A 72,089-nucleotide genomic window follows, 5' to 3' on the forward strand; every position below is an offset into this window, starting at 1 on the left:
CATGCGTAAAGTATCAAGAAGATTAGAACCAACAGAAAAATAAGAATATAAATACAAAGAGCAACCAGGAGACTCACCTGTGCCCTATGGCATGTCCGTTCCCTCACATAATAGATCCCACTAGTTAAAGTAATTGCAGTTCCTGCCTCAAACGTGGCTATCTGTCTGAGACTTAAATAATATAAGAGGGGATTGAGTTGACAAGATGCATGCATATTGTAAAGATTCTTCTCATCAGACATGGAGGCGGGGCCGCTGGGGACACATGAGATTCCAGTGCAATGAAGGTGAAGAAGATGAAGAGGAAGAGTACAGCCTGAAGGTGTTGTATCTGTCTTGACGACATCGACGATGCGGGCATGCCGCATGGCTGACCTGGCGAGCTTCCTACCCTCGAGGAAAAATTCTGCGTGCCCTCGAAGGAGCCGTACTCACGTACGTTTATGGTGATTCTGGCGGTGATCTGAGTTCGTGTGACCATCCAGGTTCCACTGCATGCACGCCGCCCGAGACCTACTCTTCTTTTCGCCCGGTGGTGCGACCAATCTTGCACGATCGGAGACGGCGACGGCGGCGCAGGGGCCGGAGGAGAAGACATCGCACGCATGGCCGAGGAGCTTGAAGACCCCCTCAACGGCGGCGGAGTCGCGGGAGGTTCTTGTCCGATTGGATGAAGAGATCGCTTTTGACGATGTCGACCGTGGAATCCCATGAAGGCGTGCCAGTAGCCCAAGCGGTCCGTGCTCCCGCACATGGCAGCGTGGACGTCGGCGGCGAGCACGTTCGCTGCGCCGGCGAGCGACGTGAAGAGATGCTGGGCCACGCCTTTGTTTGTATCAAGGCGTCGTGTTTGCAGATTTTTTTGGAAGGATTTTTGGGAAGAATATCCAAGATTGTTTTGCTTTATTTTCTTGGTTTTCTACCTTGATTAGCGAAAACAATAACTACCTGAATACGTGATGCATGCGACCCTGTTCTCTCGCGTGGTAAGCTTCCATCCATTGCTCCTCCGCATGAATGGTACTTTCTCTTTTTTAAACGCCTAATTTATTCTCCACGGTGTGTTTGTTTCCTAGTTTATCGGATGCCAACGGGATGCGCGGCATGGAGCGTTTGCAATAGAGTTTTCGTCCGCCTGGACAAATCGCTAAACGCGGTTTTGATGGGGTTAGTATATGATATAACGGTTAGATTAAATTAAGTGACCCTGATCATGCGGCTGCGATTGATTCGTGTCGTTGTGTGTACATGAGGCTGGATGCACTTAGTGATGAATATGTTTACTTGTTTAATAGTACTAGTAAGGATTAGGGGGTGTTTGGTTCAGAAGTCTCAGGACTTTTTCTAGTCCCAGGGTGTGACGCCCGGATAATTAGGCTACAATAATCCCGCGTTAACGATGCCACGTCACCTCGGTTACTGTTGATAAACTCGAGTTAGTTCAAAAACGATTCAAATTAAAATTTAAAATATAGGCAAACAATAAAAGTTTTCAAATATTAAAATTTAAATGTTCGGAGTGAACCAAATAATACATAGGTAATTATGGTGGAGGAACCACACTCTTATAAAATGTGTAATTATTCTAAAATGGATAAAACAGTAGCAAAACCGATATTTAAATGCTTTTATAAATAAATAAAATACTAAACTAAATTGTTTTGGGATAAAACCTTTTGTGGCAGTGGTTTCATGGTATTACTAATTTAGGGATCATTTTAATATTAAATAAAAAGTAAACTTAAAAGAAAGTAAAATAAAAACAAAGAGAAAATAAATAGAAAGAAAAGAAAACACAAAACCAGAAAAGAAAACTAACAAAAAAAAGGAAGAAAGACCCCCCCCTGCTGGGCCAAGTGGCCCAGCTGGCCTCCACCGGCCCAGCCGGCCGGCCCACTCCCTTCCCCTTAACCCCCGAACCCTAGCCCCCACGCACCCCACTCCCCCCTGCTCGCTCCACTCCCCCTCCCCACGACCGCACGCCCCTCTCCCCTTCCCCGATCCAGATCGGGATCGGGGGGACGAACCTCCCCACGGCGCTCGGACCCCGTCGCCTCCATCTCGCCCTCGCCGCCGCCTGGTGCCGCCTCGACCCCGCCCCGCCTCTCCATCGCCGGGCGCCTCCCCTTCCCCCCACTTCCCACTCTCCTCGGGGAGAGGCCCGACCCCGTCGCCCCCGGATTCCGTCGGCCGGAACGCCGCCTCGCCGCCCTCCTCCTCAACGGACCTCGTCGCCGGACTGCCTCCCCGTCGCGCGCCGTCTCCGTCCTCCTCCTCACGCCCCGCTGCCACGTCCCCTACTCCCCCCCCCCCGTGAGCGCCTCCCCCTTCCTTCCCCTTTCCCCGCGGTCACCGCCCGCGCTCCGACCACGCCCGCGCCTCGCCGGCGCCCGCACGCGCCCACGCGGCCACAGCCGCGGCCCCGCACGGCCGCGCCTCCACCCTCACGCACGGGCCTCGTCCCGCCTCCCGAGCCCGTGCGCCGTCCCCTGCACGTCGTCGCCGGTCCTCCACCGCATCGCTTCCACCCCGGCCTCTTCTCCCTCTGGCGACGCCGGCCCCTGAACCCCATCCCCTCGCCTCCGACCCCCTGCGCCCCCGCATCCTCGGCGCACGGCCAATGGCGCCGGCCCCCAGCGTTCCTCCGCGCGGCCGCCTCTCCACAGGCCACGGCCGGCGCGCCCCGCTCCGGCCATGGCCTCGCCGTGGCCACCGCCTACTGCTCCGGCCGCCTGGCCGGCGCCGTCGCCACCGACGCCCCGCATCGCCTTGTTGGGCTGCGCCCGCAGCGCCCATGCCCGTTCGGGCGAGCGCCCGCACCCGCGCCCGTTTAGCCTCTGGGTCACTGCCGAAGGGGGCCCCGCCCCCAGAACGCAAAAAAATATATATAAAAAAATAAATAAATAATAATAATAAAAAAATAATAATAAATAAATAAATAATAAATAATAAATTAAATAAAAACAATAAATATAATTAATAAAATTAAAATGATTTAATAAAATTATTAATTAATTAATTAATTAAGTTAATTAATCCGGTTTAATTAAATTAATTAACTAGTTAAGTTTAATTAAACTGTAATTAGATTAACCTAAACCCTAATTAATTTAAATAGAGAATGACAGGTGGGTCCCACTGGACCCACATGTCAGGGTTGACTCAGTCAACCCCTGTTGACTGCTGACGTCAGCATGACATCATGCTGACGTCATAAATACTTTTTTTGAATTAATTAAATAAATAATTAAATTCCAAAATTGTTTAAATCTTTTAAAAATCATATCTTTTAATCCGTAACTCGGATTAAAATATTTTCAACATGAAAGTTGCTCAAAACGACGAGACGATTCCGGATACGCAGTCCGTTCGTCCACCACACACCCCTAACCTATCGAACTCGCAACTTTTCCCCTCCGGCTCCTCTGCCCGAAAACACGAAACACCGGGAATACTTTCCCGGATGTTTCCCCCCTTCACCGGTATCATCTACTACCGCGTTAGGGCACCCCGAACACCGCGTATTGCCTTGTTATATTTTGTGATGCTTTGTTTGCTCTGTATTCATTATTTCTTCCCCCTCTTCTCTCCGGTAGACTACGAGACCGACGCTGATGCCACCGAGTACGACTACGTCACCGACGACCCCTCCTTGTCTGAGCAACCAGGCAAGCCCCCCCCCTTGATCACCAGATATCACCTATTCTTCTCTATACTGCTTGCATTAGAGTAGTGTAGCATGTTACTGCTTTCTGTTGATCCTATTCTGATGCATAGCCTGACATTGTTGCTACACCTGTTGATACCTTACCTGCAATCCTAAATGCTTAGTATAGGATGCTAGTTTATCATCATTGGCCCTACATTCTTGTCAGTCTGCCTTGCTATACTATCGGGCCGTGATCACCTGGGAGGTGATCACGGGTATATACTATACATACTACATACTGCACAGATGGTGACTAAAGTCGGGTCAGCTCGAAGAGTACCCGCGAGTGATTCACGGATTGGGGGCTGAAAGGACCTTGTCCCGACGGCCCTCTGTGTGGATCTTTGTGGCGGAGCGGCAGGGCAGGTTGAGACCACCTAGGAGACAGGTGGGCCTGGCCCTGTTCGGCGTTCGCGGATACTTAACACGCTTAACGAGATCTTGGTATTTGATCTGAGTCTGGCTACGAGCCTATACGCACTAACCATCTACGTGGGAGTAGTTATGGGTATCCCGACGTCGTGGTATCAGCCGAAGCACTTCAGACGTCAGCGACGGAGCGGCGCGCGCCGAATTGGACTGGAACGCCACTAGGCTAGGTCTGCTTTCGGCCGCCCTCGCAACGTGCAGGTGTGCTATGGGCGATGGGCCCAGACCCCTGTGCGCTTAGGTTTAGACCGGCGTGCTGGCCTCTCTGTTGTGCCTAGGTGGGGCTGCGACGTGTTGATCTTCCGAGGCCGGGCATGACCCAGGAAAGTGTGTCCGGCCAAATGGGATCGAGCGTGTTGGGCTATGTGGTGCACCCCTGCAGGGAAGTTAATCTATTCGAATAGCCGTGATCTTCGGTAACAGGACGACTTGGAGTTGTACCTTGACCTTATGACAACTAGAACCGGATACTTAATAAAACACACCCTTCCAAGTGCCAGATACAACCCGGTGATCGCTTTTCCGCAGGGCGACGAGGAGAGGATCGCCGGGTAGGATTATGCTATTTGGAGATGCTATTTGGAGATGCTACTTGGAGATGCTACTTGGAGGACTTCAATCTACTCTCTTCTACTTGATGCAAGACGGTGGCTGTGAGAAGCGTAGTCTTCGACAGGATTAGCTATCCCCCTCTTATTCTGGCATTCTGCAGTTCAGTCCACTGATATGGCCTCCTTACACATATACCCATGCATATGTAGTGTAGCTCCTTGCTTGCGAGTACTTTGGATGAGTACTCACGGTTGCTTTTCTCCCTCTTTTCCCCTTTCCCTTCTACCTGGTTGTCGCAACCAGATGCTGGAGCCCTGGAGCCAGACGCCACCGTCGACGACGACTACTACCCCGGAGGTGCCTACTACTACGTGCAGGCCGCTGACGACGACCAGGAGTAGTTTAGGAGGATCCCAGGCAGGAGGCCTGCGCCTCTTTCGATCTGTATCCCAGTTTGTGCTAGCCTTCTTAAGGCAAACTTGCTTAACTTATGTCTGTACTCAGATATTGTTGCTTCCGCTGACTCGTCTATGATCGAGCACTTGTATTCGAGCCCTCGAAGGCCCCTGGCTTGTATTATGATGCTTGTATGACTTATTTTATTTGTAGAGTTGTGTTGTGATATCTTCCCGTGAGTCCCTGATCTTGATCGTACACATTTGCGTGCATGATTAGTGTACGATTGAATCGGGGGCGTCACAAGTTGGTATCAGAGCCGACTGCCTGTAGGAATCCCCCTTTCCAACTCCTTGGCCGAAGTCGAGTCTAGTCGTTGAAAAACTTTTACTAACATGGCTGTGTGGCCCATGGGCCCACGTCGCCATTGGGTGGTATTAGGATCTTTTATTCCTCGACCTATACTCTGGGACTCTGACATCTCTTCTATTCGGGTTAAATGAAGTTTACTAAATCTAACACTAGGATCTCGTTATCACTTTCACCCGGAGAGCCCCTTGTTACTGATGATCGTCTGCTGCACCAGAAGACCCTGAAGATACTCTCCGCTGTTAACCCGAGAACTTGTGTTCATCGCGTTTGCAATTCACCTTCCACCGCAAACCCTTATGGATAACTACTTGCATTTGTTATTCTTACATTCATCCCCAGTGGTCTTGTTATTACAAGATACCCTGAAAAACTCGTCGTGGTTTCGATAATCCCTTGAGCTTACTGCCTTGCTGTTCTTGTCACTTGAATACCCCTACGGTTAATTCTCGCATTTATCGAGTATCCGCCCATCCCCCAGTTGTTCATGAGTTTCACAAAAGTCTTCAAAATACTATTCGATCTTCCGAAAATCCTCTGGAGCCTTTGGCTCTTGAAATTCTTGTTTGCTCGCATTATGGTTAATCCCATAAGTCTTGTAGTCTTAATGACATTCCTTGTCATTATCATTTTGAGTCTGTTGACTCAATATGTTTGCGAATGCACGCAATCATCATTGATCCTTATAAATTACTTCTCCGGCTAAGCTGCCATTCTTTTAACTGGAATTGGTTCTCGACCAATCCAATTGTCATTGATTGTACCCTAAGGCTATTCAACTTATCCATCCCTACTCAGAGCATTGCTTCTGATCCCTTGATTTGGAAATCATAATTCCTTTGCATTTGACAATTGAGTTAGTCAGTTGTTTCTATAATCTGATCTCCTTGCAATCTTCTTCCTCTAGTTGAGTACCGATGCTCACGTCAGATCCCTTGTGGACCACCAGATCCGTTGTTGGATTTTATCTGACAACGCCCTTCATATTCAATAACCTTGTGAGCCTTTCCTCTGATACATAATGCCTTTGGTAAATTGTATCCTCTGCTTTCTCAACCATGCTCTGCCTTTGAGCTTGAGTTAATTACTTCTGAAGATTTGGTATATGATTCTAAGATGCCCCAATGGGTTGAACCTATGCCTTCCTTAATAGGTGTGAACTCGAAAGTTTTCACGAGTCGTACTCTTCTGGTATTTTGCCAGATAAAATTTCAAAACTACAACTTCATTGAGCGCGAGGAGTGAATGAAAGGTTGTGCATTGGCGAAATGGGAGTCGACCTTGAACTTGTGTTCTTGCCCATGGACACGATGTAGATCTTATCATTAAAGCTTCTCTTAAATAAATTATTTCCTTGGTATAAGTTCATCTTATATCTGAGATCTGGCCTTTTTGCAATCGTGGTTCTGACCATGTTCTCCTTTAAATATCATGTCCTGTGCAAGTTAAGCACTTGTCTTCTATATAGAGCAATACCCCAGTTCAACTTCTAGTTGATCTGTCGTCGAGTATTACCACCTGGTTTCTCGAGATTATCATGGAACCGCATAACTTTTTATGAGTTCTTCATCAAGTGCTACCTTCCCACCGATTCCAATTTTTTGTGGGCTCTGAGTTATTGAACACTCAAAGACACCGATAACTGAACCGAGTCCGCTTTTCGGTTCAACAACTCTTCAGTAAGCTTCTATAAGTACGAGTTGGTACCCGATCACGCCATTCCTAGCCTGTTTGGCTATATCATTGTCGTGACGATTCTAACTGTGCTACCTGGTCCTTATTCTCGGAGCACCAATTTTCGACGATGAACTAGCCTTATGTCGATCCTCATCGTCATATCATTTCGCCTTGAACAACAAGCTTGGTTTCGAGTTTGTGTAGTAACTGTGGTTCCAATAACCTCTTGCTCATCATTCCTTTGACTTGATGTCGTTGCTGATTGACTACATCTGCATGAAATCTCTCGACAATTGTGTCGTGATGATCATCAACATTCTGAGCTCATCCAGGATATCAATTGAATTCATGATGAGAAATACCATCCTTGCCCTCGATGAATTGTATTATCATCGACCACTTTATTGCCTTCCCACCAACACAAGCTTGTTCATGCTTGGTGTTATACCTTGAGTTCCTTGCTACCCAGCATTTGATCTTCCTTACCTCGAAAGTATTACCATCTCTTTTTGTCAAGAATGTGGTGGGAATTTCACCACCTCTTAAGAATTCTTGATATCAAAATGCTTCTTGCCATCTTCGTTCATTTCTTGGTCCCCGTGTTAATTCCAACAAGTGAACGGTGTTGTTTGGATTCTTTCCTTCTAGCAACCCTATTTCTTTGAAGTGAATGGGCGATAGTTCATTCTAAGTCCTTCGCTAATTGAATCACCATTCTGACATTGGTCGTGCAACCCAACCCATATTTCGGGCGCACCTTTTCAACCAATGTTTAATTGTGTATGTTTTCCTCGAGCATACTTCCTTATATCATTTGATCTGACAAATGTTATCTCCTTGCTCACTTAATGGTGGAAATCCATCTTTTGGGAATCTTGGTGAATTGTCGTTGAGTTCACCAGACACCTCCTTGTCCTCTCCTTGGGTTAATGATGGACTCTTGTTAACGGAAATCACGTCATAGTTCATTTCCCCGAGAATCTTACAATGTCATCTCGTCAATTTGCGTTGCACCTTTTCTTCTCAGGTATCCTAAGTCTGAGGTATCCTGACACCAACCGGATCTGAATCTCGGCCAGATATGATGGTTGGGACATATCTCCAAGAGTTGTAACATTGATCTCTACGTGACCCGGTAACATGATGTCATGCCTAGCACCCCCCCCCTGGGTGGAGGACCTATCGTTATAATTTCTTTTGCAAGGACAACCATTCTTCCTGGAGGAAATTGTAAGACTTATTCTACAAGTTATTTCTGATGGATCCTTCGTGTATCCAGAGTCTGACCTTTTGCTTGAAACCATGTCAGTGCTATCTCGAAGCATGTCTATGGTACTCCGATTTTCAACAGGAACATTTGAAGCCCAATGCTAAATGTCTCCTGCTCAATTATCCAAATACCGCTGAATGGGTAATGTCATGGAATTTCTCTCCCCTTACCTAAAGAGTTTTCTACATTATATCCTGTCATGGATATCATGCTCCGCTTGTCCTTGGGAAGGATATACCCTTGAAATATGTGTGTATACACATTTTCCTCCCCATTGTTCTGATTAAACCTGGTAATCACCTTTCCTTTCCATTGGTTTGCTTAACCCTTCTTGTAATCTATATTATATAAGCAGTAGTATTCTTCTGCTCATGTAAAACACCTCGGTGTACAACTCTGTCAGTGAGACCCTGTTTCTACTGCTGACGACTTTCCGGTAACCGCCGATGGACGAGAACTTTGCCTATTGGTCCGCCTCGTTCAACGAGCAGGAAAATGGTTCTCTTCGTCCCTCGCCCTTGGTATCGATGTTGTTGCCGACATATCTGACAGGCTACCCTTTGACACACCTTACTATCATGACCGTGCAAAATGTCGGCCCCCCTTCCTACTTTCAACCACATGGTGGGCCCATAACCCACAGTTCCACAGGATCGAAACCTGACTCTCCTATACACCCTGTTACCAAAGTTATTCCTAGAGCTTAACTTCGTATGTAATTTGCGAGCCACCTTCCTAGTGATCAATTCTGGTATCGGACACAGTACTTATTCCCGTTGCTCTGAACCCCATTCACACTCTGTTTCAGGCAATGAACGATTGCCTATCCGCTTGAAACTTCTTATTGCGCCGTCTTACTTTGCTCTCGATGTGTTTCATTTGTTCAACTCGAGAGATACTCGTATGTTCATACTTGGGTAACCCCTAAAAGATTTTCCCTTGTAACATCCTATCGTTGTAGAGCTGCCCCTTACCTATTCGTAAGTACGATGGAGATCCCGAAGAGAGGATGACAAATTGATCATGGTGACTTGAAGCAGTGAAATGAAGACTTCAACGAAAGGGATCAACCTCTTCGAAAGGGCAGCCAAGACCGAGGAGACTCGTTAGGTTTTTTTTTTCGCTACTAACACCTTCGCCCCTTACTCCACCGCTTAAATCTCGGGACGAGATTTCTTGTAGTGAAGGAGAATTGTGACGCCCGGATAATTAGGCTACAATAATCCCGCGTTAACGATGCCACGTCACCTCGGTTACTGTTGATAAACTCGAGTTAGTTCAAAAACGATTCAAATTAAAATTTAAAATATAGGCAAACAATAAAAGTTTTCAAATATTAAAATTTAAATGTTCGGAGTGAACCAAATAATACATAGGTAATTATGGTGGAGGAACCACACTCTTATAAAATGTGTAATTATTCTAAAATGGATAAAACAGTAGCAAAACCGATATTTAAATGCTTTTATAAATAAATAAAATACTAAACTAAATTGTTTTGGGATAAAACCTTTTGTGGCAGTGGTTTCATGGTATTACTAATTTAGGGATCATTTTAATATTAAATAAAAAGTAAACTTAAAAGAAAGTAAAATAAAAACAAAGAGAAAATAAATAGAAAGAAAAGAAAACACAAAACCAGAAAAGAAAACTAACAAAAAAAAAGGAAGAAAGACCCCCCCCCTGCTGCGCCAAGTGGCCCAGCTGGCCTCCACCGGCCCAGCCGGCCGGCCCACTCCCTCCCCTTAACCCCCGAACCCTAGCCCCCACGCACCCCACTCCCCCCTGCTCGCTCCACTCCCCCTCCCCACGACCGCACGCCCCTCTCCCCTTCCCCGATCCAGATCGGGATCGGGGGGACGAACCTCCCCACGGCGCTCGGACCCCGTCGCCTCCATCTCGCCCTCGCCGCCGCCTGGTGCCGCCTCGACCCCGCCCCGCCTCTCCATCGCCGGGCGCCTCCCCTTCCCCCCCACTTCCCACTCTCCTCGGGGAGAGGCCCGACCCCGTCGCCCCCGGATTCCGTCGGCCGGAACGCCGCCTCGCCGCCCTCCTCCTCAACGGACCTCGTCGCCGGACTGCCTCCCCGTCGCGCGCCGTCTCCGTCCTCCTCCTCACGCCCCGCTGCCACGTCCCCTACTCCCCCCCCCCGTGAGCGCCTCCCCCTTCCTTCCCCTTTCCCCGCGGTCACCGCCCGCGCTCCGACCACGCCCGCGCCTCGCCGGCGCCCGCACGCGCCCACGCGGCCACAGCCGCGGCCCCGCACGGCCCCGCACGGCCGCGCCTCCACCCTCACGCACGGGCCTCGTCCCGCCTCCCGAGCCCGTGCGCCGTCCCCTGCACGTCGTCGCCGGTCCTCCACCGCATCGCCTCCACCCCGGCCTCTTCTCCCTCTGGCGACGCCGGCCCCTGAACCCCATCCCCTCGCCTCCGACCCCCTGCGCCCCCGCATCCTCGGCGCACGGCCAATGGCGCCGGCCCCCAGCGTTCCTCCGCGCGGCCGCCTCTCCACAGGCCACGGCCGGCGCGCCCCGCTCCGGCCATGGCCTCGCCGTGGCCACCGCCTACTGCTCCGGCCGCCTGGCCGGCGCCGTCGCCACCGACGCCCCGCATCGCCTTGTTGGGCTGCGCCCGCAGCGCCCATGCCCGTTCGGGCGAGCGCCCGCACCCGCGCCCGTTTAGCCTCTGGGTCACTGCCGAAGGGGGCCCCGCCCCCAGAACGCAAAAAAAAATATATAAAAAAAATAAATAAATAATAATAATAAAAATAAAAAAATAATAAATAAATAAATAAATAATAAATAATAAATTAAATAAAAACAATAAATATAATTAATAAAATTAAAATGATTTAATAAAATTATTAATTAATTAATTAATTAAGTTAATTAATCCGGTTTAATTAAATTAATTAACTAGTTAAGTTTAATTAAACTGTAATTAGATTAACCTAAACCCTAATTAATTTAAATAGAGAATGACAGGTGGGTCCCACTGGACCCACATGTCAGGGTTGACTCAGTCAACCCCTGTTGACTGCTGACGTCAGCATGACATCATGCTGACGTCATAAATACTTTTTTTGAATTAATTAAATAAATAATTAAATTCCAAAATTGTTTAAATCTTTTAAAAATCATATCTTTTAATCCGTAACTCGGATTAAAATATTTTCAACATGAAAGTTGCTCAAAACGACGAGACGATTCCGGATACGCAGTCCGTTCGTCCACCACACACCCCTAACCTATCGAACTCGCAACTTTTCCCCCTCCGGCTCCTCTGCCCGAAAACACGAAACACCGGGAATACTTTCCCGGATGTTTTCCCCCCTTCACCGGTATCATCTACTACCGCGTTAGGGCACCCCGAACACCGCGTATTGCCTTGTTATATTTTGTGATGCTTTGTTTGCTCTGTATTCATTATTTCTTCCCCCTCTTCTCTCCGGTAGACTACGAGACCGACGCTGATGCCACCGAGTACGACTACGTCACCGACGACCCCTCCTTGTCTGAGCAACCAGGCAAGCCCCCCCCCTTGATCACCAGATATCACCTATTCTTCTCTATACTGCTTGCATTAGAGTAGTGTAGCATGTTACTGCTTTCTGTTGATCCTATTCTGATGCATAGCCTGACATTGTTGCTACACCTGTTGATACCTTACCTGCAATCCTAAATGCTTAGTATAGGATGCTAGTTTATCATCATTGGCCCTACATTCTTGTCAGTCTGCCTTGCTATACTATCGGGCCGTGATCACCTGGGAGGTGATCACGGGTATATACTATACATACTACATACTGCACAGATGGTGACTAAAGTCGGGTCAGCTCGAAGAGTACCCGCGAGTGATTCACGGATTGGGGGCTGAAAGGACCTTGTCCCGACGGCCCTCTGTGTGGATCTTTGTGGCGGAGCGGCAGGGCAGGTTGAGACCACCTAGGAGACAGGTGGGCCTGGCCCTGTTCGGCGTTCGCGGATACTTAACACGCTTAACGAGATCTTGGTATTTGATCTGAGTCTGGCTACGAGCCTATACGCACTAACCATCTACGTGGGAGTAGTTATGGGTATCCCGACGTCGTGGTATCAGCCGAAGCACTTCAGACGTCAGCGACGGAGCGGCGCGCGCCGAATTGGACTGGAACGCCACTAGGCTAGGTCTGCTTTCGGCCGCCCTCGCAACGTGCAGGTGTGCTATGGGCGATGGGCCCAGACCCCTGTGCGCTTAGGTTTAGACCGGCGTGCTGGCCTCTCTGTTGTGCCTAGGTGGGGCTGCGACGTGTTGATCTTCCGAGGCCGGGCATGACCCAGGAAAGTGTGTCCGGCCAAATGGGATCGAGCGTGTTGGGCTATGTGGTGCACCCCTGCAGGGAAGTTAATCTATTCGAATAGCCGTGATCTTCGGTAACAGGACGACTTGGAGTTGTACCTTGACCTTATGACAACTAGAACCGGATACTTAATAAAACACACCCTTCCAAGTGCCAGATACAACCCGGTGATCGCTTTTCCGCAGGGCGACGAGGAGAGGATCGCCGGGTAGGATTATGCTATTTGGAGATGCTATTTGGAGATGCTACTTGGAGATGCTACTTGGAGGACTTCAATCTACTCTCTTCTACTTGATGCAAGACGGTGGCTGTGAGAAGCGTAGTCTTCGACAGGATTAGCTATCCCCCTCTTATTCTGGCATTCTGCAGTTCAGTCCACTGATATGGCCTCCTTACACATATACCCATGCATATGTAGTGTAGCTCCTTGCTTGCGAGTACTTTGGATGAGTACTCACGGTTGCTTTTCTCCCTCTTTTCCCCTTTCCCTTCTACCTGGTTGTCGCAACCAGATGCTGGAGCCCTGGAGCCAGACGCCACCGTCGACGACGACTACTACCCCGGAGGTGCCTACTACTACGTGCAGGCCGCTGACGACGACCAGGAGTAGTTTAGGAGGATCCCAGGCAGGAGGCCTGCGCCTCTTTCGATCTGTATCCCAGTTTGTGCTAGCCTTCTTAAGGCAAACTTGCTTAACTTATGTCTGTACTCAGATATTGTTGCTTCCGCTGACTCGTCTATGATCGAGCACTTGTATTCGAGCCCTCGAGGCCCCTGGCTTGTATTATGATGCTTGTATGACTTATTTTATTTGTAGAGTTGTGTTGTGATATCTTCCCGTGAGTCCCTGATCTTGATCGTACACATTTGCGTGCATGATTAGTGTACGATTGAATCGGGGGCGTCACACAGGGACTAATAAAAAAGACTCTCTATTAGAGTCTTTTTCTAGTCTACGTAGAAAAAGTCCCCCCGTTTGATTTCTAGTGATTTTTTATGGATTTTTTTAGTCGGTGGGACTAAAAAGTCCCTAAAACAAACACCCCCTAGATTTCCCAAGATAACGAACGCAGTATCTTTTTTGACTGGAAATAATGAACGCAAGATCGCGGTCCACAGAAATACTTTCCCTTTCTCTTTCTTGGTTGATTGATCCTCTTCCGCCTCCGTACCTCGTGTCGGTCCTCGCGAGTTCGCCGTGGAACACCCCATGGGCTCCGGCGAGGACACCCCCGGAGGAACCGGTGGAGGAGTCGGCGGGATAGTCCGGGGTGCGCTGCTGAAGGCGCTCGTCGGCTTCGGCGGCGTTATTCTCATCCGGCGGCTGCGCCGCTCCACCACCCGGTGGGACCACGCCCGCACCGTCGCCGACGCCCTCTCCGGTGAAAAGGTGAGCCCCCCCCCCCCCCCCCCCCCCCCCCCCCCCCGCGCGCTAGAATTGTAGCCTCCGTTTAGAGTGGCTGCCCCTGAGAATTCGTCTAAAATTTTGCAATTTTGAGCTAAGGAAAATAACAATAATGTGCCTTTGATACGTTTCTTGGTTTATATTGCCATGATTGGTTCCATGTGCAGTTCTCGAGGGAGCAGGCAAGGCAGGATCCTGGAAACTATTTCAACCTTAGGTGAAAATTATGCTTCCCATAAGCATTCCGTTTGCACATTAGTTGTTGGGATGTTGGTTTGGTTTGGGTTCTTGTCTTCGGACGATGCTATTTGCCAATCTAAAGATGCGGCTTTCTTTTGGGTAGTTGTGGAAGCGGCTTGAGGTGTTCCTGGGTTGTTACTTGTTGCTACTTTGTTATGAATTTAACTTGTGCTTTCCTAATAATGGGGATATGCATAACCAGTTATTCATTCCTATTGTATTGGTATAATTCACGTTGATTATATGAATACATGTGTGTTGAGCATTGTTGTAGATTTTTTGATTCATCACCTTATGGTGGTGGTTGCCTTAGTTTTTTCCCCTTGGGTAGTGCCAAACTGATCGGGGAATCCAGCAATGTTGCCGGGTTCTGGCTGCTGTCCACAACTCCACATAAATGTTGTGTAATATTACATTACGACGATAAATTTCTAACATAACTTGAAGTGGCAGCTATAGAGCATTGTCATAGCATTGTGTCTTTCTTGGCCGAGAGCAAGAGTCGAATAACACCCCTAGGCTGCAATACTAATGATAAAATGTGTTCTGTTCTGATCTTAACGAACCACAACGTTAGCAAAACCCTAGAGAAAATAGTTCTGTTGTACTCGATGCAAACAACATATTTATTGACTCATCTTAATAGAGTAGCAAGTTAAAAGCTGGTCTCCTAGAAGTCTTGAAAAACAGTTTTCTCAAAAGTGATTCTCAATCTATGTGTGGTCCAAATAACCACTGTTAAACCATAAGAGGATATCAGGGTACTTCTTTTCTTATGGTACCTTGTTTACTCAAAGTTCTACCAGATGCCTTGGATGGAAATATAGTTTTCTAAACGTGATACCAAAATACATTTTGAAAATAAAAATAAATTAGTATCCCATTAAATGTCACGTGGTTGAATTAATGCAACTATTCTGCACTTACTTCCTTTGCATAAGTTTAAATACTTACTATGCTAATCTACCTTCTGTCACCTAAACATCTTGTGTATAACTTGGCCTTCCATTCTTCTAGAATGCTCACTTGCCCTGCAACTGAGATGGTGGATGGTTCTGGAGTGCTCTACTTTGAGCAAGTATGCCAATTGCTCTTGTAAATCCTTCAAATTTGTAGCCTCTTCCAGGATTTTTTTGCGGGTCTCTTCCAGGAACTTCAGTGTCATACTTACTTTTGCAGGCATTTTGGAGAGCTCCAGAAAAACCTTTCCGACAAGTACGGTAACTTCTAAACTGCCCATCTAAAGATCTTCTTTGGTCACGGTCTAAAAAGGTCCCATCTAAAGAAAACCTAAACAGTCTCACTCTTTTAAATCAAAGATTGTACTTCATGTGCAAACATATATTGTACCTGGCCATCAATTCTTGAAGTGTTCCTGTACCAACTTAAATTCCTCATATCAAATATATGTTAAATAAGCTTAGGCTATCATCTGCAACCATACGTGTATAAACATATTCTATGTACCATATCATGTCAGTTCACTATTATCCTCTTCTCTGTGATATCTGATCAAGGGAAATATTTTTCATGTTCGATGAGCATCCAAAGCACACCCATAAAATATTTGTCCATTTCATGTTTCTGCTAATACACATCTTTATGGCAACATAAGGTTTTTCTGCGTACTTTGCTCTTGGTATACCTGTCTATTTTGTTTCACGTTGTAGACGTTGCTTGTCAGTTTGTAGGTAGTGCAGAAAATTTTGCATACTCTGCCACCTGAATACTTTTATAACTGATATGTTTAATTCATTTGACATAATATGATGCAACGCAAACTGAATAATACATTTTGAAAACAGAACAAGGGTGTTAGTGTCAGACAGTAGAACTTCATATACCCATTTGTAGCGTGTTATTTGGATGATTTAACAATGAAGTTTGACTACAGTTCTTTAGTCTGTTGTTCTTGCATATATGTAAGTAACAATTGTAAGTTGCTGGTGCTTGCAGAGATTCTACATGGTAAAGCCATGTCCAAAGGAGATGAAATGCGACGTTGAGGTAAGCTGCATACTTATTTACCGTTAATAAACACGTCTGAGACCTTTTATTGTGTGTGTCTATATATATAATATTTAGGACAAATGTTTCCTATGACCGGGTGTAGTTACTCCCACTTTTGTTCCGTATGTTCTAGGTAGTATCTATCATACCGGAGTATATATAAGCGTACTATGTATAGTATATAAGAATGTTTAGGTAGTATATATACTACTTTTTTGGCAGTATGTACCATATTGCGAGCATACTCCTCTTTACGCACAAATATGTATGTATTTTACAAATATAATAAAACCTATGGCCCACTTGCATTTTTTTCTTCATATAACTCACTTTGGAGTATCTTAGATATAGTATATGAACATAATAAAAATGATAAAGTAGTATGTATACTATCACATGGTAGTATATGAGACATGGGTGTAACTACACCTGATAGTAGGATGTATTAAGGCGGATTTTTTGCCTCTCGGTTGCTATGCTAATGCTACCCCCTGGTGGCTATACCACCCCGTGCCATCCCGGTTGCTATGCATGCTTTGTGATCTGTGTGCACACTATCCTATAGTCTTCCGTATATCGGGATTCAGTTAAATGTTAATGATGCATGCTATTGATCGCACTAATACGATTGCCAGCAGAGCATGTGTCAGATCAGGGGTATCAAAATCAAAATGTCAGATCATACAAGCTATCAATGGACGTCCCAGGTTGCGGGCAGAACAACCCCTCACCTCCTAGGAGGCTTGTTCTACCTTTTCCATGAAATGAAATACAAAGGTCCTTTGCGTTTTCGAGAAAAAAAAATGTCAGATCATGAATAGTAAACCTTCTAATTCAATCCCATATGTATGAAAATGCTAGAGCTTCCTAACTTTCTATAATACTAAAGATGCTGGTTGGTGAGTAAGATGAAGTTTCCCTAAAAAATGCCCCATGAACTCAAAAAAGATTCCCCAAAATGGATGCGTGTATACATACTATCAACATCTAATTTTGTTACCACTCATGACCAGTCAACTATAAGTGTAGTGTGCAGTACAAAGGTGTCAGGTGGTAATGAACTAGTCCCAATGCAATTGGATAAATGAAAGACTAATTGATGACAAACCTAAAAGATGCTACATGGATCTCAAGGCCAGATTAGACAAAAGCGAGAGGCCTGGTGGCAAAGACGTAATAATCATACTACGGTAGTATTATCTTAAGCGTGAGCGCAAAATGCTTATTCTACACCCCTAGTAGCACTTCATACAAAATCTAGTAATGCAGTGTACAAAATGTAGTAATTCCAAAATAATTTTTCACTATCCAAGTCCGCAATTTACTACATTCTTCCAAAAGTTACTATATTTTGCATACTATGTTACTATAGTTTACGCACTTTTTACTAGGGGTCTACGTAGAATAAGTTATTCTACATGCACATTTACTTTAGCATTACACACACACAAGCAAGCACGCACGCACGCAAGCACACAAAGAAGTTAACCAACGAACCATTGAATTTTAGCTACAATGCAAATGCTTTGAATACCGCTGGATTCGAATCAAACTGTTAAGGAGTATTAGTATTGGTCTAGGAGTCCTTATTAGTCTATGTTTAGTTTCCTTACACCTCAAGCCATGTGTAATATATATATGCCCCTTGGGCCTTTAATAAAGATAAGTTGCTTATTCCTAACATGGTATTAGAGCTAGGTCAATTTTTTGCACGCTGCAACTCGTGCGATTGATCCATCCCGATCGATCTCCACCTGATCGATCTCCAAACCGAGCCGCTCGAAGCTCGTCCTTCTCTCGAAGTAGGCCGCTCGAAGCTCGTCCTTCTCGCTCGAAGCAGGGGACTCCTGCCGCAAGTCCCTCGATCCATATCGGGCCGGGACTCCAGGTCAACCCGCCTCCATCCAACAACCTCTGCCTGTGTCCACCCACGCCCGCGAGGACTCCCGCCGCTGCTCCCCTCAATCTACTGTCACCAAGGACCGCTGCTGCTGGCTGCTACCTGCTGGTGTTCCCTAGCTGCTGCTACGTTGTGTTGCTAGCTGCTACGTGGTGCTCTCTGCTGTCCGCTACTGCTGCCTGCTGATCTGATCTACTACGTGGTGCTCTCCTAGTCTGATCTGCTCCGTTGCTTGTTTCATGTACTGCTACGTGGTTGATCTGGGTTAGCTGTAAAAAAAAAGATACTATGTCTTCGTCGTCGGGGTATGTCGTCATCCCTCGCTGCCTGTTGATTTTTGATGGAACTAACTACGCCGAGTTCATTGCCTTCTTTCGCATTCATATGCGTGGCATTCGTCTCTGGGGTGTTTTATCTGGCGAGGTCTCCTGTCCGCCACGTCCAGTTCCTCCTGTGGTTCCTACTCCACCGACGCCAACGCCTCTTGCTGTGGATGCTCCTCAACCTACTAAGGATGCAGCTAAGCTTGCTGACGAGTCTGCAACTCGTGCTTATGAGCAACAGGTTTTGACCCATGAGTCTCTTCACTTTTATCGTGATGCTCTCACTACTTACACTCAGTGGTCTGATGATGATGCTCGCGCCGCAGCTGTTCTCACTTCCATTGTTTTGCCTCAGTTTGCCTCTGACTTTATGGGCCTCGCTACCGCCTTTGCAATGTGGACATGTTTTTGCCAGCGCTATCAACCATCCGGTGATGCCTTGTATCTATCTGTGGTTCGCCAGGAGCATGCTCTTCAGCAGGGTGACTCCACTGTTGATGATTTCTACGCACAGAGTTCTGCCATTTGGCGCCAACTTGACTCCCTTCGCACTGCTGGTTGTCGTACTTGTCAGTGTTGCCAAGCTGTGCGGGCCGACTTGGAGTTTCATCGCGTCTATGAGTTCTTGTCTCGACTTCGTCCAGAATTTGAGCGACGGCGTGCTCAGTTGTTTGCCCGTGGCCGTATTGCTCTTATGGAGGCGCATTCTGAGATTCGGGCTGAAGAGACTCGCCTACGTGGTGCCGGTTTATTTGAGGTTCCCTCTGTGCTTGTTGCTCGAGCTTCTGCTACACCGCCTCTTTCACGTTCAGTGCTCTGCCACTCCTGCCCACTTCTCCTAGTGGTGAGGGCCGCTCTCGTTCTCACTGTGGCTACTGCAACAAGGATGGTCATCCTGAGTCTGAATGCTTTCTGAAGAAGCGGCACATGCGCCAGGGGCGCATATCTTCTTCGGAGACTTGTGCTTCTATTCCGACCCCTTCAGTAGTGTCCCTGACTGAGCAGGATATTGTGCGACTTAAGCGTCTACTTGCAGCTTCGGGTTCTTCTTCACCAGGTTCTGCTGGTCTTGTTGTTGACTCTTCTAGCTCAGAGAGACCACCCTCTTCACAGTCAGGAGCACAACACGGGAGCTCTGCTTGGCCCTCTTCACAGTCAGGAGCGCAATACGGGAGCTCTGCTTGGTCTTGGCCCTCGGCACCATGATTTTTTCTTTTGCTGCCACCGTATCTACTTCATGTGTTTTTTTAGCTTCCTAGTTTTCTATGATTTCCGCTGCGTCCACCAAATCCGTTGATATTTTGTGTTTTCTCATGTCATGTGAGTCCACCATACCTATGTCTGTCAGTCTTTTTCTGGTCATTGTCCTCTGTATAGAATTTCTGTGGCCTCTCTTTGCATTGTTGATCTAAGCCCGTTCTCTTGCCGTCGAGCTTCTTTCGCCGTCGGTTTTCATGGGCCATGATTCTTTAATCAATGCTTCATTCTTTTGATGTGCCATCTTCTTTGGACAACCCATCTTCTCTTGATACTTCTCTTGTATCTTCTGTTGATGTGGTGTCTTCCTCTGATGTGCCATCTCTTCTTTATCCTCTTTGGCGACTCGACAGGTTTTGAAGACTCTTCATGCTACGACGACACTCTCAAGACGCGGATTTGGAGCACGTCCTGATCCAGCAGCTCCTGTTTTTCGGGCGATCGTAGCACCTCTCATGATCCCCGCTTGGTCTGCCTCTTTCGCTTGGGTTGCCTTCTTTTTTAATCTCGGTAAAAAAGGTGCGAAGTAGAGAGTCGAACCCGAGACCTGGTGGCTCAAGTACTAGTAGAAGTCCACCCAACAATCACCTAGGAAGGCTCTTTGTTGTGATTATATACATACAACAACAACAACAACAACAAAGCCTTTAGTCCCAAACAAGTTGGGGTAGGCTAGAGGTGAAACCCATAAGATCTCGCAACCAACTCATGGCTCTGGCACATGGATAGCAAGCTTCCACACACCCCTGTCCATAGCTAGCCCTTTGTCGATACTCCAATCCTTCAGGTCTCTCTTAACGGACTCCTCCCATGTCAAATTTGGTCGACCCCGCCCTCTCTTGACATTCTCCGCACGCTTTAGCCGTCCGCTATGCACTGGAGCTTCTGGAGGCCTGCGCTGAATATGCCCAAACCATCTCAGACGATGTTGGACAAGCTTCTCCTCAATTGGTGCTACCCCAACTCTATCTCGTATATCATCATTCCGGACTCGATCCTTCCTCGTGTGGCCACACATCCATCTCAACATACGCATCTCCGCCACACCTAACTGTTGAACATGTCGCCTTTTAGTCGGCCAACACTCTGCGCCATACAACATTGCGGGTCGAACCGCCGTCCTATAGAACTTGCCTTTTAGCTTTTGTGGCACTCTCTTGTCACAGAGAATGCCAGAAGCTTGGCGCCACTTCATCCATCCGGCTTTGATTCGATGGTTCACATCTTCATCAATACCCCCATCCTCCTGCAACATTGACCCCAAATACCGAAATGTGTCCTTCCGAGGTACCACCTGGCCATCAAGGCTAACCTCCTCCTCCTCACACCTAGTAGTATTGAAACCGCACATCATGTACTCGGTTTTAGTTCTACTAAGCCTAAACCCTTTCAATTCCAAGGTTTGTCTCATAACTCTAACTTCCCATTTACCCCCGTCCGACTATCGTCAACTAGCACCACATCATCCGCAAAGAGCATACACCATGGGATATCTCCTTGTATATCCCTTGTGACCTCATCCATCACCAATGCAAAAAGATAAGGGCTCAAAGCTGACCCCTGATGCAGTCCTATCTTAATCGGGAAGTCATCGGTGTCGACATCACTTGTTCGAACACTTGTCACAACATTATCGTACATGTCCTTGATGAGGGTAATGTACTTTGCTGGAACTTTGTGTTTCTCCAAGGCCCACCACATGACATTCCGCGGTATCTTATCATAGGCCTTCTCCAAGTCAATGAACACCATATGCAAGTCCTTCTTTTGCTCCCTATATCTCTCCATAAGTTGTCGTACCAAGAAAATGGCTTCCATGGTCGACCTCCCAGGCATGAAACCAAACTGATTTTTGGTCACGCTTGTCATTCTTCTTAAGCGGTGCTCAATGACTCTCTCCCATAGCTTCATTGTATGGCTCATCAGCTTAATTCCACGGTAATTAGTACAACTCTGAACATCCCCCTTGTTCTTGAAGATTAGTACTAACATACTCCGTCTCCATTCTTCTGGCATCTTGTTTGCCCGAAAAATGAGGTTGAAAAGCTTGGTTAGCCATACGATCGCTATGTCCCCGAGACCTTTCCACACCTCAATGGGGATACAATCAGGGCCCATCGCCTTGCCTCCTTTCATCCTTTTTAAAGCCTCCTTCACCTCAGACTCCTGGATGCGCCGCACAAAACGCATGCTGGTCTCATCAAAGGAGTCGTCCAGTTCAATGGTAGAACTCTCATTCTCCCCATTGAACAGCTTGTCGAAGTACTCCCGCCATCTATGCTTAATCTCCTCGTCCTTCACCAAGAGTTGGCCTGCTCCGTCCTTGATGCATTTGACTTGGCCAATATCCCTCGTCTTCCTCTCCCGGATCTTAGCCATCTTATAGATGTCCCTTTCACCTTTCTTCGTGCCTAACCGTTGGTAGAGGTCCTCATATGCCCGACCCCTTGCTTCACCAACAGCTCGCTTTGCGGCCTTCTTCGCCATCTTGTACTTCTCTATGTTGTCTGCACTCCTATCCAGGTATAGGCGTCTGAAGCAATCTTTCTTCTCTTTAATCGCCTTCTGGACATCATCATTCCACCACCAGGTATCCTTATCTTCGCTTCTCCTTCCCCTGGACACTCCAAACTCCTCCGAGGCCACCTTACGGATGCAAGTCGCCATCTTCATCCACACATTGTTCGCATCCCCTCCTTCCTCCCAAGGGCCCTCCTTAATTACCCTCTCCTTGAACACCTGAGCTACCTCCCCCTTGAGCTTCCACCACTTCGTTCTAGCGACTTTGGCACGCTTATCCTGCTGGACACGAATCCGAAAGCGGAAGTCAGCAACCACCAGCTTATGCTGGGGTACAACACTCTCTCCAGGTATCACCTTACAGTCTAGGCACGCACGCCTATCTTCTCTTCTCGAGAGGATGAAATCAATCTGGCTAGAGTGTTGGCCACTACTAAAAGTCACCAGATGTGATTCTCTCTTTCTAAAGAGGGTGTTAGCTACAATCATGTTGTAGGCTAGAGCAAAGCTTAAGACATCTTCTCCTTCTTGATTCCTGATGCCATAGCCAAAGCCCCCATGCGCCCCTTCAAAACTTGTGTTAGATGTACCCACGTGGCCATTGAGGTCTCCTCCTATGAAGAGCTTCTCACCAATCGGTACACTCCTAACCATGTCTTCCAAGCCTTCCCAGAACTCCCTCTTGGTGTTCTTATTGTGGCCTACTTGCGGGGCATACACGCTGATAACATTGAGAACCAAGTCCTCAACTACCAGCTTGACCAGGATAATCCGGTCCCCACATCTCTTGACGTCTACCACTCCATACTTGAGGCTCTTGTTGATCAAGATGCCTACGCCATTTCTGTTTGCAGCCGTCCCCGTGTACCACAGCTTGAAGCCGGTATCCTCCACCTCCTTCGCCTTCTGTCCTCTCCATTTGGTTTCTTGGACGCAAAGGATATCAACACCTCTCCTCACCGCTGCATCAACTAGCTCCCGAAGCTTCCCTGTCAGAGACCCTACGTTCCAGCTACCTAAGCGAATCCTCCTAGGCTCGGCTAGCTTCCTTACCCTTCGCACTCGTCGAGTCAAATGCGAAGACCCTTGCTCATTTTCCACTACATCCGGGCGTCGATGTAGCGCGCCACTAAGGATGCGACGACCCTATCCTCGCTCACTTGCCACCGTATCCGGATCAAGATACGGCGCGCCACTTGAGGGGTGACGGCCCGGCCCTTGCCCATTTTCCACCACACCCGGGTTTCGATGTGGCGCGTCGCTGAGAGGGTTACGCCCTAACGAAAATCTTTTGGGTTCATCTCCATAAGAGTGGCTGAGTTTTTGCGTTGGCTCGCCAAGCCTATCACAACCCTCCTTTACCCGGGCTTGGGACCGGCTATGTTGAGACAACATAGGCGGAGTTGTTGTGATTATATACATGTTAGATAATTTTTATACCTTCATGTTGAGGTAAGCTACGTATTGCAGATCTGATCGCAGTGTTCTTTTGCTGTCATTTCTTTTGTATATTTTTTTAACCTAGAAAAATACTAGAGGTATATTACCAAAATACTAGAGGTGTGAGTTGACTTAAACATCAAATGATGAGGAACATGAAAATATAATCATATGTCAAATTTGTTTGGCTACTTCTAGATACTTCTGTTGTGGTCTAGTATTTCTTTTCTTTTTTTATCCTACCTACTGTTTTCTAGAGTCTTCTAGTTGTGAGTAGCTATGAGTAGAATGGTGAACCTTAAATAATGTTTTTAGAGTATTCCAGCTATAAGTAGAAGTATGTGAAGGCTTCCCAAAGCCCTATAAATAGAGGTCCTCACCTCTACTTTGTATCCAGACTATGTACCCCTACCTATAATAGAACTTGTTGTTCTTATCTAAGATCTTGGAGTAGATCTTGTGCCCTAGGAGTTCTGGATTGAACTCTTGCTGCCCTATCAGCCTACATTCGCCTCTAGAGTGATATCTAGCACAACACGTTGAAGCTGTTCCTTCAACACTTGTGCTGTACACATTGTAGCAGCAAGGTGGAGTTGCTCCTCCACAACCTTTGTGCTGCTTCAGGTGGTATCAGAGCCTCGTTGACCCATAATCGTTCTTGCTGTCCTCTTCTAGAGCAAGTTGCAGCAAGCAATGGAGCAATTGGAGAAGAGGGTGGATGCTGCTGAACAACAAATCAAAGAGCTGCGTGAAGATCTAAATAGGAGATTTGACCAGCTGGTTGAGATGATAAGAAAGGGTGTCCCCCCTGCTACCAATGAAGGAGATTCATCTAAAGAAGAGGAAGATGTTCATCAAGGAAGGAGAGGTAATCTTGGAGCAAGACCGTCACGACAACATGTTGTTCAACGTGCTTCAAGAAGGCCAATTTATGTTGAGGCTTCTGAAGGTGAAGAATATGATGATGCCCTTGAAGAACCAAATCTCTACGCATATCGGAGAGCACCCAACCCTACATATGCAAGAGATACATACAAGGTGAAAGCTGAGATCCCAAGTTTTAATGGAAATGTTGACATTGAAGGGTGCCTGGATTGGTTATATGAAGTGGAGACTTTCTTTGAGGTCATGGAGGTTCCGGAAGATCGTAGAGTTCCTTTGGTCGCATACAAGCTGAAAGGAGGAGCCGGTGCATGGTGGCATCGCGTTCAAGAGGAGCGCAGGCTGAGAGGAGAACCTCGTGTTAGAACTTGGCGACAAATGAAAGGCCTCTTGAAAGGGAGATTTTTGCCCGCTGATTATGACCAGATCCTATTTATCCAATTTCAAAATTGTGCTCAAGGAAATAGGAGTGTTTCAGATTAACACGGAGGAGTTTCTAAGGCTACAAGTGAGGTGCAACCTTGCTGAAACTGAAGAGCAACAAGTTGCAAGGTACATCAATGGTCTCAATGATGCTATTCAAGATCGATTGATGATGCAACAAATCTGGTCCGTTGATCAAGCACAAGCTCTAGCCTTAAAGGCTGAGAGGTTTGTGAGGATGAGAAAGACAACTAAGGCTCCATATCCCCCATATCCTCATACCGAAGGCTCATCTAGGAGCCAACCTAATAGAGTGGAAGAAAAGACCACTCCACCAAAGACAAAACAGCCCATCCCGAAGCAAACTAGAGGCAAGGGTAAGGCAAATGAAGGCCCAAAGTGCTATAAATGTGGTAAAGAGGGACACATATGCAGCGGTTGCCCACTAAGGAAATTTGTTAACACGACTATCCATGATGGTGAAAGCGATGAGGAAGAATACGAATCTGAAGATGTAGACGGACAAGAGGTTTGTCAAGAAGAAGGTGAAGAGGTGGTATGTGTGATCCAGCGTGTCCTATGTTCCACACCACAACTCGATGACACACAACGGAAGAAAATATTTGAGAGCAAATGCACGGTGAATGGCAAGGTATGCAAACTAGTGATTGACAGTTGCAGCTGCGAGAATCTTATCTCCCAGAAGTTGGTGGACCATTTAAAGCTTGAAACCCATGATCATCCAAATCCCTACACTATTGGATGGATCAAGAAAGGAGTGAATATGAGGATCACCAAACAATGCAACCTGCCACTTTCTTTGGGTAAGCATTATCGCTCAAATGTGTTGTGTGATGTGGTTGACATGGATGCCAGCCATGTTCTTCTTGGGAGGCCTTGGCAATTTGATGTGGATACTACACACAAGGGCAAGAAAAATTCTTACTCTTTCATTTGGAACAAGAGAAGGATCATTATCTTACCAAACAAAACCGAAGGTAATACCTCTAAGGAGGAGGGGAAAACTATGTTAACTATCTCCCATACCTCTCATGAGTTTATGGAAGACTTGAAGGAGGCAGATTTGTGTGCTGCACTTGTTGTAAAGGGAGAAGAGCACCTGACTGTTGAAATTCCAGCAAAGGTATGTGATTTATTGGCAGAATTTCAGAACATACTTGGGGAGCCACATGGCTTGCCACCGATGAGAGGAATTCAACATAGAATTGACTTAATTCCGGGAGCAAGTCTTCCTAATCTTCCACACTATCGAATGAGCCCAAAGGAGCATGATATATTGAAGGAGAAAGTGGAGGAATTGTTGCAAAAGGGGCACATTCGAGAAAGTATTAGCCCATGTGCTGTACCAGCCCTACTCGCGCCAAAGAAAGATGGATCTTGGCGCATGTGTACGGATAGTAGAGCCGTTAACAAGATCACCGTAAGGTATAGATTCCCTATTCCCCGTCTGGATGATATGTTGGATCAGCTTAGTGGAGCAAGAGTGTTCACAAAGCTAGATTTAAGAAGTGGATATCATCAAATCCGTATAAGACCCGGGGATGAATGGAAGACCGCCTTCAAGACAAAGGAAGGGTTGTTTGAATGGCTAGTCATGCCATTTGGACTCTCAAATGCACCAAGTACCTTTATGCACTTAATGAATCAAGTCCTTAGACCCTTCTTATCCCACTTTGTTGTGGTCTATTTCGATGACATCTTGATCTATAGCAAGGATGAGGATGAACATTTTGATCACATTCGGAAGGTGCTAGAAGTACTAAGGAAAAATGAGCTCTACGTCAACTTGAAGAAATGTGTTTTCCTGCAAACACAACTTCTTTTCCTAGGTTTCGTCATAACATGTGACGGCATTCGTGTTGATGATTCTAAGGTTGAAGCAATCCGAGAATGGCCAACTCCTAAGACCATTTCTGAGGTAAGAAGCTTTCATGGCCTTGCAACTTTCTATAGGCGATTTGTTAAGAATTTCAGCACTATCATGGCACCAATTACCGAGTGTTTGAAGAAAGGAAAGTTCCAATGGGCAGAAGCAGCTGAAGCTAGCTTCAATGAGATTAAACAAAAGCTATCACAAGCTCCTGTCTTGGTACTACCTGACTTCAACAAGACTTTTGAGTTGGAGTGTGATGCAAGTGGAGTAGGCATTGGAGCTGTCCTATCTCAAGAAAGGAAGCCCATTGCTTTCTTTAGTGAGAAGTTAAGTGAAGCTAGACAGAAATGGAGTACCTATCAGCAAGAATTATACGCCGTTTTTAGAGCGTTGAAAACTTGGGAAGTCTATTTGCTGCCTAAAGAGTTCATTGTTTATAGCGACCATCAATCCTTGAAGCATTTTAGAAATCAAAGGCATGTTGACCGCATGCTAGCAAGATGGGCAACATATCTGGAGAGATTTAACTATCTCATCATGCATAAATCTGGAATAACTAACAGAGTGGCTGATGCTTTGAGTCGTCGTGCATGCCTCTTGACTTCTTTTGAAGCTGAACTTCCGGGCATGGATCAAATAAAGGAGTTGTATGAGGGTGACGAAGACTTTGGCCATGTTTGGGTAAAGCACGCAAGGGGCCAACCATTAGGTGATGACTATTTGATGCAAGATGGATATCTCTTCAAAAATGATCGTTTGTGCATTCCAAGAAGTTCTCTACGTGACAAGCTGGTTAGAGAGCTCTATTCAAGTGATCTTAGTGGCCATGTTGGACGGGACAAGACTATCGCTAACCTGGAAGCTCGCTACTTTTGGCCACAACTAAAGAGAGATGCTGGAAAGTTCGTTCAACGGTGCCCCGTATGTCAGACCTGCAAAGGACAAGTCCAGAACACAGGGTTATACATGCCTTTGCCTGTTCCTGTCGCTCCATGGGAGGACATTTCTATGGACTTCATCTTGGGCTTGCCAAGAACAAGACGAGGAAGTGATGCTGTATTTGTGGTCGTGGATAGATTCTCTAAGATGGCTCATTTCATCCCATGCCGCAAAACGACGGATGCTCATCATGTGGCAAACCTATTCTTTCGAGAAGTGGTCAGACTTCATGGAGTACCAAGGTCCATCGTCTCAGACCGTGATAGCAAGTTTCTTGCTGCATTTTGGCTCACTTTGTGGAAGCAATTCAACACTGAATTGAAATTTTCTAGCACTGCTCATCCACAAACAGATGGACAAACGGAAGTGGTGAACAAGTTTTTGGGTAATCTGATCCGTTGCATTTGTGGAGAAAGAAAGGGACAATGGGATTTGGCTTTATCTCTTGCAGAATTCTCCTACAATAACTCCAAGCATAGATCCACAGGAAGGAGCCCTTTTTCCATTGTCTACACTAAAGTTCCATCACATGTGGTGGACCTGGTGAAACTACCATCAAGGGGAAACTCAAAATCAGCATTGTCCTTTGCTGATAATTACACCGAGTTATTTGAAGAGATTCGCGGTGCTTTGGAAGCACAAAATCAGAATTATAAACAACTTGCTGATTGCAAAAGGAGGCTAAATCATTCCAAGCCGGTGATAAGGTGATGGTCTACCTTCGAAAAGAGAGATTGCCTTTAGGTGTTAAAGGGAAACTGAGGCAACGAAGGTATGGGCCCTTCTCTATCGTGAGGAAGATAAAATGATAATGCTTATGTGATAGATCTTCCAAGCGATATGGGTATCTCCAACACTTTCAATGTTGCGGACTTACTCTCTACCATCCAGAAGAAGCGCTCTATGAAGATAACTCGAGAGCGAGTTCCAAACAACCAGGGGAGAATGATGAGGAATAGTAGATGAGGAACATGAAAATATAATCATATGTCAAATCTGTTTGTCTACTTCTAGATACTTCTGTTGTGGTCTAGTATTTCTTTTCTTTTCTTTATCCTACCTATTGTTTTCTAGAGTCTTCTAGTTGTGAGTAGCTATGAGTAGAATGGTGAACCTTAAATAATGTTTCTAGAGTATTCCAGCTATAAGTAGAAGTATGTGAAGGCTTCCCAAAGCCCTATAAATAGAGGTCCTCACCTCTACTTTGTATCTAGACTATGTACCCCTACCTATAATAGAACTTGTTGTTCTTATCTAAGATCTTGGAGTAGATCTTGTGCCCTAGGAGTTCTGGATTGAACTCTTGCTGCCCTATCAGCCTACATTCGCCTCTAGAGCGATATCTAGCGCAGCACATTGAAACTGTTCCTTCAACACTTGTGCTGTACACATTGTAGCGGCAAGGTGGAGTTGCTCCTCCACAACCTTTGTGCTGCTTCATCAAAGATTAGATCCTACAACCAGCTAGAACACCGTGGTAACTTCTGTGTAAATAGCATGGTGACCTGATAACTTACGTATATAAAACACTGCAGTAACTTTTGAACAGTGGAAAAAATGTTATTTAAAACATACCCACAGTAACTTGGTAATATATGAGCCGTAGACCTGATAACTTACGTACAAATACAGTGGTAACTTCGACCCATGAAAAAGGTTGGTGAAACTTACCCCGGTAATGATGTAGGGTGGAACCCTAGTTCATGATCTTTTCACATTTGGAGGGGAAAAGGGAGCAAATCAAGAGAGGAACACAAGAAGAACACTATATAGACAAAGATCCAATCACACATATGCTAAATCCACATAAACATATAGGGATACAAGGGTCGAAATCCAACACAAGAGGGTAAAAGGGGTACTAGTTCATCCCAATCCTTGAAGGAGAGAGGTCTTGAATCCAACATGATCTTCCCTAAGAAGGGGTCCTGAATCCACTTGGGGGATCTTCTCGCATGGAGGCCTTGATCTCCATGGGAGAGGTAAGTGGATGAGCAAAACTCAATCTCAAATGAGCTAAACCTTTGCTAACCCTAGCTAGGAGGAGGAGAGGGTCTATATATAGTGTTCCACGAGATGAGAGGGGGAAAGAGGGGATACATGGGCCTCTGGCCCGGTTAGGCACTCGCAGGTGCCGAACGTCCGGGCTGGGGTCGGATGTTCGGGGCTGGGGCCGGATGTCCGGCCAAGAGTTGGCCAAACTTCTGTTGCTTTCGGTGGCCTCGGGCCGGATGTCCGGGCTGGTCAGGCCGGATGTCCGGCTCCTGGAGATTCTTCAGCGTTGCACTAATGCTGCTGTTGCTGGACTGGGGGCGTCGGATATCCGGGCCAGGGCCAGATGTCCGGCCGCTATAGGATTTCAGCGGTCTCCTTCATTGTGCTTCATCGTCCGTGTACTTGGGCACTTGGTCTTCATTCCGAGCCTCTCCGAGGCGGAGATACAGTCCTCGCCGATGGATCGGCAAGTACTCCACGGTGAGCGGCTATCAGCTAATGTTATGGGCCGTTAGAGAGACCTCGACTCTTTCAGGGAAAGGAGGGAGATCGAATGCGAGATGGAGTCCCTGCGTTTGTTCCCTCCCCCTCCGGACGGGTCAACCTACTTTGCCCGCTCAGAGGCTTCCTTGTACCTAAGCACACATAGCATTTCCGATTGGGGTAGTAGCCATGTCTCACACGGTTCGTATGGAAGCTCGTTAAGGAGCGATGTCACCTCAGTCTTGATAGCTCTTGCACGTGCTCGTGTCATCGGTCCACTTAGCACTTGGGGAGACGGAGGAAGCTCCATGGGGATGACCGTAGGATGCTCCGCATCAGGTAGCTTGTGTGTAAATAGCAGGTTTGTTTACACACCGCAGATCTGATAACTACGTACAAAACACCGTGGTAATTTTGACCCAAGGAAAAAAGTTGTGGAAACATACCCTGGTAACTTCTGAGTAAATATGATGGGTTTTTATGCACCGCAGAGCTGATAACTTATGTACAAACACCATGGTTATTTTGACACGGGGAAAAAGTTGTTGAAAACATACCCCCATAAACTTTTGTGTAAATAGCATGGTAATATATGCACCAGAGAGCTGATAACTTATGTAGAAACACCGTGGTAATTTTAACCCAGGAATTCTTTTGTTGAAACATCCCTCGGGTAACTTCTGTATAGAAGGTGTGGTAACTTGATGTACCACAGGCAGTTTACGGCTCGCCCATGGGATTTGGCCACCGTTTGGACTGGCACAAAAAAATTGGCTCGCCCAGCCGGCCAGCGATGCCTGCGTGTTACTCTCGCCAATTCGTGGGCGCAGTGAGGGCGTGGAAAACGCTCGCCAAATAATTGGCAGCCTGCTCTTGCCCACTCTTTACGTGGGTCTCATTTTGTTTTTGCTTTTACACGGTGGTCTCTTCCGGTGGTGCTTTTACGGAGGTCTCGCCAAATAATACGGCCGATTAATCACGTGGGTAGCTGCGTGATGACCGAACAGTTCTTCTTAGGGCAACCGAACAGCTGTTTGGATGGATTTTTTCATTGACGGGTAGTTTGGATGGATCAGTCCAGTGTAAGCTCCAGCCTAACATACGTTTTACTACTGGACTTCCATGGAAGAAAAAACTTTTACTATTGAACAAATGTTCCCAAAACCACTACTAATACTCTTCTCTTGCATGTTTATCTTTTGGCATATTATATTTAATTATTTTTTATATTACAAAAAACTTATTTTTAATGTCTTTTTTTTGTTGGCTCAAGGTACATCCAAATTACAATCAGATCAAGCACTAATCAATCCAAGTTACTCGTATAAAACATTTGGCAACTCTGCTAGTGGCAAACCAAATGAAGTCTTAGTGATTTACCAAAATTTGGGCAAGTACATTGGCTACAATCCAAACAATGATAACTTACCAAAATTTTGGTCATGCCAATTTTTTTGGCTGGGCTAGTTGGGGCACAAACTAAACAAAAGGGCAGCCCCAGTGCATGTAGCTCCCGCTTGCGCAGGGTCTGGGGAAGGGTCCGACCACTTTGGGTCTATTGTACGCAGCCTTTCCCTACATTTCTGTAAGAGGCTGTTTCCAGGACTTGAACCCGTGACCTCATGGTCACAAGGCAGCAGCTTTACCACTGCGCCAAGGCTCCCCTTCCGGGGCACAAACTAAACACACCCTCAAAAATCTCGCCATGATAGATTTAATAGTGAAAGCAGATTTTGAATCGGACCGACCGTTTGAACTATAAAACATTCTGAATTTTTAGAATTGGAGAGAATATAGGATGACATCATCAGTTGTCCTTTTTGCACACATGCATATATTAGTAACAAGAAAAAGGGAAGGTGCACATGGGTTGGGGAGGAACATATCGGAACGATCGTTGGTTATTAGAGTCTATACACACACACACACAGGAAAAATACATCCTACAACCGGTGGTAGTTACATCCACGTCTCGTATTATCATGTGGTAGTATATATACTACTTTATCATTTTAAGTATCTTCATATATTATATCTAAGATTTTCCTAATCGAGCTATATGAAAAATTTGCATGTGAGTTCATAGATTTTTTTGTATATTTTGAAAATACCTTCTACATACAACATACAAAACTCACGGAGTGCACTACCACCGGTTGTAGGAAAAAAATGAGGAAAATTTGGGTTGTTGCTGCAGGAATCGGTTTATGAAAATTTGGGTTGCTAACATATGACTTAATATATTTGATTATGTAGAGTTGCAAAATATACATTGAACATAAGTAGAATAATTGAATGGAAAATATTTTTTCATGCATGGTTGAATGTTGTGGTGGGTCTTTCTCTATGCATGATTGCATGTTGAGGTGGGCCTCATTCCATTCATAATTGTAGGGTGAGGTGGCATGCTTGCATGTTGAGGTAAATAAATTAGTGGGGATCACTCTCTTATGTATATAGGATGCCTAAATACAAGTTTCACGAAAAAATATCTTCGAAGCCCTTAGTTTATGCAGTATACAATTTTTACGTACAAAAATGCAATGCATTTCACAAATATAGTAAAAACAATGGGCTCGCTTGCAATTTTCCATGTAGCTCACTTTGGAGCATCTTATTCTTAGATATAGTATACGAACATAGTAAAAATGATAAAATAGTATATATACTACTTACATGGTAATATATGAGACGTGGGTGTAACTACACCCGGTTGTAGGATGTAACATACACATGGTAAAATCGTGTCTATCAATGCTGTCTAATCGTGGGCTCTGCCCGCTGTGCGAGCCGCTCGACTAATCCTGCCCCACCTTAAGATAACCAAGTGTCCTGGTAATCTAGTTACGCACCCATACAACTCCTCGCCCGTTGCTGCTCGTAATATAATTAATCATTTCGGTAATCTAGTTGCTACCTGCTGCCCAACTCCTTGCCCCGCTTCTGCTTGTAATATAATTAGTCTGCCTTCTGCCCAACTCCTTGCCTTGCTGCTGCTCGTAATCTAGTTACTGGCTGCCGCAAAACTCCCAGCCCTGCTCATTGGTGATCGTAATGTAATCAATCGTTCTGGTAATTACCGGCTGCGCACAACTTCGCCCTACCAAATTTGCCAACCCGTTTTTCTTTTTTATTGATGGTGGTAAAATAATTTAAAACATAGTGGTACCCTGATTTGATACGAGCCAACAATACTTGCTTTTGGCCATTTAATAACTGTAATTTGAATCTTGGATGACATTTGCCCAACAAATTTGAATGTTTGGTTTCAATTAAAGCAGTACAATGGCAATTGAAGTACCTTTAATTCAACCATGCTTTGTTGAGATAACATTTTGAATTATCCCCATTGGACAGTTGAGTTCTTATGCAATTAGAGATGTTGAAGAGTACAAGAATTTCTGTGACCGACAAAAAGATCAGAGGCCGCAGCCAGAAGAAGTAATTGCGGTATGTCTTGTTTCCGAAGAAACCATACTTTTCAGGACACCCCACTTATGGGACATCCCCTTTACTTTAATTTCTAATGTGGAATTTTAATTCATCTTGCCCATGAATCCATGTCATGGTGGGTTCTAATGTAGTGACATAGTGGATGAACTAGCTTGGTGTTTGTAAGTCAAAATATTTTATAATCTGCAATACTCATTGGCACTCTTGAGACTACTTTACCCTCTATTTATTTTATTTGACATATAGATTTGTTTCCCAATATGGGAATTGGGACTGCTAGATTCTCTTCCAATTTGTGTTCATCAACCTAGTTTGTAGTGTCATTATGTCATATTAGCTTCTTTGTTGTTGAGCTTAGACAAACTATTTCATTGGATTGCGAATTTGTCAGCAACATGGGAAACATGGTCCCCCGTGCCTACTGGAGATGGGCCTAGCTTTATGTTCTAATACTTATAGAAAGAGAGAAAACCATACTCGGGTCCTCCCAAGCATGAAGACACTGGCAATCACAGGGAATCTATAGAGTTGGTCGGGATCCTCCCGATCAACTACCCTCCCCCGAGCAACCGATCCTCGCCTACAGATCGTTTAAGGGGCCCACAAGTTGGCAAAAGATCAAGCACATGCTTGGTCACTTCTCTCCGGGCTTTCCGTGAGACCCAAGGCCGGCAAGCACATTAATAGCTATGCCTGCATGTCTATGTAACCTACGGTTCATAAGTTATATTGATTCTGAACAGTAAGCCGGTTCGCTCCGAACCGAGGTGATATGGCTTGCCGCTTATCGGGAGCGCAGGTCGTTTTTTGTACTATCAACATGCTGGATGTAGCGTGTCTCTTCGGCTGTCTCCCGCTGGCAAGTTGGACCTGGCGAGCTGTGTACGGTTGGAGAGGTTTGACTCGTCAACATGACCTACTCCCACTGCTCTATCCTCTAACGGACCCGCGTGGGCTGCACAGGCTAGGTCGCCCAAGATCGATTGTGGCTTGGTTTGTAACAGGCTACTGTGGTGCCCCCCAGGCCCTATAAGAGGAGGACCAAGGCCGTGCAAAAAGTTCGCAACCTGGAAGAATACCATCTAGAAGAAAAGTAGTTGGGTAAAGAAAACTAGCTCTCAAAGAGAGTCCTGTACTCAAAGATTTCTGGAGTGTGTTACACCATCTCGGTGGCCTGAACTTGGGTAAAAAAGCCGTATCCTGCCTCAAAGATTTCTGGAGTGTTTTTGATGATTCCCACGACCCCTGATGTCCATCCTTGACACTTGGCGCGCCAGGTAGGGGGCAAAGGTTCCAGATCATCTTCATCGACCAAGATTTCTGGAGTGTGTTACACCATCTCGGTGGCCTGAACTTGGGTAAAAAAGCCGTATCCTGCCTCAAAGATTTCTGGAGTGTTTTCTAGCCTCTGGCCGAATGAAAAAAGGTGATTCCCACGATCCCTGATGTCCATCCTTGACACTTGGCGCGCTAGGTAGGGGGCAAAGGTTCCAGATCATCTTCATCGACCATGTCCTCATCCGCACGGAGACCGAAGCGTACCGACGTGAATGATGGAGCCTCCCTGGGTGGTGACGCGCCGTCTAGCGGCCAACCCTCTTTGGGCGTCCAATGGTCGTTGCACTCGCATTGCTGGCGAATTTCGGAGGAAAGGTTGGAATCCCTCAGTAACAGTTTCTCCAATATTGGTCTGAAGGTTGTCTCTGAAGTATAGCTTGCTGCCACTTCCTGTGACGTCACAGGAATGATTTGAGAAATTGCCATTAATGAACAACATTTCCTTGATAGCACCAGCTACTCTGTTAAGGGCGCCTTTCTTGTATTGTATTCTGAAACCAAATTCTAGCAACTTCATCATGAGTATGATTTGCTTAGCACCTATAGCTCGTACCTCTGCATGCAGTGTTGTTATGTCCGATCTGACAGACTGTGTTTCCTTCTGGTTCTCAAAGACCTCGGATCGCATGGCCAGGAGATCTTGTAGTTCCCCGTCATCATTTCCCACCTTGCTCCTCCTCATCTGGATCTGGCCTTCAGGAGAGAGAATTTCACATCGGAACTAGTCCAGCAACTGGATCTCCCACACCAGATCTCGTTGTTGAACTGCGCTGCTGCCAAAGTGGTGTACTAAAGCAGCACAAGGTCGTGAAGGAACAACTTACAAAATATACAACGCAAGTGTTGATAGAACTACTTCTATGTGCTGCGCTAGATATCATTCTAGAGGCAGAAACAGGCTAATGTGGCAGCAGGAGTTCAATCCAAAATTCCTAGAGCACAAGATCTACTCTAAGATCTTAGATAAGAACACCAAGTTCTACTATATAGGTAGCGGGGGTACATAGTATGCTTACAAACTAGAGGTGAGGACCTCTATTTATAAGGCTTTGGGAAGCCTTCACATCTCACTTCTACTTATAGCTAGAACACCCTAGAAAACATTACTTAAGATTCATCATTGTACTCATAGCTACTCGTAGCTAGAAGACTCTAGAAAACAATAGCTAGGGTTAAGAAAAGAAAAGAAATACTAGACGAGACACTAGAGTAGAAGTATATTGAAGTAGCCAAACAGATTTGACATATGACTTCATTTTTCGTTTCCTAATCTATTGTTCCTCGTCATTCTCCACTGAATTGTTTGTTATCTTCAGAGCCCTTCTTCCGGGTGATAGAGACTAAATCCGCAACAATGAAAGTGTTGGATATACCCATGTCGCTTGGAAGATCTGTCACACAAGCATTATTGTTTATCTTCCTCATAATAGAGAAGGGCCCATACCCTCACTGCCTAAGCTTCCCTTTAACACCTAAAGGCAGCCTCTCTTTCCGGAGGTAGACCATCACCTTATCATCAACTTGGAATGTTTTCGGCCTCCTTTTGCAGTCAGCAAGTTGTTTATATTTCTGATTTTGTGCATCCAAAACACCACAAATTTCTTAAAAATAACTCAGTGTAATTATCAATAAAGGACAATGCTGATTTTGAGTTTTCCCTTGATGGTAGCTTCACCACGTCCATCGTATTTGTTGGAACTTTAGTGTAAACAATAGAAAAAAGACTCCTTCCTGTGGACCTATGTTAGAGTTGTTGTGGGAGAACTCGGCAAAAGCCAAATTCCATTGTCCCTTCATGTCTCCACAAATGCAGAGGATCAGATTACCCAAAAACTTGTTCATCATTTCCGTTTGTCCATCTGCTTGTGAATGGGCAGTGCTAGAATTTTTTAATTCAGTGTTGAATTGCTTCCACAAAGTGAGCCAAAATGCAGCAAGAAACTTGCTGTCATGGTCTGAGACGATGAATCTTGCAACTCCATGAAGTCCGACAGCTTCTCAAAAGAATAGGTTTGCCACATTGTTTTCGAGAAGGGGCGCTTTATTACTTAAAGATTTAAGCATTACACCCGGCCTCTACATAACTAAGATGCACATAGCCAAATAAGGTCCTCTCGCACAAACAAAAAATAAGAAGGCGAAATACAAAAAGATCCGTATAACGCCTAAAGCGGAGGGGGGCCAATCCTAAGATCATGCTGCCACCCATGTTGGGTAAAAGTATCCCTCGCCGTAGCCTGCAATCGTGTACACACCTCCGTAAATAGGTCTCGATTCTCCACGCGTTGTAGAGAGGACAATAAACGAAGAGTAGATAACCTGCATCAGAGAAGTACTTTTACCATTAAAGACCTTATCATTTCTACATAGCCAAAGCGGCCAAATAACGGCAAGCGCTCCCATCCTAAGAAGAGTTCTAAACATGTGATCTATCCCATGTAACCAGTTGCTAAATATATTAGCAGCACTACAAGGAGGATACAAGCCAGAAGCTATTTGGATGACTGACCATATAGAATGAGCCAATTTGCACTGGAAGAATAAATATTTTATTGTCTCATCATGGTGACAAAAAACATATTGCGGACTTCCATGCCAATTCCTCTTAATAAGGTTATCTTTAGTAAGAATGACTCCGCGACGAAGATACCATGCAAAGATTTTATTTTTAAGAGGTATCTTCATCTTCCAGATCTTCTTATTATCACTGGCACATCAGATTGGAGCAGAGCTCTGTACATGGACTCCACTGAGAATTGACCATTCCCATGTAGGTTCCAACGAAATACATCAGACCCATGTGACAATTGCACCGTGGACAACCGCTGGAGCAGGGTGTTCCACGATTGGAGTCTGGGTTCAATTAAATCTCTTCTGAACGTCACATTCCGTGGAAATGATTCATTACCGTGGCGATAGTATCACCCTTGTGACGCACAATATTGTACAGGGTTGGATATTGTTCCCGGAGTGTGGCATTTCCTAGCCACTTGTCCTCCCAGAATCTAATTTCCGAGCCGTCCTTGATTGAGAAGGATCCATAGCAGAAGAAATATTTCTTCGTAGCCATTAGACCCACCCAAAAGTGGGTATCCCTAGGCTTCCAGTATACTTGGGATACCACCTTGGAACCCACATATTTCCTCCTTAGGAGGGTTTGCCATACACCATCTTCCGTCAGTAATTTAAACAACCATTTCCCGAGTAGGGCCCTATTCTTAACCTCAAGGCCATGAATGCCCAACCTGCCTTGGTCTTTGGGACGACAAACCACACTCCATTTAGCCAGTCGATATTTCTTTATCTCTTTATCTCCTTGCCAAAAGAATCTTGATCGGAAATAATCCAATCTATGTAAAACTCCTTTCTGCAACTGGAAGAAGGAAATCATATATAGTACCATATTACTTAGTACTGAATTTATGAGGACCAATCTTCCACCCAGAGACAACAGTTTACCTTTCCAACTACTAAGTCTTTTTTGCAGTCTCTCCTCGACGTGTTTCCATTCAACATTTGTGAGTCTCTGATAATGTATCGGTATCCCCAAATATGTGATCGGAAACTGGCCCAACCCGCATCCGAACAGTTCAGCATACAGGTGGGTATCGTCTTGAGCGTCACCAAAGCAAAACAATTCACTTTTATGAAAATTGATCTTAAGACCCGAGAGTTGCTCGAATGCTGATAAAATCAGTTTCATATTTCTCGCTTTCTCGAGGTCATGATCCGTGAAGAGAATCGTATCATCGGCATATTGAAGTATAGAGAGACCACCATCAACTAGATGATTTACTATCCCATCAATTTGGCCATCAACCTTAGCGCGCTCAATCATGACCGCTAGCATATCCGCCACTATATTGAATAGCATGGGCGATACCGAGTCACCTTGTCGCAATCCCTTCTTCGTTTGGAAATAGTGTCCAATGTCATCATTGACCTTAATGGCAACACTACCTCCAAAAACGAAGCTATGGATCATAGCGCGCCACTCTACAGAAAATCCTTCCATTCTGAGAGTCTGTTGAAGAAAGTGCCACTTGACTTTGTCATAAGCCTTTTCAAAGTCAATTTTGAGTCCCACCCATTCAACTTTTTACGGTGTAATTCATGGACTGTTTCATGAAGGATAACAACTCCATCTAGGATGTGTCTGCCTTGCATAAAAGCTGTCTGTGAAGGATGAACCACATGTTCAGCAACCGAATTTAGCCTAATAGTCGCAACCTTCGTGAATATTTTAAAAATAACATTAAAGAGGCAAATAGGTCTATATTGTTGTATCCTTTCAGCCTCATTAACCTTAGGTAATAAAATATTCTCACCTAAGTTTAAGCAAAACAATTCTAGTTGGCCAGCATGAAGGTCGGTAAACAAAAGTAGGAGATCCGGTTTGATGACTTCCCAGAAGTTCTGATAGAACTCTGCGGGAAAACCATCCGGACCTGGGGCTTTGTTATGCTCCATTAGGAAAACCGCCTTTCTAACTTCTTCCTCGGAGTATGGGGCTGTTAGAAGGTTATTTTCCTTTTTAGAGACCTGGTGGATGTCATCTGTTGGGATTCATCCATTGAGAAGTTTCCTTTCGTTGGTGCTCCGAACAGATTTTTGTAAGTTGCTCATGCCCCTCAATCGTGCCCTCGTCCTATTGTAGTGAATGAATAATTTTGTTCCGTTGTCTGCCATTGGCGACTCCATGAAAATATCTAGTATTCGAATCACCTTTCAGGACAAACTGAGAGTTGGAATGTTGGTACTATTTGAGTTCCTCTTCACGCAACATGTTAGCTATCTGTGCATTCGAATGATTCTCGATCTCGATTTCATACTCAGATAGAGGTCTAACCTCTGCCAAAGCTTCTAATTCATCAATGATAGATGAAAGACGAAGCTTCTCTTTTTTGAGGATACCCACCGTATGCCTAGCCCAACCATCAAGGAATTTACGTAATGCACGCATTTTGTTATTCCATCTGTGTATTGAGGACTTGGGGTAGACCCGGCCACCGGTTTCTCCAACACCTCCTCGACCATGTCATGGAAGCCATCACGAAGCAACCACCCAAGTTCGAACTTGAACTTGCGTCTATGTTGTGGTCGTGGCAAACCAGTAGTTAGGAGAATGAGTGCGTGATCTGGTATAGCCTCGATACGAGGTAGAGCACGAACAAACATCATAGGTTTGCCACATGATGAGCCATCTTAGAGAATCTATCCACAACAACAAACACAACATCACTCTCTCGTCTTGTTGTTGGCAAACCCAAGACGAAGTCCATAGAGGTATCCTCCCACGGAGCAACAGGAACATGCAAAGGCATGTATAACCCTATGTTCTGAACTTGGAACTTGGTCTTTGCAGTTTTGACATATGGGGCACCGTTGAACAAACTTTCGAGCATCTCTTTTCAGTTGTGGCCAAAAGTAACGAGCCTTTAGGTTAGTGATAGTCTTGTCGCGTCCAACATGGCCACTAAGATCACCTGAATGGAGCTCTCTAATTAGTTTGTCTATAGTTTGTCATATAGAGAACTCCTTGCGATGCACAAATGATCATTTTTGAAGAGATAGCCATCTTGCACCAAATAGTCCATAGAGGTATCCTCCCACGGAGCAACAGGAACATGCAAAGGCATGTATAACCCTATGTTCTGAACTTGGAACTTGGTCTTTGCAGTTTTGACATATGGGACACCGTTGAACAAACTTTCGAGCATCTCTTTTTAGTTGTGGCCAAAAGTAACGAGCCTTTAGGTTAGTGATAGTCTTGTCGCGTCCAACATGGCCACTAAGATCACTTGAATGGAGCTCTCTAATTAGTTTGTCTATAGTTTGTCATATAGAGAACTCCTTGCGATGCACAAATGATCATTTTTGAAGAGATAGCCATCTTGCACCAAATAGTCATCACATAATGGTTGGCCCCTGCTGTGCTTTACCCAAACATGGCCAAAGTCTTCGCCATCCTCATACAATTCCTTTATTTGATCCATGCCTGAAAGTTCAACCTCAGAAAAAGTCAAGAGGCATGCACGACAACTCAACGCATTGACCCTTCGGTTAGTTGCTCGGATTTATGCACGATGAGGTAGTTAAACCTCTCCAAATATGTTGTCCATCTTGCTAGCATGCGCTCAACATGCTTTTGATTTTTGAAATGCTTCAAGGATTGATGGCCACTGTAAACAATGAACTCTTTAGGCGGCAAATAGACCCCAAGTTTTCAAAGCTCTGAAATGACATACAATTCTTGCTGATAAGTACTCTTCTGCCTTGCTTCGGTAAAGCAATGGGCTTCCTTCTTGAGAGAGAACAACTCCAATGGGTACTCACTTGCATCACACTCCAACTCAGAAGTCTTATTGAAATGCGATAAGCCGATAACACCAAGACAAGAGCTTGTGAGAGTTTTTGCTTGATCTCATTAAAACTAGTTTCGGCCGCTTTCGTCTATTGGAACTTTCCTTTCTTCAAACACCCGGTAATTGGTGCCATGATAGTGCTGAAATTCCTCATAAATTGCCTATAGAAAGTTATAAGGCCATGAAAACTTCTTACCTCAGAAATGGTCTTCGGAGTTGTCCATTCTCGGTCTAGGTAATTGCTAATTGGTGCCACAATAGTGTGCTGAAATTCTTCATAAATCGCCTATAGAAAGTTGCAAGGCCATGAAAACTTGCGTCAACCTCAAAATTATCAACACGAATACCTTCACATGTTATGTCAAATCCTAGGGAAAGAAGTTGTGTTTGCAGGAAAACACATTTCTTCAAGTTGACGTAGAGCTCTTGGCACCTTCTGAATGTCATCTACGTGTTCATCCTCAACCTTGCTATAGATCAAGATGTCATCAAAATAAACCATAACAAAGTGGGATAAGAAGGGCCAAAGGACTTGGTTCATCAAATGCTTGAATGTGCTTGGTGGATTTGAGAGTTTGAATGCCATGACTAGCCATTCAAAAAACCTTTCCATTCATCTCCGGGTCTAAAATCTAGCTTTGTGAACGCTCTTGCTCCACTAAGCTGATCCAACATATCATCCGGACAGGGAATAGGGAACCTGTACCTTACAGTGATCTTGTTGATGTCTCTACTGTCCACACACATGCGGCAAGATCCATCTTTCTTTGGCATGAGTAGGGCTCGTACATTACATGGGCTAATACTTTCTTGAATGTGTCCTTTTTGCAGCAATTCCTTCACTTTCTCCTTCAATATGTCATGCTCTTAGTGTGGAAGATTAGGAAGACTTGCTCCCGGAATTAAGTCAATTCTATGTTGAATTCCTCTCATCGGTGGCAGGCCTTGTGGCTCTCCAAGTATTTTCTGAAATTCTGCTAATAAGCCATGTACCTCCGTTGGAATTTCTACAACATGGTGCTCTTCTCCTTTTACAATAAGTATAGCATACAAATCTGCCTCCTCTCCCATAAACTCATTAGAGGTGTGGGAGATAGTTAACATACTTTTCCCCTCCTTAGAATAATGGTCTTCCTCTTGTTCCAAATGAAAGAGTAAGAATTTCCCTTCCCTTTACGTGTACTTGTGTAGTATCCACATCAAATTGCCAAGGTCTCCCAAGAAGAACATGGCTGGCACCCATGTCAACCACATCACAACACATTTTAGTGATAATGCTTGCCCAAAGAAAGTGGCAGGTTGCATTGTTTGGTGATCCTTGTATTCACTCCTTGATCCACCCAATAGTGTAGCGATTTGGATGATCATGAGTTTCAAGCTTTAAATGGTTCACCAAATTCTGTGAGATAAGATTCTCGCAGCTGCAACTATTAGTTACTAATCTGCATACCTTGCCATTCATAGTGCATTTGCTCTCAAATATTTCCTTCCGTTTTGTGTCGTCAGGTTGTGGTGTGGAACATAGGAGACGCTGAATTACACATACCACCCCTTCACCTTCTTCTTGATAAACCTCTTATCCCTCTACATCTTCAAATTTGTATTCCTCATCGTCTTCACCATCATGGATAGCTGTGTTAACAAATTTCCTTAGTGGGCAACCGCTGGATATGTATCCCTCTTCACCACATTTATAGTCTAGTTTGCTTTGGGATGGGTTGTTTTGCCTTTGGTGGAGCGGTCTTTTCTTCCACTCTATTAGTGTGACTCCTAGACGAGCCTTCGGTACGAGGATATGTAGCCTTAGTTGTCTTTCTTGTCCTCACAAACCTCTTGGTCTTCAAGGCTAGAGCTTGTGCTTGACAATGGATCAGATTTGCTGCATCATCAATCGATCTTGAATAGCATCAGTGAGACCATTGATATACCTTGCAACTTGTTGATCTTTAGTTTCGGCAAGGTTGCACCTCACTTGTAGCCTTAAAAACTCCTCCATGTAATCTGAAACAGTCCTATTTGCTTGGGCGCAATTTTGAAACTGAATAAACATGATCTGCTCATAATCAGCAATCTCCCATTCAAAAAACTCTTCATTCGCCGCCAAGTTCTCACACGAGGTTCTCCTCTCAGGCTGTGTTCTTCTTGAAGGCGATGCCAGCATGCACTGGCTCCTCCTTTCAACTTGTAGGCGACCAAAGAAACTCTACGATCTTCCGGAATCTCCATGACCTCAAAGAAAGTCTCCACTTCATATAACCAATCAAGGCACCCTTCAATATCAACATTTCCATTAAAAGTTGGGATCTCAGCTTTCACCTTGTCTTTATCCCTTGCATATGTAGGGTTGGGTACTCTCTGATATGCATAGAGATTAGGTTCTTCAAGGGCATCATCATATTCTTCACCTTCAAAAGCTTCAACATAAATTGGCCTTCTTGAAGCACACTGAACTGCACATTTTTGTGGTAGTCAGTAATCTTGCTCCAAGATTACCTCCTCTTCTTCCCTGTCGAACATCTTCTTCATCCTTTTTTTTTGACGGAAAGGACAGTAGGAAAGGCTCCTACTGTGTTTTCATATATATGTATAAAGATGTTACACTTTTACATTTTTACAAACAAGTTCCTCCCAACCCAGACAAGCTTGGGTTAGGTAGGGGAAGAGAAGGAGCTACTTTTAGTGTAGATCAGAAATAAATTTTCTTTGTTGGCAGCATCCATCTCTTCTCCAATTGCTTCATTGCTTGCTGCAGCTCCACTATCAAAGAGAACAACAAGAACTAGCCACCTGAAGCAGCACAAGGTTGTGGAGGAGCAACTACACCTTGCTGCTACAATGTGTACACCACAAGTGTTGAAGGAACCATTTCGACGTGCTGCGCTAGATATTGCTCTAGAGGCAGAGATAGGGCCGATATGACAGCAAGAGTTAAATCCAAAATTCCTAGCACAAGATCTAGTCCAAGATCTTAGATAATAACGCCAAGTTCTGCTATAGGTAGTGGGGTACATAGTCTGCCTGCAAACTAGAGGTGAGGACCTCTATTTATAGGGCTTTGGGAAGCCTTCACATCTCACTTCTACTTATAGCTAGAACACTCTAAACTAATTCTGTGGAGAAATTGGAAGATAATTGGCCAAATCAAGGGACGAGATTTATATTGAAACATATATGAAGTATGTGTTCATGGTCACATGGCCGGAATAAAAGGGAATAATTCTCAATGCCCAGCTCAGCCACAACCCGGCTGTTATATAGGTTAAGAATATGAAAGTAAACAGTAACTTGTCTTAAATGATCTCCGCCGTCAAGTGAGGTTTAACCCGAGCAGCTAGCCATCCGATTCCACGAAGTGTTTTCGGAAGCGATACAGTTAACTGAAGAAACATGACAGTTTGCAGGCTCATGTTCTGACAATGTGGTCACACATCCCAGCTTGTTTTTTTAGGTGTTTTTTCTTACGGTGATCCCAGCTTGTGGCATATACAACTGTCCTTGCACTCAAATATTTCGTGTTCAGGATATCGCAGAGCATTTGACCACCATACACTTATCACGATGTGAACGCGGAAAACGCTGCTTATATGAAGGATCAACCCCACTGGGAGGTTTTCCCAACAGTTGGGTGAGCTACTTATTCTCCATTCTGAATCTACATGCCTATTCTTCTTCTTGACCAAGAATAATTTGAAATTGCCCTTTTTATTTCAATATCAATTCACACCTAGGGATTATCCTCTTATGCAATGATTAGCTATGTTGATTCCATCTGAAGATTAATCCTTTGACAGAGTGGTGCAGCATATTGTACATCTGATCTGTCCATTCACAAGAATAGTGAAATACACATTTGGGACAAGGGTTTTGACGACAATGGAAGCCAGGTAGGCTTCCTACGTTTTGACTTGCTATGCCTGTGAAAAAAGAGAGGAATATTATTTTGATGCATTGCCCACTTATGCTCAGGTTTGGGGAACCAAGGCTGGCCCTTACGAGTTTAAGCCTGCTCCCAAGTCCAATTATGATGACATGTTCTCACCTTTAAATTTCTCTGCCCCCTTGTCACTAGAGAAGATGGAAAGTTCACATGCAATTGATGACCAGTAGATGAGCATTGTTAATACATTTTGTTGTTAGAGAACACCATAAGAATAGCATGTGTCTATACATTTTGACAGTATCTCTGATCATCAACAAATGGTAATTCTGTGGGTGAACACTTCCAATGCCTGACAACATAGTGAGATATAACAATTGTCATATTGCAGCTAACGTGAGTTATGTAGGCAGGTGGAGCATTAATTCTAATGTTCGTTAGATGGAGATGCTTGTCAGATAGTGTCTACAATTTCTGTAATTACTACTCCCTCCGTCCCATAATGTAAGACGTTTTTTTGGCACTAGTGTAGTATCAAAAAACGTCTTACATTATGGGACGGAGGGAGTATCTTTGACAGCTCGTTTGGCTCCCTGATTTCATTTCATTTCTGTCTCTACCAACATTTCATTTGGCTGAATCCAGATTCCAAATCCAAATTTCATGTTTGGCTGGCGCTAGGATTTTGAGGTGATATCCTTGCCAGCACCAAAATGAGCAAGAATATAACATTGAACCTCAACTATTCATACTTACAGCAATGTTCACTGAACCATGCCCAGTACACATTAATTAAAACAAAAGGATAACTTTAACATGAGACTTTGTAAAAGGTTCAATCTTTGCAATACAACAGAGGTTCACAGCAACATCAAATGATCAAAATTCAGCCAAGGTTACATAAAAGTTGAATCTTTGCATTACTAGCACCACCAAGGATGATTTCCATTGCTGATTTTCTTGAGTATCTTTGCATGTAACTTAAGGTATCTACCATTGAGTAGACTAGACTGATTGAAATCCCATAACTGTACACATTAAGGAAAACAAAGCTGTACATAATCATGGAATCAGGCGGTTAGTTGATATTATGGCAACAGAAAAACAGTTAATTGATATATTTTTTGTGTGCTGTAAGAGCTACAAGATGATACTGTCCGTGGAGCATATGCAAAGTATTTTCAGACAGGCAAAACTATGTATAGATCCTGGCATGCCACTTCAAATCAAAATTAATCTAGATACAGAAAGCAACATGTAAACATGATATGAACGAAAACACATAACTTCAATGGTTACATCCAAAATTTGAAGAGCTAGTCTGTCAGGCCCTACACAGACGAAACTGAAGAAATGAACACTTATCCTGTAGTTCATCTATTGTCATTGCTGGATGCAACCGTGGACGTCCGATCTACATCACGTGGCTGTCCTGGCCTCGTACTGATTCGAAACGGGTAGCTCCCCAGGCCGCGGATCTTCCATCCAACAGTCATCGCGAGCTCCGCTGTGGCTGTTACCTTTCCGACAAAGAAATACTCCCTCTGTCCGGAAATACTTGTCATCAAAATGAATAAAAGGGGATGTATCTAGATGTATTTTAGTTTTAGATATATCTCTTTTTGTCCATTTTGATGACAAGTTTTTTGGGACGGAGGGAGTACTTTACTTTATTTCACTTTACTTGCTTTAGCTACTTCATTTGGTTATTAAAGCCCCATTTTGGGATCGGTGGATCCATCTCTTGTGTAAGGGGTTGTCCCCAAGGCCGCTGTGTTCCGCTGGCGAAGAACCCTAGCTTTTGTAATCCCAGATCCAGAAATCCTTCCTCTGGAAGTGAGCTAATCGATGTGAAATTGAGTCCCAACTATGAATATTTCTTAGATCATAGCTTGGAGCCCGTCAATTGGTATCGGTAGTCAGCGCTCATCGGCGGTGTTTGAGCTTGTGCTGGGTGAGCACGGGTTCCGACGGCGGTGTGGTGACCGGAGGCGAATTGGAGGCGTTAGACTGCTCGGGTGCAGAAGAAGTGTGGGTGTGGTTTCTGAAGAACTTCCCCTTCAGGCCTCATTTGGTAGAAGAGTATTTGAGAGGTTTTGGGAGGAGGGGATTTGGGAGGATTTGGTGAATCTCTCTCTTCCACCCAATCCTCTCAAATCCTTCCAATCGCAAAACCCCTCACATACCCCTTCTATTTGGTACACAGGGATTGATACAGAGGGTTTGCAAAATTAGTATACTATAATTAAAGATACAATTTTTACAACTTCAAAAGCTTCAAAGGATCATAGAAGAAATAACAATGGTGCAACTAGATTACGCAAAATAACAAAAAGGCTCATATAATCTGTTGCATGTACTATTAACTGTTCAAATGAAAATGTTACATGCATACATGCCACGGTCCAAATGAAAAAATACAAGATGTTCGATCAACGAAAGTCAACTATTCATTACAACATAAATTTGGTCGGCAAATGCTCTGAGACATGTTTGCGGGCTACACGGTGTGAAGGAGACTTGTGGTAGCAAAGTGGTCACCCGTCTTCCGCGAGATCAGGTCCCTATAAAAAACAGATGAATTGGTCCAAGGGTTAGATGTATTTTGAGTAAATGATATTAAAGCTCGCACTACGATCTTGCCATTGAAAACAAAATTCAGTGCGAAGTGACCCTATCTGGTCAAATAAAAACTTTCCGTCCTTAGTCTGTACATCTTCTGTTATCTGTTGGCACCCAAACATCAGATCAAAAGAATTAAACATAAAAAGTAGTACACATGTACAACATGGTGATGAAATTAAACCAAGACCTAGGTCAATGGTGAATTTAACGACATCGTCAAAGGCAGAAGCACAAGGTTCATAACAAACAAACAAAAAATCTCAAGCAGATCGCAGAGTTAAAATTCAAACAACTGGCATCTTCCAAAGTGAAGCAAAGCACATTTGAAACTAACTAGAATACGCCTGGACTTCTAAAATTCTTAGAATGTGTTGAAAGCTCGCAATGAAATATTGCCCTGGATGTATGTATGTTTATTTCCTTCAAATTCAAACAACTATTCAATGAAGCTCGCAATGTGGACTATTTCCTTGCTGGCTAGGGGCTTTATGTATCATAAGAAAAACATGTTCATTTTTTTTTTGCCACGGAGTTGGATATAAAATTTGCCACGGTTAACAGGAGTGCTAGTACTTCTGAAGCAAAAGCAACACATTCAGTTCTTACATCCAACCAGCCAACAAATGAAAACAACTAGCGAGTTGGTTGTCCCAAAACAAATTATTCAGATTGTTCAGACTTTGAAGAACAAATTATTTGAAAATAAAACATTCAATTTAGTTGGGCCTCTTTAAGCCTGAATATTATGCAAAGAATTTCCTTATGACCGTAGGTTGTTCAGTTTTGGTTCAGGAATCAGATCCTTTTTTCTTACTGAGCATTATTCGGAAACAAGCACATTCAGTTTGGCTCATCAGACGTTAATTCTGCCTGGGCCTCCTCTTCAATTCTGAATTCATCTCAGTCAACTTAGAAAATCAAAGATGACACACAAATTCATCCATCCATTTATGGTATGCTTTTTTTTAGATGTAATAATAATTAGAAGAAGAATATTGGATGTAGATGTTTTGTTTCTATCTAGGAATATAATGGCAAAGAGGACGCGGAAAGTATACAGAGCCGGCCGGGTCAATCGGACGGACGTGCATGGGATTCATCGATGGAACAACCAAACCAAACCAATCCATGTATGGAATCACCAATTTGTCTCTCAGGCGAAGAGTGGGTCCTCTAACATCGTCTCCATTAGCCGCTGCAACCTGCACCTGCAAGGCAATGCCGGCCATTTGCTTGCCTCGCCTCGGAATTGGCATGGCCCGCAGGTCACAAACAAAGCTAGCTGGAATGTATATACGCTCACGCACCTATTATCAGCCGGCCGGCACCGTCGCACGCGGCGCATCTCCATCTACTCCCTCCGTTCCAAAATTCTATCAAATACTAAAATGTGACTTGATACATCCATATTTAAACAAATCTAAGACAAGAATTTTGGGACGGAGGGAGTACATCACCTACCTACCGCCACCACCAGCCAGACCACCCGGTGGCCGGGGTGTGGAAGAAACCTAGATGACAGCGTGCTTGGCAAGCGAATTGGGAAGGACGAGGCGACAACCATGGCGGGGGGGGGGGGGGGGTGTGGAAGAAACCTAGATGACAGCGTGCTTGGCAAGCGAATTGGGGAGGACGAGGCGGTAACCATGGCCGGGGGGGGGGGGGGTGGAAGAAACCTAGATGGTGAGGGGACAGGTAGAGAGGCGAGGCGAGGCGAGGACTTACAGTCGGGGGTATGTCGGAGGAGATACGCCGACGTCGAGGCGGCGGGCGATGACTTCTTGAGGAGTCGGGCGGCGGCGGTGTCATCCCTTGCGGCTGAAAACCACGTGAAAACAGGGTATCAGAGGGGGCTCAGAGGTGTTTGAGCCGTTGAATGCTCGCGTATCAAATGGGCCTTTGGGGTTTTGCGTGGTTTCTGGGCCATGCGAGGAAAATCCGCTGAAAACCCCTCCGACCCGCTTCTACCAAACGAGGCCTCAGTGTCAAATCCCACCCATCCAACCACTTCGGTGCATCTCTCGTTGGCGGTGCTGGCGGCAGTAGAGCTTGAAGCAGACCGACTGGTTGCCATTCACGATGGTAAAATCCCTCCCTTCTCCCTCCCGACTAGCTTGCAGTGGTAAGGTGAACTACTTGTTGTAGTTCGTCAGTCTTACACTGCCTCGATGACAAAGCCCATGAATTCAGAAGAAACTGCAGATCTTGATCTGGAGACACATCAACTAGACATCAAAATATTGTAGCAGAATTGTGAGGAAGGTCGCAAAGAATTCCAAGACTTCACAGCCACGTGCAACAAAAACTTTGCTTGCATTCAGTCAAACTTGGACAAGATCCAAGCCAACTTTAGAAAACTACTTGCCATTCGCATCCCTTACACTGACGGTGATCAGGCTGAAGCTTCAGCTCAAACTAGTGGTGGTCATCGTGTTCAGCTCACTGAAACCCCACCTGGTCGCTCCAAACAATTGCAAACTCCTAGCGCAGTTGATAGACCAAGTAGTGTTACAGGGTGCTCTGGTGTGCTGCATGACAGCAATGGAAAAGAGAAGAATTTGGACGGCTCAACTAAAATGCCCTACAGACACCCCAACCATGCAGCCAACAAGCAAGACCAGATCCAAATTCTGCAAATTCAGGACCTGCAAGATGATGAAAATGATGATATCATCGAAGAGGAACATCCAAAGGAAGAGAAGGCAGGCCCAACACCCCTGAATTCAGAAAGAACTCCTTAATTGTCAAGCTAGCAAAGCTGAATATAGTAGAGTTTGAAGGGGTTGATGCTGACTCTTGGGTACAAAATATTGAGCAATATTTTGATTCTGCCAGGACTCCCCTGGATCAAAGAACAGAAATTGATGTCTCCTACTTGAAAGGGCGTGCGGTGTAATGGTGGAGAGGATCAGGGTTTCTGAAAGTGCTAGTTATCGACTAGAGGGGGGGGGGGGTGAATAGGCGATTTTTATGAAAGTCTTCAAAACACGGTGGCTTTGAAGACAAACAGGTAAACAGAGCCTATATAGTAAGCAGCGGAATGAAAACTACACTAGGCACGCATTAGTCAAACATACAATACAATGAAAGCACGAAGACTAACTGCAACTAGGTAGACAGGATCAGAAAGGAAGATAGTACGAAGCTAAACAGATAATAGTCTTCACAGAGTGAAGTCAAACAGATCAAACAGGCAAGCAATGACTTCACGAAGACAACTGTAAAGTAAAGAGAGTAGAGGATAGAACCAGTAGCTTGACGAAGACAAGGATTTGGTAGACCAGTTCCAGTTGCTGTGACAACTGTACGTCTGGTTAGGGAGGCCGAGGTTTAACTCAGAAGACCGTGTCTTCACCTTATTCCCCTTGAGCTAAGGACACCCAGTCCTCACCCAATCATTCTGGTAAGTCTTTGAGGTAGACTTCCAAACCTTCACACACTTCATTCTCAAGTGTAGCAAGTCTTTAGATCACTCGGACATAAAGACTTCAGTGATGCCTAACACTCTTTGGCTTTGGGTGTTTTGGGCTTTGTCCTCGCAAGGAATTCTCTCTCAAATGCTTCAGAGGTGGGTTGCTCTCAAACGACAAAAGCCATGCACTAACTCTGATCAGCCACCAATTTATGGTGTAGGGGGTGGACTATTTATAGCCAGGAGGCAACCCGACCTGATATGTCCGAAATGACCCTGGGTCACTAAGGAACTGACACGTGCCCAACAGTCAGATTTCAAACACATGCGGCAGTGATAATCCCCAAGTGCAGGGAATCATCGTAGCAATTCCCAAAGGTGGAAGTGATAAGTATGGAGTGTCGAACCCACAAGGAGCTAAAGGTAATATCAATATTCTCTCAAGCCCTATCTGCCACTGATACGACTCTACGTGCACCGAACATTTGCTTCCAACTAGCAACAAGAAATAAAATTGTGTTGTGGGTATAAAGAGGATAACTTTGCATGAAATCGGAGAGCTAAAATATAAAAGTAGGTGCTGTTATCATAAACTTAGAATATACTACTAAATAATATAAATAGCGAGTGTGGAATAATGATGGATCGGTGTGCGGAATTGTCCTAAGCAATTGTTAACAAGATCGATAGTCGTCATTGCAATTTCATATGAGGGAGAGACATAAACTAACATACTTTTCCTACTTGGATCATATGCACTTATGATTGGAACTCTAGCAAGCATCCGCAAATACTAAAGATTCATTAAGGTAAAACCCAACCATAGCATTAAAGCATCAAGTCCCCTGTTATCCCAGACGCAACAACCCGAAGCTTCTGTCACTCTAGCAACCCACTATAAGAGAATCATGAACGTATTGCAACACCCTACAGCGGGAATCCGTCACGCTTGCGCGACACGAAGGGCACCATAGGACAACACCAAAATAAAACATAGAAACTCGTACCAATCTAGATCATCAATCAACTCAAAGACAAAAGATATCTACTCAAAACATCATAAGATGGCAACACATCATTGGATCATAATATGTGGCATAAAGCACCATGTTCAAGTAGGGATTACAACGGGGTGTGGGAGAGTGGACCGCGTAAAAGAGATGAGGATGGCGATGATGATGGTGATGTTGATGAAGACGATCACCGCGGCGATGATTCCCCTCCCGATGGCACTCCGGTGCCACCAAGAGAGAGGATGAGAGGTTCTCCCCCTTGTGCTTCCTCCTCAATGGTTTTCCCCCTCTGGTCCTTGGCCTTCATGGCAATGATGACCCCTCCGAGATCCTCCTCCATGGCCTCCGGTGATGATGGCCCCCTCCGGCAGGGTGCCAGAGAGGGCCTAGATTGATTTCTCGTGGCTACAGAGGCTTGCGGCGGCGGAACTTCCGATCTAGGTTAATTCCCGAAAGGTTTCTCTATTTATAGGAATTTTTGGCGTTGGTTTCATGTCAGGGAGGTCTCCGGGCTGTCCACGAGATAGGGGGCCCGCCCTAGGGGGGGGGCGGCCCCCACTCTCGTGGGCAGCCCGGGACTCTTCTGGCCCAACTCCGATGCTCCGTGGTCTTCTTTTGGTCCATAAAAAATCCTCAAAAATTGGCACGTCAATTGGACTCCGTTTGGTATCCCTTTTCTGTAAAACACAAAAACAAGGAGAAAACAAAAACTGGCACTGGGCTCTAGGTTAATAGGTTAGTCCCAAAAATCATATAAAATGACATATAAATGCATATAAAACATCATAGATGGATAATATAATAGCATGAATACTTCATAAATTATAGATACGTTGGAGACGTATCAGCATCCCCAAGCTTAATTCCTGCTCGTCCTCGAGTAGGTAAATGATAAAAGAAATAATTTATGAAGTGTGAATGCTAGAAGGTGCACAAGTTTGATCAATGATAATTTCAATCACCTTTTCTAGCATCAATATGTGTCATAATAGTAGCTTATCTCATAAAACTTTTCATGATCAAGTAACAATCTATTCACAATGTCAAGTATGGTTCAGAAACTTCATTGAGAACTAACAAACTATAATCTCAGTCATTGAAGCAATTGCAATTTATCATAACATCAGAAAGAGTCAAGAATAGAGCTTTTCAGCAAGTCCACATACTCAACTATCATATAGTCTTCTACAATTGCTAACACTCACGCAATACTTGTGGTTATGGAGTTTCAGCCGGACACTGAGAAAGATAGGGGCTTATTGTGTTGCCTCCCAACGTATTCACCTTTAGGTGATGTCAACAATAATAGCCCATGCTAACTTACATCCAATTGGATATATATATCATGATCTTTCAAACACGAGGAGCTTGCCAAAGGATAAAATGAAAAAGGGAAAGGTGAGGATCACCTTGACTCAAGCATAAAGTAAAAACATAAAGTAAAAGATAGGCCCTTCGCAGAGGGAAGCAGAGGTTGTCATGCGCGTTTAGGGTTGATGCACAAAATCTTAATGCAAAAGAACGTCACTTTATATTGCCCCTTGTATGTGGACCTTTATTATGCAGTCCGTCACTTTTATTACTTCCACAACAAGATCATACAAAGCTTATTTTCTCTGCACTAATAAGTCATACATATTTAGAGAGCAATTTTTATTGCTTGCACCGATGACAACTTACTTGAAGGATCTTACTCAATCCATAGGTAGGTATGGTGGACTCTCATGGCAAAACTGGGTTTAAGGGTATTTGGAAGCACAAGTAGTATCTCTACTTGGTGCAAGGAATTTGGCTAGCATGAGGGAGAAAGGCAAGCTCAACATGTTTGGAAGGTCAATGACAATATACTTTAACTGAGATGTCGGAAAACATAAACCATTACGTTGTCTTCCTTGTCCAACGTCAACTCTTTTAGCATGTCATACTTAATGAGTGCTTCACAATCATAAAAGATGTCCAAGATAATATATTTGTATGTGAACCTCTCTTTCCTTATTACTTCCTATTAATTGCAACGATGACCAAAACTACGTTTGCCAACTCTCAACAACTTTTATGCCTCATACTTTCTATGTGTGAAGTCATCACTAACCATGTTATAAGCATATGAAACATATATAAATTCAGATTTATGACATTCAATTCATTCCCCCATTTACTCATAGGATATACATGAAGCACATGAGTAAATGACAAACTACTCCAAAAGATATGAGTGAAGGACACTGAGTAGGCAAATAATTAACTAGCCATGGGAGGGTTCCTTTTCTATTCAAAATTTCAGATCCAATGATTTTATTCAAACAGCAAGTAAAACAAAATAAAATGACATTGCAAGGATAGCACAACTCATGTGAAGAAGCAAAAACTTAGGTTCAACCGATACTAACCGATAGTTGTTGAAGAAGAAAGGTGGGATGCCTAACGGGGCATCCCCAAGCTTAGATGTTTGAGACTTCTTGGAATATTATCTTGGGGTGCCTTGGGCATCCCCAAGCTTGAACTTTTGTGTCTCCTTAATTCTTCTCATATCATGGTTTCTCTTTTTATCAAAAGCTTCATCCACACCAAACTCAACAAGAACTCGTGAGATAGGTTAGTATAAACCAATGCAAAACCTTATCATTTTCTACTGTAACAAATCACTAGAATTATTATTCAACATTGCATACTAAATGCCTCTGCATATTTAATACTCCTATCCTCAAATAGAATCATTAAACAAGCAAACATATGCAAACAATGCAAACATAACAGCAATCTGTCAAAACAGTACAGCCTGTAAAGAATGCAAGAGTATCAATACTTCCCTAACTCCAAAAATTATGAGAGAAAATTCCCACTGTAGTATATTTATCAGAGCTCATTATGCAAAAAGTTTCAACATTATATCATGCTCTGACTTTTCTAGGGAATTTTTGCAACAGCGGTAAACTTTCTGTTTTCAAACAGCAACATGTATACTAGCAAAATAAGCATGGTAAAGGCTATCCTTGACATTTTTATTGAAAATAAAGATGCAAAACACTATTCTATATAACAGCAAGCTAATACTAACAAAAGAAAATGACGCTCCATGTAAAACACATATCATGTGACGAATAAAAATATAGCTCTGAGTAAGATGTACCGATAGTTTTGAAGACGAGAGAGGGGATGCCTTCCGGGGCATCCCCAAGCTTAAGCGCTTGAGTCTTCCTTGAATATTACCTTGGGGTGCCTTGGGCATACCCAAGCTTAGGGTATTTCCACTCCTTATTCTCCTCGTATCGATATCTCACCCAAAACTTGAAAAACTTAATGGAACTTCGTGAGATAGGTTAGTATGATAAAGAGTAAACCATGCACTTTGGTACTGTAAAAGGCAAGGTTCATAATTGCTTTCACACAATGCCTAATGTACCATATCATTTCTACCATTTATATTGAGAAATATAAGCCATAGAAACTAGAAAACAAGCAAACTATGCGATAAAAACAGAATCTGTCAGAAACAGAACAGTCTGTAATGATCTGAACAATAACCATACTTCTGATACTCCAAAAATTATGAAATAAATTGGTGTACGTGAGGAATTTGTCTATTAATCTTCTGCAAAAAGAATCAACTCAAAAGCACTATTCTGTAAAAAGTTACAGCTAATCTCGTGAGCGTAAAGTTTCTGTTTTTTACAGCAAGATCACATTAACTCTCACCCAAGTCTTCCCAAAGGTCTTACTTGGCACTTTATTGAAACAAAAGCTATAAAAAATGATTACTACAGTAGATTAATCATGTAGACACACAAAAACAGTAAGGGTAAATATTGAGTTGTCTCCCAACAAGCACTTATCTTTAATGCCTTTTAGCTAGGCATGATGATTTCAATGATGCTCGCATAAAAGAAAAGATTTGAAACACAAAGAGAGCATCATGAAGAATATGACTAGCACATTTAAATCTAACTCACTTCCTATTCCTAGGGATTTTGTGAGCACACAATTTATAGGAACAAAAGTCAACTAGCATAGGAAGGCAAAACAAATATAACTTCAAAACTTAAAGCACATAGAGAGAAAACTTGATATTATTGCAACTCCTACAAGCACATATTCCTCCCTCATAATAATTTTCAGTAGCATCATGAATAGCAACTTTGATCTCATACTCAATTGGAACCTCTTCCGAAATAGTGGAATACTAACTAAAATTGACACTCTTCCAGATCAACTTTCATAAATATCGTACGAAGATTCAGCACCCTCCGAGATAGTGGGATCACTAATTCCTAAAGTTGACACTCTTCCAAACCCACTTTGAATTATAGTATTATTCATACTCCAAAAGATATAAGTGAAGTTCCTGGAGCATTCTACAATTAATATAGACTATCCAATATCCAAGCTCAAAATATATAAGTGAAGCGTACGAAGCATTCTATAAAACCATACTCAAACGATTTAAGTGAAGCACAAAGAGCAATTCTATAAGAGCATACTTAAAAGATATAAGTGAAGCACATGAAGTATTCTATAAATTAATGAAGAGATATCTCATACTAGCATGATTCTTCAAGAAAAAAAACACAAAGGGCACAAACAATGTGAACAAAACAAAAACCAAGGTATACCGGTATTTGTTGAAGAAGAAAGATGGGATGCCAACCGGGGCATCCCCAAGCTTAGATGCTTGAGTATCCTTTGAAATATTTACTTGGGGTGCCTTGGGCATCCCCAAGCTTGAACTCTTGTCTCTCTTTATTCTTCTCACATCGGTAACTCCTCGTTCTTCAAATACTTCATTCACAAAAACTTAAACAAAAACTTTGTGAGATCCGTTAGTGTAATAAAGCAAACTACCACTTTAAGTACTGTAATTAACTCAAACTTTGTTTATATTGGTGTTAAACCTACTGTATTCCAACTTCTCTATGGTTCATACCCTACATACTAGCCATAGATGCATCAAAATAAGCAAACAACACACGAAAAACAGAATCTGTTAAGAACAGGACAGTCTGTAGTAATCTGGAACTTTAGTAAACTTCTGTAACTCCACAAATTATGAAATAAATTTGACAATTTGAACAATTTGTATAGAAGTAATGTGCAAAAAGTTTCAGACCCATTTGACTTTCCAGTAAATAATGTAAATTCATGCACTACAGCCAAAGTTTCTGTTTTTGTTCTGCACAAAGTAAGCAAGCAATCTTATCATACTAAAACCAAAGCTTGGCACATTATTTTTATAATACAATGGATATATACAAGGGGATAATTATTTACAGAGAAATTTCCATGAAAAATTCTACATTGTTTCCGTGAGCGTGAACATAAGTTCTCAAGGTCGACCCTCACTTCTTCAATGCATAACTTTCCAATCACTTTTCTTTTTGAAAAAACTTTTTAGGCATGAGAGGCAAGTAAATATTTTTGGTATTTTCATTCTTTATTTTTTTTGTATGTTTCACCCACAACTAAACAGAAACAAAAAGGAAAAACAAAATCTACTTAGTGAAGAAAGCAAACAAGCACACACGAAAATATCAACCCCACGCTATTGCTCCCCGGCAACGGCGCCAGAAAAGAGCTTGATAATCCCCAAGTGCAGGTAATCATCGTAGCGATTCCCAAAGGTGGAAGTGATAAGTATGGAGTGTCGAAACCACAAGGAGCTAAAGGTAAGATCAATATTCTCTCAAGCCCTATCTTCCACTGATACGACTCTACGTGCACAGAACATTTGCTTCCAGCTAGCAACAAGAAATAAAACTGTGTTGTGGGTATAAAGAGGATAACTTTGCATGATATCGGAGAGCTAAAATATAAAAGTAGGTGCTGTTATCATAAAGTTAGAATATACTACTAAATAATATAAATAGCGAGTGTGGAATAATGGTGGATCGGTGTGCGGAATTGTCCTAAGCAATTGTTAACAAGATCGATAGTCGTCATTGCAATTTCATATGAGGGAGAGGCATAAACTAACATACTTTTCCTACTTGGATCATATGCACTTATGATTGGAACTCTAGCAAGCATCCGCAAATACTAAAGATTCATTAAGGTAAAACCCAACCATAGCATTAAAGCATCAAGTCCCCTTTTATCCCATACGCAACAACCCCCTTACTCGGGTTTAAGCTTCTGTCACTCTAGCAACCCACTATAAGCGAATCATGAACGTATTGCAACACCCTACAGCGGGAATCCCTCACGCTTGCGCGACACGGAGGGCACCATAGGACAGCACCAAAATAAAACATACAACTCGTACCAATCTAGATCATCAATCAACTCAAAGACAAAAGATATCTACTCAAAACATCATAAGATGGCAACACATCATTGGATCATAATATGTAGCATAAAGCACCATGTTCAAGTAGGGATTACAGCGGGGTGTGGGAGAGTGGACCGCGTAAAAGAGATGAGGATGGTGATGATGATGGTGATGTTGATGAAGACGATCACCGCGGCGATGATTCCCCTCCCGATGGCACTCCGGTGCCACCAAGAGAGAGGAGGAGAGGTTCTCCCCCTTGTGCTTCCTCCTCCATGGCTTTCCCCCTCTGGTCCTTGGCCTTCATGGCGATGATGGCCCCTCCGAGATCCTCCTCCATGGCCTCCGGTGATGATGGCCCCCTCCGGCAGGGTGCCAGAGAGGGCCTAGATTGATTTCTCGTGGCTACAGAGGCTTGCGGCGGCGGAACTTCTGATCTAGGTTAATTCCCGAAGGTTTCTCTATTTATAGGAATTTTTGGCGTTGGTTTCACGTCAGGGAGGTCTCCGGGCTGTCCACGAGATAGGGGGCCACGCCCTAGGGGGGGGGGCGACCCCCACTCTCGTGGGCAGCCCGGGACTCTTCTGGCCCAACTCCGATGCTCCATGGTCTTCTTTTGGTCCATAAAAAATCCTCAAAAATTGGCACGTCAATTGGACTCCGTTTGGTATCCCTTTTCTGTAGAACACAAAAACAAGGAGAAAACAGAAACTGGCACTGGGCTCTAGGTTAATAGATTAGTCCCAAAAATCGTATAAAATGACATATAAATGCATATAAAACATCATAGATGGATAATATAATAGCATGAATACTTCATAAATTATAGATACGTTGGAGACGTATCAGGCAGCTTGGCTTGGCTTACAAGCAAAGCTGACTCATCCAGCTCAGGATAAGATTTACTCTCATTGTCTTCGCTCGAAGACCTAGGATTTGGTTGAGCATCACATTAGTCACTCTGACTTTGTTCACTTGGACCCCACTTAACAATATGATGGTTCCTATGACTCAATAAAGAAGAAAAAGAAACTACGAAACTACTATGTCTTCGCACTCCATAGTCTTCAAGTGAATAGCTTCATGTGTCATAATTTTCGTTGTGAATGTCTTCACGAACCACCATTGTCTTCAGTGTCTTCACACATTTTTAGGGGTCATCTCTGGTAGGTAAACCGAATCAATGAGGGACACTACTCGTGTTATCCTGCAATTCTCACAAACACATTAGTCCCTCAACCACGTTTGTCGTCAATACTCCAAAACCAACTAGGGGTGGCACCAGATGCACTTACAGTTTCATGCCTCCAGATTGCCATGGCACATATTTTGTTCTTTCCTCACGATAGGTTTGCAATATCATCTGTCTGTGAAAATGTCGAGGCCAAAATTCCTTGAGACAGACTTCCACTGTCAATGCCTACATCACCCAGTTTGAGAGCAATATGAACTTGATGAGAAGAGATAACACTACACTTCCTGATGACTATTTTGTCAGTAGCTTCATTGCTGGGCTTACTTTCTATCTGCAAAGTCACGTGGAAGTCCAAAACCAGCCAACATGCAGCAAGCCATCTGGTATGCTAGGAGAATGGAACCTGCTTGTTGTCCAGAATCTTCAATTGAGGGTGTGCAACGCCAACTTGCATTTTGAGGAGGCCTGGAGTCAAACTTGAAATTCTCAGTGAAGTGATGTAGGGTAGAACCCTAGACGCCTGATCTTTCACGTTTGGAGGGGATCCTACGAAGAACACGAAGAACACGAGAGGGGAAATGAGGGGAACATGAGGGAAACACAAGAGAAAACACTCAACCAACAAGAATATAGTCACACATGCGCTAGATCCTCGAAACACAAAAGGGTACAAGATCCGAATCCAACAAGGGACGATACATAGGGTAACCGGTTCTTCTCCGTGAGGAGGTCTTGAAGAGGGTCTTCTCCGAGAGGAGGTCTTGAATCCACATGGATCTTTTCCGAAGAGGTGTCGGTCCCTCGCGGTGGAGTAGATCCGGATGGATGAGCAAGGCTCTATCTGAAAGTATGAGCTATCGCAATGCTAACCCATAGAAGAGAGGTGGAGGAGTCGTATATATAGGCTAAGGGGATGAAGGGGTACATGGGCCTCGGCCCAACACGCGCACGCAGGCGGGGTCCGGATGATCCGGGTCAGTGTCCGGATGATCCGGGTGATGGCCCGGATGAGTCGAAGAGGCAGGCGGTGGCGGCGACGGCCCGGATGTCCAGAGAGGGGTCCGGATGTCCGGCTGATGTCCGGATGATCCGGGTGCTCGTTCGGATGGTCCGGCTTCGGGGTCCATCTGCGGGTGTCATTGGGCGCGTTATCTGGATCGTCCGGACCGGGGTCCGGATCGTCCGGGCTCTGTCCGGATGGTCCGGGACCTTGTCCGGATCGTCCGGCCAGCCTGGGACTTGGCTGATTTCTTCTCCGTCTTCACGCATGTCTTCCGCTTCTTATTCTCCTTGCTTCTTAGCTTCTCCATGGCTAACTCCTTGGTACCCGAGTATGCAAAGCGTCTCCGTTTGAGGTAGTAGCCATGTCTCGTGTGATTCGGAAGGGAGTTGTGAGAGGAGTGATGTCACCTCGGTTCCGAGAGCTCTTGCACATGCTCTTGTCATTGGTCCAAGTGGTGTTGTAGGAGATGTAGATGCGTCCATAGGGATGATCGTGGGATGCTCCGCATCATGTCCCCCCGGGAAAGATCCGACCTCGGATCGAAAACTTCATCACCATGGTATGGCGAGAGGTCTTTGACATTAAAGATGTCGCTCATGTTGTACTTGTCGCGTGGGAGGTCGATCTTGTATGCGTTGTTGTTGTAGCATGCTAGCACCTTGAAGGGTCCGTCGGCTCGGGGTAGGAGTTTGGACTTGCGTTCGTTGGGGAAGATGTCCTTGCGAAGGTGTAGCCACACAAGATCTCCTATGTTGAATATCATGGGTTGCTTGCTGATGTTGAGCTTGGTCGCAAGTCATTGTACTTGGCGCTCAATGGTGAGCCTTGTATCTTCATGCAACTTCTTGAGGTAGCTTGCTCATGCACTTGCATCCATGTTGGTGCGCTCTTGTAGTGGAATAGGTAGAATGTCCAATGGGGACAATGGGTTGAAGCCGTAGACGACCTCAAAGGGGGAATTGCCGGTAGTCTTGTGTCTTGCACGGTTGTAGGCATACTCAGTGATGGGTAGGCACTCCTCCCACCCCTTGATGTTCTTATTGATCAACACGCGAAGTAGAGTGGAGAGTGTTCGGTTCGTCACCTCCGTTTGGCGGTCGGTTTGGGGATGGTATGCCGAAGAGAACAAGAGCTTGATTCCGAGCTTGGCATATAGAGTCTTCCAAAAGTAACTCAAGAACTTGATGTCGCGGTCCGAAGCGATCGTCTTGGAACCCCATGTAGGCACAAGATTTACCTACAAAAGATATTTGCAATATGTGAAGCATCGTCTATCTTGTTGCATGGGATAAAATGATCCATCTTAGAGAATCGGTCCACAACAACAAACACGGAATCCTTTCCATTTTGAGTTATAGGCAAACTGTCGTGGAATTGTCATGTTAGATGTCCTAGTGAAAGGACTTAGTCATGGAGCCATTGCAACTAGGAAGCTTAAAGGGGTTAATCGGGACAAAGGACACGAGGTTTATACTGGTTCGACCCCTTACGGTGAAGGTAAAAGCCTACGATCCAGTTTTGAGTGGGATTGCTTATGACTCGATAACTAAGGAGCAGAATCGCTTGACCTAGCTCTTGATCTGATGTTACTTGCCCTGAACCACCGCCGGGTCGTCCCTTTATATACAGAGATCGACGCCCAGTGGCTCACAGAGTCCCGGCCGGCTCATAAACAGTGTCCTGCTCGGTCTCTTAACTATTCTTGCCTTACAACACAAGTCACGTACATATGGCGGTTTATCACTACGGGCCTTAAGTCGTCTCTGGGCTTTGGGCCCTTAACTGAACCGCCATCTTCAACCTTGGTCTTGGGCTTCAAGAATACTTATAGGTATAACCCGGCCCCTCCTGGGCGGGTCATACCACTAGTTATATCCCCAACATTAGGCCCCAGATTGATTTGGACTGGTTCATGTCAATCTTCAAAAATCTTCTGCTCTTGCTTATGAAATTCTTCGTAACCCACCATGACGTCATCCTCTGGATTTGTGGAAACCCGCCATGACGTCACCTGCCATAAATGCACGTTTTGTTAAATGTATCCCAACGGATCTTTATCTTGATGACCATCCCGAAAATTGAGGCGTCCTTGTAGTTGGATAACTTTATGTTTTTGGCCTCCTCGTTTTTCGCGCTCTTTAGTGGTCCTTCCTTATAAATAGACCCGACCAGGTCTTTCTTCATTATTCCCTTTCTTCGTCTTCTTCCTCTCGCCCCCTACTGTCGCTCGAGCTCCGCCGCCGCCGCAGTGCACCTTTGTCTCCGTCGACTTTGGCCGCTGCATCAACCTAAATCCGTCCAGAGAACGGCAGCGCCCCTCCGCGACAGATCTACCGCTGTAAGTTTTCCCCTTTCTACATCTTAGATCCATGCTAGGGTTAGCGAGTTCCTCTGTACAGTTTGTAGTTCATCTCAGTTCTTTGTGTTTCTTCTGCTGTGGCTTCTTTTGATCCAACATTAGCATAGATCTCATGCGGTAGCTGTTCTGTATCCATTTTAGGCACTAGCAGATCCTCTTTCTTTGTAAAGAATCCTCATTAGAATGCATGAACTCCTTTGTACCATGTTTTTATGTCTAGAAATTTTTCTTTTATGAACAACCATTTGATCCAAAATAATAGCTGCAATTTGTGAAACTTGTTTATGCAACACTTAGGCAAAAAACTGTACTTGTTAGATCCATCTAGCCATGGTGACTCTTATCACCGACTTTAAAGAGGCAATGCTCAATTGATAACCTTGACCACCCATGGCGGTTTAAATAGCTTTAACGGCTTATAGAGCCTATGGTGGCTTAAATAATCTTGACATAATTATCCTTATACCATTAGACCCCTTCATAAGCCGCGATCTTGAATATGCACCGTAATGTTTTTTCCTCTCTGGCTTAAATTTGAACCAGTACTTTTTACTCTGTCTTAGGCTTTTCAACACAATGGCACTGAAAGCACCCACTTCCTGCAATTGGGTCAAATCCATTGTCACAGGCAGCACACTTGATGACTTTGTGAATACCGGCTATCTGCCGAAGAAGGAAATCATATCCTATCGTGCTCCTAACCCGGAGGAGGAATTTCCTTAGCCCAAAACGGGAGAGGTTATTGTTTTCACGGATCACATGAACCAGGGTTTCACTCCACCTGGCTCAAAATTCTTCAGAGATGTGTTGCACTTCTTTGACCTTCGTCCACAAGACATCAGACCCAATTCCGTGTCTAACATCTGCAACTTCCAAGTATTCAGTGAAGTATATCTTGGAGAAGAACCCAACATTTTACTCTTCAGAGAGCTATTCTACTTGAACCGCCAGAATGAGTGCGCCAATGGCCAGAGCTTAGAACTTGGTGGTGTCTCGATCCAGTGTCGTAGGGACGTAATCTTTCCTTATGCCAACCCGCTGAGTCATCCCAAAGACTGGAATCAGACATGGTTTTACTGCCAAGACACCTCTCCAGCTGGTGAGAACCCTCTGCCCGGTTTTCATGCTCTATGTCTTGGGCCCAACCACCAGCTTCCTGACAAGATTATAGCCGCCGAACGCAAAACACTTGCCCCCACCTTAGCTAAGATCAAAGCTCTTCTAGGGAATGAGTTAACTGGCATTGACTTAGTCCGGGTTTGGCTCGCCTGGCGGGTCATTCCATTGAGCCGCCGCCCCGGCTTGATGTGCACCTACACAGGCAAAAAGGATGACCCTCTGCGGCACAGCCCTGAAGACTTACCTGAAGATGTCATCAATGACATGACGAAGTCCCTTTTGAACGAGAGCCTAGCAGATTGTGGTAAGGTGGGCCTAGCCCCCTTCTGCGAAGCTAACCCGGCTCCAAAGGTAAGCCGCCCATATGAACGAATTACTTTGATTTTTTGATGTTTCACCCATACTCATACCTCTGCTAACTCTCACAGGCGGGTGATAAATTCTGGAAGGTCAAATATGACCATGAGGCTGCAAAGAAAGCCAGTAAGGAGAAGAAAGCCGCCAGGAAAGAGGTTGCCAAAAAGAAGGGCAGGAAAGTGAAAGTGTGTTATATCAACTAGAGGGGGGGGGGTGAATAGGCGATTTTTATAAATTCTTCACTGAGGAATTTGCCGGGGAGGAAATTTCTTAGCGAAGAACTACTAGCAGCGGAATAAGTACTCAGAAGTAAGCATAATAGGATACAGACATAGTCATCATGATGAAATGAAGACAAGCACAGAGTACAGAAAGCGTAAACACATGATAACACAAGATGAAGACAAACATACTGAAGAAATTGAACTGAGGAAATTGAGAAAGTCTTCAGTCAAAGTCTTCAAACACAGATATGAACAATCACTCAACACAGTAATGAGGAAATGAAAGAGTTGTGGAAATAGAACCAGTAAGGTTGGTGAAGACAATGATTTGGTAGACCAGTTCCAACTGCTGTCTCAGTTGTACGTCTGGTTGGAGCGGCTGAGTATTTAAACTCGAGGACACGCAGTCCCGGACACCCAGTCGCTGAGCACGCAGCTCAGGACACCAAGTCCTCACCGTATTCTCCTTGAACTAAGGTCACACAGACCTCGTCCAATCACTCGTGGTAAGTCTTCAGGCGACTTCCAAACCTTCACAGACTTGGTCACTCGGTGATCCACAATTCCTCTTGGATGCTCTAGACCATGACGCCTAACCGTATGGAAGAAGCACAGTCTTCAAAGGTAATAAGTGTCGGATCCACGCATGATCAATCTCTTCAGTGATGCTCAATCACTTTGGGGTTTGTAGGTGTTTGGGTTTCGGTTTTTCCTCACTCGATGATTTTCGCTCAAAGTCCTCGGAGGATGGGTTGCTCTCAAATGACAAGTGTCAGTTTCTCTCGGAGCAGCCAACCAACTAGTGGTTGTAGGGGCGGCTATTTATAGCCTAGGGAGCAGCCCGACATGATAAGACATAAATGCCCTTGTCTGATATGACCGTTAGGTGGATAAGATATTTTGGGACAGCTGCCGCGTAGCACAACAACGGTTGGAAATTTGACTATCAAATTCCTCAGGGCTATCATGTTCCTCACTGTGTAGGCAATCTGCACTGGCGAATTCCTAACTCCTCAGTCAGAACAAATTCCTCAGTGACCAGAAGAACTTCGTCTCTGTCACTGAAGAAATTGACTAAAATGTATGAGATTTCCAAAGGCTTCACTCGAAGGGTTTGGTAGGTGTAGGATTTTGAGTTGAGCATCACTTGGAAATATTTCATTAGTATTTCCTCGACCCCCTTTAACAGTATGGTGTGTCCTATGACTCAAGAAAGAGAAAAACAAAACTATGAAAACGAAAGTCTTCAAGCTTCACATTCCTCGCATGAATATTAAGTCTTCACGGTAACACCAATTTCTTGACTTTCAAAGTCTTCATGAAAGTCTTCAGAAATACCAAAGTCTTCATTCAAAGATATACATTTTTAGGGGTCGACTTTCCCTGTAAATTTCAAACTCCTCATAGACTTGTAGACCTGTGTACACTCACAAACTCATTAATCCCTTAACCTATAAGTCTTCAATACACCAAAATCACTAAGGGGTACTAGATGCACTTACAATCTCCCCCTTTTTGGTGATTGATGAAAATATAGGTTAAGTTTTCAACGGGGATAAACATGTGAAGTGTAAGTACCGATATTGAGGAATTTGATTGCAAGATATAGAAGAACTCCCCCTGAAGATGTGCACACTTGAAGAGTTGAATCATGGAGATCTCCCCCTATATCTTGTAACTCATACACGCATTTGACATATGATATGAAGAATTTGAAATGCATGATGAAATATGGTGCCTGATGAAATTCAGCATGCGTGCAGTAACATTAATGAGGAACAAGCATGCATAATAACATATCGAGAGTATCAAAGCACAGTGCATCAAAAGTATCAGGGCACCATTGGGTTTAAGATTACAACTCGATCCAATAAATTTTCAGAAGAACGAGAGTTGTAACTTAACAAAAAAAAACGCCCATATAATAGACCCGCTTGAAGACTAACTCAAATTTCTCCCCCTTTGTCATCGAATGACCAAAAGGATCAAAACTGAGGACTAACGCCCCTGAAGAACGTCAAGTTGATGGAGGAGCGCCAGCGTTGTTGGGGTCGGTTGTTGTAGTAGGGCCTGCCGCAGTGTCGTCCAAGTCTTCATTTTCATCAGTCTCGCGTGATGAAGAATAGGAGCTGGCCACCAAGGAAGGAACTTTGACCTTCTTGAATTTCTTTGGTGGAGGTGCAGACCAGTCAAATTCTTCCTTGAGTCCCATATTCTTCAGATCTGCAGCGCTGTAGACATGAGATAGAATAGCCCAGGTACGGTTGAAGGTTTCATGGAGGTAGTATTGGTTTTTCTTCACTGCATTGTGTGTTGAGGTCATGTTGTGAAGAATTGAACCAAACTGACGCTTGACCCATTTATGATTGCGATCAACCTTCTGATGAAGACTGAGGAGTAACTCACGATCAGTCATCACCCTGGGAGCTGTGGCTTGAGGATTTTGCTTGGCGGCAGAGTCATGTGTGGCAGAGTCATCATTGGTGGAGTAGGATGCAGCCTTGCGAAATTGACCATCCAATGGACGAATGCCTTCATCTATCATAGCAGATGCCTTGCCTTTGTCATCAACTGAGGAATATGTCCGTTTGAGGACTTCAATGGGAGGCAAGTAGCTGCCATGGTTCAAAGTGTCAGCTTTCTAATTTAGTGAAGCCCTTGTCCTGATGAATCTCATAATCCATGGTGCATAAGGCTTCAGCTCAAATGGTGACATAGCAATATTCGCTAGAGTCCTCATGAAGAAATCATGGAAGTTGACGGGAACACCATGAATGATATTGAAAAGCATGTTATTCATGATGCCAATGACCTCTTCATCATTTGAGTCGTGGCCTTTGATAGGACTAATTGTCTTCGACAAAATGCGATAGACAGTCCGGGGCACATATAGTAATTCCTTGACGAGGAATTTGGTTCGAGGAGCCTGCCCTGGCTTCAATGGCTTCATCAGCACTTGCATGAAATGATTTGAAAGTTCAGGTTCACTGTAGACACAACGAGCACCGTCAAGGGGAGGACTGAGTGGGAGGGCATGAAGCAATTCAGTTGCTGGTGCCTTGTAGTGAGTATTTTCTGACATCCAGTCCAACACCCATGAATTCACATCTTCAGAGTTCCCTGTGATGTGCAGCGTTGCATAGAATTGAAGAATGAGTTCTTCATTCCAGTCACAGATGTCAGTGCAGAAATTTAGCAATCCAGCATCGTGAAGAACACTGAGGACTAGCTCGAAGCACGGCAGAGACTCCATGTCTACATGAGGAATGTGTTCATGATCGAAGACTTTGTCTTTGTTGAACAGTACTGAGGAATAGAAATTGGCTTGACTAGCAGTCCAGAAACGCCTCTTCCTTATGCAAGCAGAGTCATAGGGGTTATAGTCAGTGAAGAACACATGCTCGCTGAAGAAATCGTCAGTCTTGAACTTTTGCTTCTTTGAGAATGGATCCGTTAGCTTGGGCACGGGAGTGTCAGTGAGTTGCATCACAACCTCTGGAATCGCAATCTCAGGTTCTTCATGCTAAGGAATTTCTGGTTCCTTTTCAGTAGCAGGCTGTGTGTTCAAGGGTTCAACAACAGCAGCTTCTTTAGCACTAGCGGCTGGAATGTCTTCTTGCATAGACGAGGTGGGATGAGTGTCTTCAGAGCCCATTTGAATAGTTAGTGCAGGGGACTGAGGTATTTGTTGAAGTGGGGTGAAGAGTGGAGTATTGGGGTGCTGACTTTCCCAAAAGTCATCATTCATCACGGGCGTTGTGAAGCCAATGTCCACGTCTTCATCTTCAATTTCTTCAATGCCAGCCTCTTCAGCTGTGAACTGAGGCATTGACGAGGAAGCAACAGTCGTTGAAGGGATCGCATCCACTTCAATTTCTTCATCAACCTGCTCTGATGAAGCAGCAGATTGAGGTTCTTCATTAGATCCGCTTGGGATCACATATTCCTCACCAAATGAAACAAGGTCCTTTGATGACATGGTGGAAATTGGAACAACATCAATTGGATTCTCAATAGAGCTTGTCAGAGGCTTCATCTTCTTTGGAGATGAAGATTCTGAAGCATTGGATGCTTTCCTTTTCTTCACTGCAGCTCGCTCTGCAGCCTTGGTTTTCTTCACATCGAATGCACATGGAAGAATTGGAGTTGGTGTAGGCGCAGATGGAACTGAGGTTTCTGGTTGAATTTCCTCAGGCGCAACTGATGCAGTTGCCCTGACATTTGCAGTTTCTTCAAGCGCACCACTAGTGGATGCCCTGACAATTTCTTCAGCGGCTAGAATGGAGTCATCAGCCCTGGAACTAGCATTTTCTTCAGTAGCCTGAACGTCATCAGCGGTGCTGGCATGTTCTTCAGTTGGCTGAGCAGAAGCTTCAGCATGAGGAATTTCTTGTTGCAATGGGGCTGCAACATTTGTGAATTTTTAAGTCAGTTTCACAAACCTGACTTTGGCTCCTTGCCAATCAGCATAGTAAGCTTTGAAATCAGGCATAGGAGTATTTGGATCCTTGTGCCAGAGATCAATGTAATCAAGGATCGCCCTTGGATCCAAAAGCAGCGGCACATTTGTGCCTTTGGCTCTAGCGGCCCTTTCTTGTCGGTCTCTGATGATTTCTGCAAGTTCATCATCATCAGCTTCATCGTCAGATGGCACGTGGAAAGCGACCTGTTTCTTCTTCGGACTAGGCCGAGTACCTCGACCAGCCGTTGCCTTAGTCTTCAACAGAGTGGGGCCTGTTGAAGATTTTGGTGCAGCTGAGGAACTTGCTGAGGCACCAGAGGCAATAGAGATGCCTGTTGTCCTTTGGCATGTATCCAGATGTACAAGTGTTGAGGACTTTGCCAGAGCAGCTGAGGACTTTGGAGGAGGAGCAGTAGTTGGTACTTGCCATGAGGGCTTTGAAGAATCTGGCCGTGAGGGCATTGAAGATTCTGGCCGTGAGGGCATTGCTGAGGAACTTGGCCGTGAGGGCATAGTTGGTGAAGCACTTCGCTTGTGAGCAGGCTTCTTTGCCATTGATTTTCTTGGCTTGACAGAGGCATCAATGGCAGTAGCAGCAGCAGAGTCTTCATTGAATTTCCTCACTACTTCTTTAGCTTGTCTCGCCAACTTAGCTTGGCGCTTGGCCCATTCTTCAAGAAAATCCTCACTACGCTTGATGCTGGTGGGGTCAGCTCTTTGGCCAGGTGCCAATGGAGCTCTTGGGCATGGAGGATTAAGTGCGAATTTCTTCATATACTTTGGAGTAACATATCTGTACTCCCTCCATTCTCTTGCCCATCTCCGTTCAATCTTCTGTATGCGCACCTTGCGCTGAGTTTTGGTTTCTTTTCCATACTTAGCCTCATCAGGTGTGCAATAATCAGCATAGATGTCCTCAGGTATTTCAAAAGCAGTCATGACCTCAGGCTTCTTTCCTCCTTTCTGCGGCCTCTTACCATCAGCCATATTCTTCAGATGAGGAATTTGAACAATGGAATTTTCTAAAGAAGTATGCAACTTTTCTTCGAGGAACGCTGCAAATGAGTTAAGTTGATGAGAACCTAGTGATTCAGCAGCGAACATGAGTACCTGTGAACAGAGTATAGTTGCGAGGAATTTGGAGAGGTCATATGCGTTCTCAGAAGGTTTTTCAAAAAGAACAAGTTTGAGGAATTTAACCAGATGAGCCTTGAAGAATTTCACTAAGCGTTCTTTGTCTTAGGTTCCAGAGTTGTATAGATCGAGGATCCACACAATTGAGGAATCTTGAAGAAAAATGATGCTTAGAGAAACGAATCAAGAACAGATGACTAGTGAGGTGTTTTGTGTGTGAGGATTTGAAGAATAAAACACCTTTGAGGATTTTGTTGTGAAATTTTGAATCAAAAGGGGTAGTAAATGTAACTTTTATTTACCCTTGATGAAGAACACGACGAACCGTGAAGAAGAACAGTGAAGTTCGTCGATGTAGATCTTCCACGCCCTAACTTGGCGGAGGAAGACAGCTACGGCGGCGGCGGAGTGAAGATTTCCGCGGTCGGTGCGAGTACGACGACGACGAGGTTGAGGAAGTGAAGCTCTTCCTCACCGGCAACGATGGAGTAGCGGCGGCGCTAGGGTTTGAGAAGCTCGAGCGAGAGAGAGAGGTCGAGCAGAGTAAAGGAAGTGAGGAAGGGATGAGGGGGTATTTATAGTCGCAGTGAAAAACTGTTCACCCGAAGATTTTGGAAGAACCTGCCCCTGACCCTTCTCCTTCACTTGACATGTGTCACCCACGAACCGAGGAGTGGAGATCGTGTTAGATCGTGGGTGAATAAATAAGTCTATCGTGGGATCCGGAACGGATTGAGCGGTAAAACCGAATTTTTTTATAAGATTAATTTTAAAGTTCGTTCGCAAATTCTTCAGCTGTCAAGGACACAGTGAAGATTTTGAACGAGTTTCAAATAGAACGCACATGAAGAATTTGTGAATAGATTGGGTTGAGTATAGCATAGAGGGGAAAGGGTCCGATCACATTCACTTAGCAGAAAATGCAACTTGAAGAAATAACAATAAGTGAATGCTGTAGAGGACATAAACTCATATATATATATATATATATATATATATATATATATATAGCCAATGAAGAAAAACGACGGAAACATTGAAGATTTTGCAAAGTTGAAGAATTTGAAAAACTGAAGAAAAACTGAAGATTTTCAACTTTGGTGGTGGCGTGACCCACCGTATAAGAATGATGATTTCATACACCGCGTACAATTGTCGTAGGGTTCTGAGAATCAAATTCTTCATTAATTTCTTCACACTTAGAGTGTTATTCTTCATTGATTGAAGAAAAACGTTTCTTCATGTGTTGCACATCTAAGTCATCAATTTTGCATAAGTGTCAGGATGTGTGTCCTTTTTCAAAGAACATTCGAAGATTCTAAGATATTTAGCTCACACCGCAACTTGCTAAATCTCTTCTCATCCAATGGCTTTGTGAAGATATCGGCTAGCTGTTCTTCAGTCTTCACGTGCTCGATGGAGATGTCGCCCTTCAACAC

At 44.5% G+C, this 72,089-nt stretch overlaps 1 protein-coding gene across 1 annotated transcript; it reads left to right on the plus strand.

Moving 5' to 3' along the window:
- The first annotated feature begins 13,822 nt into the window (after window positions 1-13,822).
- Window positions 13,823-45,942, plus strand: LOC123092022 (chromophore lyase CRL, chloroplastic). Its single transcript, XM_044513674.1, has 9 exons — window positions 13,823-14,131; window positions 14,314-14,363; window positions 15,404-15,464; window positions 15,566-15,601; window positions 16,343-16,393; window positions 33,810-33,902; window positions 45,129-45,233; window positions 45,400-45,492; window positions 45,575-45,942. The coding sequence occupies exons 1-9, from the start codon at window positions 13,952-13,954 to the stop codon at window positions 45,713-45,715; spliced, it is 810 nt and encodes a 269-aa protein (XP_044369609.1). The 5' UTR covers window positions 13,823-13,951; the 3' UTR covers window positions 45,716-45,942.
- The last annotated feature ends 26,147 nt before the right edge of the window (window positions 45,943-72,089 follow it).

The sequence above is a fragment of the Triticum aestivum genome, chromosome 4B, assembly GCF_018294505.1.
Source record: "Triticum aestivum cultivar Chinese Spring chromosome 4B, IWGSC CS RefSeq v2.1, whole genome shotgun sequence".
In the NCBI taxonomy this organism is placed as follows: domain Eukaryota; kingdom Viridiplantae; phylum Streptophyta; class Magnoliopsida; order Poales; family Poaceae; genus Triticum; species Triticum aestivum.

Coding starts and splice junctions, on each gene's coding strand:
- LOC123092022 (XM_044513674.1), top strand. CDS start 13,952: ATGGGCTCCGGCGAGGACACCCCCGGAGGAACCGGTGGAGGAGTCGGC. Junction 14,132..14,313: donor ACGCCCTCTCCGGTGAAAAG/GTGAGCCCCCCC, acceptor TTCCATGTGCAG/TTCTCGAGGGAGCAGGCAAG. Junction 15,465..15,565: donor GAGTGCTCTACTTTGAGCAA/GTATGCCAATTG, acceptor TTACTTTTGCAG/GCATTTTGGAGAGCTCCAGA.